This window comes from Bufo gargarizans, chromosome 1, assembly GCF_014858855.1.
Source record: "Bufo gargarizans isolate SCDJY-AF-19 chromosome 1, ASM1485885v1, whole genome shotgun sequence".
Taxonomy (NCBI): domain Eukaryota; kingdom Metazoa; phylum Chordata; class Amphibia; order Anura; family Bufonidae; genus Bufo; species Bufo gargarizans.
The window spans coordinates 476,223,715-476,295,803 of NC_058080.1; the positions used below are offsets into that span (position 1 = coordinate 476,223,715).

The following is a 72,089-nucleotide window of genomic DNA, read 5'->3' on the forward strand; positions in this document are numbered from 1 at the left end:
TAGGGTCACCAGACTCCCTGAGTCCAGGAGAGCCTCCGTCAGAGTGTCTCCCACTTCCACCTGGAACAAATGATCTGGAGACTCTGGGGTACCTGTTGCACACAGCCTCCTGGCATATAGCGACTGACGGTAGCCATAGTTAGTGTCCATGGGCTCAACCCGATGGGGACAGTCAACCCTTACATGGCTAGGCTCCTGACACTTCCAGCAGACTATCATAGCCAGGTCTGCCGTGGGTATATTCCGGGCGGGTTTTATCGGCTCAAATCTCGGGGCCTGGGCTGTGGAATTCTGGGGTTTGCCAACCCACCTCCCAACAGAACCCTCATTTAGATTCCTGGTAGCCTCATAGCGTTCCCCCAGGTCCACCATCTCAAGGGCATTGCCAGGAGGCACCTGACCGATCCAGTGCTGGAGAGGGTTTGGAAAAGCCCTCCAGAACATATCGGCCAACAGACGATCCAGCATAGTAATGGGACTCAGCACCTCAGGCTGTAGCCATTTTTGCAAGAGGTGAAGTAAGTTATAATACTGGGGTCTTGCAGGCTCAGCCGGGTTGAACCCTCACTGATGTACCCACTGGGCCCAGACCAACACATTAATCCCCAGTCTTGCCAGAATCTCACCCTTGACTTTCTGGTAGTCGGCCGCTTGATCGTCTGGCAAGTCGAAATACACCCGCTGGGAATGCCAGAAATGTAGCGACAACCTCAGCCCACTGGTCACGGAGTAGCTTTTCCCTGATAGCCACTTTCTTGTACATCGCCAGGTAGGTTACGATGTCATCTGTGGGGGTCATCTTAGGAATCACATAACGGACTGCCCGCTCGGGGTTGCTCCTGCTGTCTGCAAAGCCATCACATGTTGTAGCAGCAATTGGTTGGTCTTCTGCTGCTGCTTATTAGCCTCGCGTTGCTGCATGTTTGTCTCTCACTGCTGCAGATTAGCCTCCATGAGGGCCTTCACAACAGCCTCCATTTTGTCGTGGGGCACTGGTTGCAATACAGCTGGTTTAATGTATGACACCAAAAAATCGGTGTTCATGCCAACCTCACTGCTCATGCACGCATCCTCCACCAATTTTGGGGTTTCCCTCTAGTAGACAGGATTAGCGGACTCAGTATAGAGGCAACAACAAGTTCTTTGGATCAAACAGTTCAGTGTTTTATTCACACTTTAGGCAAGTGACAAATACAGATGGCCTTTTGGTTCACCCGGCGGTCATTTTGCAGCAAACTTTGCTCATTCGCTGTTCGCCGAACAGGCGAACATATGGTGATGTCCGCCGACACCATATTCTTTGCATTGTGCAGAACTTTGACCCATGACATATCCATCAGGTGGGACAGGAGAGCCAATTGAGACATTTCAGCACATGGACACACCCCTTACCCTATAAATAAATGTAAAATGGCCGCCATTTTACATTCAGTCTTTTGCCAGTGTAGGGAGGGGTTGCTGTGTGTAGCAGGAACAGACTGTTAGGGCTGTTTCACACGAGCGAGTCCATTGTGGGAATCACGCTCCGTGTGTGAGTGTGATCCTCTGCTCTGGACTTGCAGGAGCGCAAGGCATTATCATCATTTATAATGTTATGTGCCTCTGCATGGCCTTTTTTCCACAGAATCATAGTGACATAAAGCCATCAGTATGATTTTGTAGAAATAAGGTCAAGCAGAGGCACATAGCATTTTAAATCATGATAATGCCGTGCGCTCCTGCAAGTCCAGAGCGGAGGATCACACTCACACACACAGAGCGTGATTCCCGCAATGAACTCCCTCGTGTGAAACAGCGCTTACAGACACAAAAAGCTAGCTAATAGGGCCACCAAATTCCTTTTAAGGACAGGTATAGGTGTACTATCGATAGGTGTGACATTCTGAGAGGTGTAATATACCTATACATAGAATGTACTGTATATTATAGTGCATTTGTATTGTGCAGCAGTTGTGTGCGGTTCTGCTGCGATACTGCAGCTATACAGAGGGACAAACGCTATTGGAACAACTAATTGCAACTGGTGTGCTATACCAGTTGCCACCCAAAAAATCGGATTGAGTCAGGGGTGTGATATACCTATAATATAATTTCTATATAGTGCATTTGTATTGTGCAGCATTTGTGTGCGGTTCTGCTGAGATACCGCAGCTATACAGAGGGACAAACGCCATTGGAACAACTAATTGCAACTGGTGTGATATACCAGTTGCCCCCAAAAAAATCTGATTGAGGCAGGGGTGCGATATACCTATAATATAATTCCTATATATTGCATTTGTATTGTGCAGCATTTGTGTGCGTTTATGCTGAGGTACCGCAGCTATACAGAGGGACAAATGTCCATTGGAACAACTAATTGCAACTGGTGTGATATAACAGTTGCTCCCCAAAAAATCTGATTGAGGCAGGGGTGCGATATACCTAGAATATAATTTCTAAAATTGATATCCAATGACTGTCTAATTTACCTCCAGCCACATAATTACTTGTTCTTTTCTGTCTGGTGAATGCCTGCAGTAACATTTATATCTATTGACCGTCTAATATACCTCCAGCCACATAATCACTTGATCATTTATGTACGGTGAATGCATAATTTTTGGGGCCTGTAATCTAACTGGCCAACAGTAAAATTGATATCCATTGACCATCTAATATACCTCCAGTCACATAAACACATGATCATTTATGTACGTTGAATGCATCATTTTTGGGGCCTGTAATCTTACTGCACAACAGTAAAATTGTTATATGGTGACCGCTTAATATACCTCCAGCCAGGGCCGGCGCTTCCATTAAGGCAATGGGGGCAATTGCTCCGGGCCCCCAAGTCCTAAGGGGCCCCCGCCGGCCCGCAACTAAATATATTTTCGTGGGCCCCGTCCCCCGTGGCGGCAAGTGGAGGCAGTGGCGGCAGGACAGTCGCACAGGGAGATGAGCGCTTCCATTGTGGAAGCGCTCATCTCTATAGTCATCTGTATCGTCGTCTTCAGGACAGCGATACAGATGGCTGTGCTGTTGGGCAGGGGAGGGAGAGGTGTGTCCCTTCCCTGATCCTCTGATAGGCTGCCTATCAGAGGCCGGCGCAGGCAGCATGATGACATCATCGTGCCGTCTGAGCTGTACAGTGCGGGACAGAGGCCGGAAGATACAATACTGGCGGCTACTGATATGAGGGGGGCTCTGGCTACTGGCACATGATGGGGACGCCTCAGGCTACTGGCACATGATAGGGGGGACTCTGGCTACTGGCACATGATTTGGGGGGGCTCTGGCTACTAGCACATGATATGGGGGGTCTCTGGCTACTGGCACATGATATGGGGGGGCTCTGGCTACTGGCACATGATGGGGCTCTGGCTACTGGCACATGATGAGGGGCCTCTGGCTACTGGCACATGATCGGGGGGCCTCTGGCTACTGGCACACGATGGGGGGGCCTCTGGCTACTGGCACATGATAGGGGGGCTCTGGCTACTAGCAGTTTTTTTGTTTTCCACTAATACACGCCGTTAATTAAGGTCATTTTTGTGTAATATCTCAGGAACGGTACGTCCTAGAGAGCTAAGACCCTGTCTAAAACCTTCCCAGACACCTGATGTACCTGTGTACCAAATTTAGTGAAGATCACTTCAGTCGTTTGGTCGTGCATAAAGAACAGACAGACAGATGTCGGGACAGACAGACAGAAACTCATTTTTATAATATAAGAGATGAAGAACTTATGGTTCATGGCTGGTCTGTGAATTATGTCATCAGTTAAAATGACAAATCATTGATCAATCTCTGCCATGATCTGTGGTGCAGAATGCAGATTTGATATGAATGACTTTTCAACTACAGCACCCACCTATGACAAGAAAAAAATCCAACAGAGATCAACGTTTCAACATTCTTTGGACCACACGTATTACCCTCATTTGTGTGACAAAATGGCAATAAGGGTTGACAGGGACTAGTCTCAATCTGCCTTTTCAGTCATATAAAAGCTCAACTCTATGGACAGGTTTAGGCTAGCAATAAGTGAGAGATTTATGTCTGTGGATCACACTGACTTTGACAGAATCAATCTCATGTCAGTTGCAGAGGTGTGAGAAATAACAAATCATTCTATACTGCTGGGATAATGGAGAATTATGTGTAAATACTGGAAAAAGCAATACATTTGAAAACTAATCTTTTGTGTGTGCACTGAATCTGTTTGGAATATCGATTGGGTTGAAGAACCCTTCTAGTCGCTTTCCTGCACCCGGGGCAAGGATTCAGCATTGTGTAACGCTCCCTCCCCTTTTACCCGCACACTTGTCACTCAAATTAACATAAAGAGATAAGGTTAAGCAGCATTTTTTTTTTACGCTAAGCCACTCCTTTAACTCTGCCCAATGCATAATTATACTCACCCAGTCCCAACTAATAAAATCTATCATAGGGTACACGCCAGTACCAATACAACATGCAATAAATTAAAGAGCCAACTGGTCCTACTGCATCCAGAGTTTCACTGGTGTCAGCGTTATGTCCATAGATCCAGAACAAGGTCTCTGTGGTGATAGAGCAAAAAAAATAATTACATAAGGAAGGGATGGTGACTGCCCCTGTAAAATTCCCAGCAGGGGGCGCTGTGCTGACCCTGTAAGATTGAGCCATCCCAATGTATAACAGGGTAATCTAGGGCATTTCTCCTTAGTGCTACCACACAGTACTAATGCCCACCTTGTGCCTCCTTCACAGTAGGAAAGCCCACATTATGCCCCTCCCTGTGGTTTTGTCCACATTGTACCCCTCAGTAGTTATGTCTTTGTAACCTCTTCACTGTAGTTATGCCCACCTTTGTGCCCTTTCACAGTAGTTATGCCCACCTTGTGGCACCTTCACAGTAGTTATGCTCACCTTGTGGCTCCTTCACAGTAGTTATGCCCACCTTTGTGCCCCCTCACTGTAGTTATACCTACCTTTGTACCCCCTCACAGTAGTTATGCCCACCATTGTGCTCCCTCACAGTAGTTATGACTACCCTTTTGCCCTCTCTCAGTAGTTATGCCCACCTTTGTGCCCCCTCATAGTAGTTATGCCCACCTTTGTACCCCTTACAGTAGTTATGTCTACTTTTGTGTCCCTTGATAATAGTTATGTCCACTTTTGTGACCCGTGACAGTAGTTATGGCCTCCTTGTGGCCCCTCACTTTAATTATGTCATCCCTTTGCCCCCTTTTGGCCACTAGTGCCCTCTCCAGCTCTTAAAAAAAAACAAATACTTACCTCTTTCCTGATGATCGCACATCCAGCGTTCCCAGCAGCAGCAGACGCAGGCACACACACACATCACTCTGCTGGCTGTGCAAGAGGCTGATTCCCGGGCTTTCACAGCATATTCCACATAGCCAGCAGCGAGATCTGTGATCTGAGGGGGAGCGTCGGAGACCAGCGGAATTGTAAAGCAGGGAGCGGACAACTTCCTTGCCTCACCATGGAAATGAACCACCCCAGCTGCCCCCCCCCCCCCCCCCCACACTACATCCTTGTCAATGGAGACAATGTACCCTCTGATCAAATGGAAATTAGCAGATTAAGCAATTGTTTGTGATATTCGATGGAAGACTTTTGTATGTCAAAATGTGATCTATCAGGTTGGATGTTAGAGGGCTAACATCAACCCAGTACTGTGTATAAAACGTGATATGCTACAGGTGCTCTATGGAGTATGAACTAAAAAGCAGACCAAGGCATTCACTGAGTAAAATTGAATTAATTATCCAGTTTAAATAAATATAAGCCATGTGAGTACAGAATTCCCTGGCTGCCTAACCACTGCTAAGGGCCATGGTCTGCTTTAACCTTTGTTCAACTTTATATCTAGTTTTTCTTCAGGAGTCATCTTTAGGGAGACAATAAAGCTAGACATACCCATCAGTGGTACTCCACCTATCCTGGCTACCTATATTTATGCATGCCTGGTTTGGCTGAATGTGCATGTTTATTTCAAGGAGCCGAAGGCCATAGGCCACTGACAGACAACTTTAACTTCTAAATCAACTGGAATGATTAGATGGATATATGGCTAGTAGAGATGAACGTATTGAATACAACAAAGTGGAATTCGATCCGAATTTCAGGATAAATTGAGTTTGCCGCAAAAAAAAATCATACTTACCTCCTCTATTTGCTCGCGACAGGCCGGCTGCCGTCATTTTGATTAACCCCTTCAGGACCCTGCTATTTTTAGCATTGACATGTGTCAATTTATGTGGTGAAAACTTTAAAACGCTTTTACTTATCCAGGCTATTGTGAGATTATTTTCTCGTCACATATTCTACTTCATGACAGTGGTAAATTTGAGTCTAAATATTTCATTTTTATCTATAAAAAAAATAACAAATTTACAAAAATTGAAAAATTTCAATTTCTCTACTTTAAAAAAAGTAATATCTCCAAAAATAGTTATTACTTTACATTTCCCATATGTCTACTTAATGCTTGAATCATTTTGAAGATTCAATTTTATTTTTTTGGGACCTTAGAAGGCTTAGAAGTTTAGAAGCAAATCTTAGAATTTTTAAGAAAATTTCCAAAACCCTATTTTTTAAGGACCAGTTCAGTTATGAAGTCACTTTGTCGGGCTTACATATTAAACACCACCCATAAATCACCCCATTTTAGAAACTACACCCCGCAAGCTATTCAAAACTTATTTCACAAACTTTGTTAACCCTTTAGGTGTCCAACCAGAATTAAAGGTAAATAAGAATAAAATTTCAAAATTTCACTTTTTTTTAGCAGATTTAAAACACCCCATATGTGCTCAAAAACGGATGTATGGGTGCATAGCAGGCTTCAGAGTGAAAGAAGCATATTAAGACGACTCTGAGGTGGCCATACAGTGGAAACCCCCAAAAAGTGACCCCATTTTTTAGAAATTACACCCCTCAAGGAATCTTTCAAGGTGTGTAGTGAGCACTTTGCCCTCAAAAGTATTTCCTAGAATGAGGAAACACTTAGAAGTAAAAAAGAAAAATTGCATTTTTTTTCGCAAAAAAATTGCTTTCCACCCACATTTTTCACTTTGGGAGGGATACACCACACCGAGCATAAGAGGGAAGGGGGAAACAGGAAATCAGGCCTGAGAACTAGGGAGAGATGAAGGACACCTCCTAGTAAAACCCTAGCAAGGATCCTGACTGACTACCAGTATGAACAGACCCCAGAGGTAGGTGTGTTCATACACAGGAATGCCTAGAGTCCTTTAAAGCCCTATAGGACCCTGGTACTAAGGGCAGGGACGAGACTACCTGTTACTCCAAAAGGAAGGACGAACAGGAGTCTCCTTTAGGCCTAATGCAAACATTAGGGAAAAGCAACACACAGAACCCAAACAAAATAAAAGAATGGAAAGGAAAGACTTAACTTCAAAGGAGCTATGGAAGCACCAGGAACTCTGCCAAGATCCACACACCAGCAATCCACAACTGAAGCTATAAACCGCACAGCATAGTGGGAGAAGCAACTATAAATAAGGAAGGTTAAATGACCACATTAGCAACACCTGAGGCAAGGGGTGTGGCCATATCACAAACATCACAGATGCCTAATGATCCATAGGTAAAACCTAGATGTATGGGCACACAGCAGGAATATGGATTTTACTGACCTGAATTGGCAGACATGGATTTTAGGTGCCATGTCGCATTTAAATAATTCCTGAGGTCCCCAGAAACTAAAAACCCCAAGAAGTGACCCCATTTTGGTGACAGCACCTTCCGTATGAACATTTCAAGTGGTAGAAAGGGTACTTTTCAGCAAACAGGTGTCTCACAGAAGACAGAACCACTTGTTAAAGGATCTTAAAGCACACATTTGTGAAAATGAAAAATTACTAGCAGACCCCAATTTTTCACTTTCACAAGGGGTTAAAAGAGAAAATGCACCCAAGTATGTGTTCCCCATTTTCTCCCCATTCAGGAAACACCCCATATGTGTTTTTAGCCTGCTGTATGGGCGCACAGCAGGCAAACAGCAAAATATAGATTTTGGTGGCAGGCCTGAATTGGGAGACATGGATTTTAGGTGCCATGTCGCATTTAAAAAATTCCTGAGGTCCCCAGAAAGTGACACAATTTTGGAAAGAGCATCCCTGTATGGACATTTTAAGGGTTAAAAGGGCACTTTTGACCTATCAGGTATTTCTGATAGGTAGTGGTAGGGGAAAAAGTGGATCTGTAAGCTATGCGGACTAAATCAGAGATATAAGATGGTCAAACTACAGGGTACATCATGGATGAAATTAAATTAATACTTCATGGATGAGTGGTAGATTTTGAAACACTCCTGCATGCACAGGCCAGGTTTTTTTTAGGGCAGGTTTCACAGTGGTAAATGGTGTCTTTCCTTATCCCCCTTTTGGAACACACCCTGCATCTTTTTTGGGTCCTTCCCTTTCTTGCTTTCTGGGGGACTTGACCTGGAAAATGTTGCCCTGGTACAACATGGGCATCATGACTTCCTGAGGTACTGGGACCCTTCCCAGCCTGGCTTTAAAAAATTAGGGCCTTGACAACCACCTTTTGGAACTGAAGGAAAATTCCTGTGTGGCCTGCAGATTCAAATAGCACGTACGCATTGCACATTGCCATCTGTACTATGTGTACGGCCAGCTTTTTGTACCAGACTTTCATTTTTTGTGTGGCACTGTAGGGCTTCAGAAGTTGATCTGAAAGATCCACCCCTCCCATGTGCCTGTTGTAGTCCAGGATACAAACTGGTCTGGGGGAGTGGTTGTGGTACCTCTTACAGGAGCAGGGAAGCTGGCGTTAGTGTAAATGGCGGTCAGTACAAGGACATCCCTCTTGTCCTTGTACTTAACCACCAGCATGTTCTCATGGAGTAGAGTCCTACTTTCACCCATTCTCAGTGGTTGCCCTATCAGGGATTTAGGGAGGCCTCTCTAATTTTTATGCACTGAGCCGCAAGCCACAGTACCTCTGGCAGTTAGGGACATGAATAGGGGTATGCTGGTATAATAGTTATCCACATGGTGGTGGTAAACTTTATCCAGCAGTGGGTGCAGTAAGTCCCACATAATCTTCCCACTAACTCCTAGGATGGGGGGGGGGGTATTCTGGGGGTTCTATCCGGGAATCTTTCCCTACGTAAATGCGGAACTTGTGGGTGTACCCAGAGCTACTCTCACAAAGTTTGTATAACTTTATGCCATACCTTGCCCGTTTGCTAGGCAGGTACTGGCAGAATCTAATCCTCCCTTTGAAAAGTAATAGAGACTCATCTACACAGACATTTTTATCTGGGTTGTACACCTCAGCAAACCTGAAGTTAAAGTGGTCAATGACAGGCCTAACCTTGAACAGATGGTCAAATGTCGGGTCATTTTGGGTTGGGCACTGTGCATTGTCATTGTAGTGTAGGAATTTCTGAATTGACTCAAATCGTTTCCGGGTCATGGTCTAACTGTAAATTGGAGTCTGGTAGAAAATGTCTGAACTCCAATATTGCCTAACGTTTTTTTTTTTTTACAACGCCCATATGCAGCACAAGTCCCCAAAACGTCATCATCTCTGCTGCACTTACTGTGGTCCAACCTACGGATGTAGAGTATGGCGATGTAGGGTTCTAATGAATGAATGGTTGGGCATATAAATTGGTTTGGGCCACCATTAGATTGTGCGTGCGTGCAAAAACTGCACTATAAAAATTCACTACAGTGAACACTGACTAAACATTAACTTATATCTACAGGTATATATACATATAGAACTCTCTATATATATATTTATATAAAGCCCTAACCACAAATTCTTCTTTTTGAACCAAAAAAAGAAAAAAAAAAGGGGGGAAAAAGAAAAAGTATATAAAATAAAAGAATAATCCCCAGGTGCTGATCAGGCAGGTAAGCACTGAACAGCACTTGGCGGTCACAGCTCGCATGCAGAAAAAGTTGCGCAAAGATTGAAAATTGTAAAAAAAATAAATAAAATAGCGCACAGACCAAATGGTGTCTGTAAAAAAAAAAGGACGGGGGGAGGGGGTGGAAGAAGGGACAGGGACGGAGGGTGGATTAGGGATCTGGAACAGCTGCAAATGAAAAATAAATGAGTGCAGCAATTCCTGATGTTCTTCTTCTTTTCTTCTTTCTGCAGGAAAAGTTGAAATCACTTTGGTGGTGCACCACAAGTCCCAGCAAGCCAACAAGCAGCACAGAAAAGCACAGAACCTCTCTGCATGCAGTAACCAGCTAGAATGGCTGCATGCAGAGAGGTTCAGCCCTTCCTTGTGCGGCTATAGCGCTGCCATTGGCTGGAGCGTTGTTCCAGCCAATGGCAGCGCTGGCAGGGGAACAGGCGCCATATTGCTTGAAGATCTTGCTCAAATTGTCGAGCTGCCCAAGTGGACGTCACCACGCAGGCCGGCGTGATGACGTCCACTTGAGCAGATCGACAATTTGCGCAAGATCTTCAAGCAATATGGCGGCGGCCGGCCTGTCTCGAACAAATAGAGGTGGTAAGTAAAGTATGCTTAAATTTTTAAAATTTTAATTTTACACTGTATTATTACTCTCAGATGCTGCGATCATGTATGAACACGGCATCTGAGGGGTACAATGACGGGGGGGGTGCACTATCGCAGCTCCCTATCATTGCACCCGCTACTTACAAAAAAATGCGCTACATGATGAAGTAATTCTGAAAAGCCGAATCAAATTTTCCAAAACTTTGCTTATCTCTAATGGCTAGATAGATAGATGGATGGATGGATAGATAGATAGATAGATAGATAGATAGATACTGCTTGAGAAAGGTTCCAGTGTACGAACCGAAACTTTGCTATTGGTGAATAAAACAACACGTTTTACTGGAGGAAGTGCTGTGGATTTTCTGGGATTAGATAGATAGATAGATATGAGATAGATAGATAGCTAGATAGATAGATAGATAGATAGATATGAGATAGATAGATAGATAGATATGAGATAGATAGATAGATATTAGATAGAGATAGATAGATAGATAGATAAGATAAATAGATAGATAGATAGATAGATAGATAGATAGATAGATAGATAGATAGATGAGATAAATAGATAGATAGATCGATAGATAGATAGATAGATAGATATGAGATAGATAGATATGAGATAGATAGATATTAGATAGATAGATAGATAGATAGATATGAGATAGATAGATATGAGATAGATAAATAGATAGATAGATAGATAGATATGAGATAAATAGATAGATAGATAGATAGATAGATAGATAGATATGAGATAAATAGATAGATAGATAGATAGATAGATAGATAGATAGATATGAGATAAATAGATAGATAGATCGATAGATAGATAGATATGAGATAGATAGATATGAGATAGATAGATAGATAGATAGATAGATAGATAGATATTAGGTGGATAGATAGATAGATAGATAGATAGATATGAGATAAATAGATAGATAGACATGAGATAAATAGATAGATAGATAGATAGATAGATAGATAGATAGATAGATATGAGATAAATAGATAGATAGATCGATAGATAGATAGATATGAGATAGATAGATATGAGCTAGATATATAGATAGATAGATATTAGGTGGATAGATAGATAGATAGATAGATAGATAGATAGATAGATATGAGATAAATAGATAGATAGATAGATAGATAGATAGATATGAGATAAATAGATAGATAGATAGATAGATAGATAGATAGATAGATAGATAGATATGAGATAAATAGATAGATAGATCGATAGATAGATAGATATGAGATAGATAGATATGAGCTAGATAAATAGATAGATAGATAGATAGATAGATAGATAGATAGATAGATAGATCATGAGATGAAATGTCTATTATGAAATGAAAAGCCTATTATGAGTTTTCTAACATCTGATTTATTAGCTAAGGATTTTATTTGATGGCTCCTATGACAGGGATTTGTTAAAAGTATCTTTTTTTTTTACTTGCACCAATGTAAGAAATGAACAATAATTCATCTAAAATGCCTGCAGCCCTCTTATCATGAATAATTTAGTTGTCCATCGCTTACTGAATGAACCATATATCCCACTTTGCAATCATTTTACCATTATACCTGAAAATTATGTTAGGTTTTATCTTGTTTTCTTTTATAATATGTTATTTTTTTCCCATTTTCAATTTCCTTAATCTGATTGTCCTTCTGAGCTGTTAAATCCCTTTCTTCCAGCATTATAAACATATACTTTTAACTTTCAATTGAATGTTACTTTCTTACAAAAACCTTTGCCATTTCAATGGGTGTTTCATTTTTTTTCATCACATTCACACAGTACATTCATATAATAAAATATAATATAATAATTTGTAAAAGAATAATTATTTGTTCAAAGTTCTAATCATATTACAATTATTATAGTAAAATGTTAAATGTAGGTAATCAGTCAAATCAGCAATAAGTGAACACAAAACACGTCCGCTAACACCATGGTTAGCTCTATTACAGCCGATAAAGGGGCTTGGATACATGAAATCTATACAGTGATGTAGTGGAGGGGGAGAGGAGCAATGTTAGATAAAATGCTTCGATAGACAGAGCATACAGATTCTTCACAGAAGCCCCCGTTTATTTTGATGAAAGCGTTGCATACTCCTAGCGTTGGGAGGGGGGGGGGGAGTCACTGTTCAATATGAATCTAGAATATGGAAAAAAAAAAAAAAACATAGAATAAAAAGGTGTGTCCAAACTTTTGACTGTATGTATAAAGACCTGAATAAGGCCTCATTGACATTTCCATTCCGTGGGTCAGTGGAAAATTCACAGAGACATGCCCTCTGGTCTGTGATGTGGACTAGACATGCCCATTGAAATCTATGGGTTTGTGAAAAACCACTAAAATGACAAGGATGACATTTGTGTTCTGTCAGTGTTTCACAGACCATTGGTAGGAGATGCTCTGGAAATAAATTTTCAGGTGAGCGCTGTCCATGGAATACAGATGACACAGAGGGCAAAAAGAGGTATCCATGGACCAAACACGGATTCTTCACGGACATCTACACGGACGAAACACGGACTGATTCTACATGAACGTCAGATGCGAATGAGGCCTAAATTGGATTATTGATCTACACTGAACAAAAATATAAACACAACACTTTCGGTTTTGCTCCCATTTTGCATGAACTGAACTCAAAGATCTTAAACATTTTCTACATAGACAAAAGACCCATTACTCTCAAATATTGTTCAGAAATCTGTCTAAATCTGTGTTAGTGAGCACTTCTCCTTTGCCGAGATAATCCATCCCACATCACAGGTGTGGCATATCAAGGTGCTGATTAGACAGCATGAATATTGCACAGGTGTGCCTTAGACTGTCCACAATAAAAGTCCACTCTGAAATGTGCAGTTTGATCACACAGCACAATGCCACAGATGTCGCAACGTTTGAGGGAGCGGGCAATTGGCATGCTGACTGCAGGAATGTCTACCAGAGTTGTTGCCCATGCAATGAATGTTCATTTCTCTACCATAAGCCGTCTCCAAAAGCGTTTCAGAGAATTTGGCAGTACATCCAACCGGCCCCACAACCGCAGACCACGTGTAACCACACTAAACCAGGATCTCCACATGTTCACCTCCATGATCGTCTGAGACCAGCCACACGGACAGCTGCAACAACAATCGGTTTGCATAACCAAAGAATTTCTGCAAAAACTGTCAGAAACCGTCTCAGGGAAGCTCATCTGCATGCTCGTCGTCCTCATCGGAGTCTGGACCTGACTGCAGTTCGTCGTCATAACCGACTTAAGTGTGAAAATGCTCACATTCGATGGCGTCTTGCACATTGGAGAGGCGTTCTGTTCATGGATGAGTCCCGGTTTTCACTGTTCAGGGCAGATGGAAGACAGCGTGTGTGGCGTCGTGTGGGTGAGCAGTTTGCTGACGTCAACGTTGTGGATCGAGTGGCCCATGGTGGCGTTGGGGTTGTGGTATGGGCAGGCGTATGTTATGGACAACGAATACCGTGACGAGATCCTGAGGCCCATTGTTGTGCCATTCATCCACGACCATCACCTCATGTTGCAGCATGATAATGCACGGCCCCCATATTTCAGGGATCTGTACACAATTCCTGAAAGCTAAAAAAACATCCCAGTTCTTGCATGGCCAGCATACTCACCGGACATGTCACCCATTGAGCATGTTTGGGATGCTCTGGATCGGCCCATACGACAGGGTGTTCCAGTTCCTGCCAATATTCTGCAACTTTGCACAGCTATTAAAGAGGAGTGGACCAACATTCCACAGGCCACAATCAACAACCTGATCAACTCTATGCGACGGAGATGTGTCGCACTGCGTGAGGCAAATGGTGGCCACACCAGATACAGTAAGGCAAAACTGTGCACATTTCAGGTTGGTCTTTTATTGTGGGCAGTCTAAGGCACACCTGTGCAATATTCATGCTGTCTAATCAGCACCTTCATATGCCACACCTGTGAGGTGGGATGGATTATCTCGGATAATCATGGAGGTGAACATGTGGAGATCCTGGGCTAGTGTAGTTACATGTGGTCTGCGGTTGTGGGGCCGATTGGATGTACTGCCAAATTCTCTAAAACGCCTTTGGAGACAGGTTATGGTAGAGAAATGAACATTCATTGCATGGGCAACAACTCTGGTAGACATTTCTGCAGTCAGCATGCCAATTGCACACTCCCTCAAACGTTGCGACATCTGTGGCATTGTGCTGTGTGATCAAACTGCACATTTCAGAGTGTCCTTTAATTGTGGGCAGTCTAAGGCACACCTGTGCAATATTCACGCTTTCTAATCAGCACCTTGCTATGCCACACCTGTGAGGTGGGATGGATTATCTTGGCAAAGGAGAAGTGCTCACTAACACAGATTTAGACAGATTTCTGAACAATATTTAAAAGTAATGGGTCTTTTGTGTATGTAGAAAATGTTTCAGATATTTGAGTTCAGCTCATGCAAAATGGGAGCAAAACCGAAAGTTTTGTGTTTATATGTTTTTTTAGTGTATTTTGCCCAATAGAGGTTGGCAGTAAACCACTGGATCACCTGATATGGAAACTAAAATGTTGCTTATCTACTGAGTCACCAGGAGTGGTATATTATACCAATGGGTCATTAAAGAGGAGCTGTCACCTCTCCTGGCATGTCTGTTTTAGTGACTACTTGCATTCCAAATTAAATAATTCTGGAGCATCTATTCTCATGACTCTATGTTGTGCCATTCCTGTATTATTCCTCTTACAAGTGTATGAATGAATGGTGTTACTAGGTATGTCCCTACACAGCCTGACAGTGGCAGCATTGACTGGATAGTGCCAGTACCTATTTAAAAATGTCCCATCCTATAACAGTAGCAAACATTATGCCCCTGATGTGCCATGGTGTATAATATTTTACGTTTAATATATCATAATCTGGCAGCCAACAGTACAGAATCCGTACTAAATTTGTATCAAATAAAAATAATTCCAATCCCTGAATATCTAGAAATTGTCCAGTGGTCCTATATTGTAAAAGTTTACAATGCAAATAATCATATGGATTTATTGTCACTCGGGGTCTCCAATGACAGATATTGACTTACTAATGATTTCATCATTATTTAAGTAATTCATTAAAATTTTCTAGAAAAAATCTTATGGTTTACATTTTTTTCTCCACCTAATATATTATTTATCTGGTTGTATTAAAATATACAATCTTTGTAGCCATATTATACCATGTTTCTAAATGTAGAATCTCACCCATTTCTACTTCCCATGTTTCATGGAATTCAATGTCCTTCCCCCACAGTCATTCAGTGTGACATAACCCAGTGAAATCAAATATTTTCTCAAAAGTTCCTTCCAGAAAATCATCTAAAAAAGGTAAGATCCATATTGCAAGTACCATTTGTTTTTCAGGAATACTACACTACTGAATTCTCCAGTTAATCAACTGTAAGGGATTGCTCTATCTCAGGGGGTCGCAATCACAGACTTCTCCTCTGACAATTGGGGTCAAGTCCAAAAGGTGCTTTATTTTGGTACTTCATCACCATCACACACATAAACATCGAAAATAGACACCTGCCCCTCTGGGCTCTACCTAATACACATGTTGTTTCTACCTCACCTATAGAGTGTCCTTCACACACGGGATTAGATCCGGCTTCCTCAGCCATATACGGTCCAGCAGTTTCCGGGCAGTGACCACACCAGCACCCTTGGGGGGAGATGGTCCAGAAGTCCTCCCGACTCTGACCGTTCGACCCTCTTTCCATAGGCATCACTGGGCCCCTCAAACTTCAGGCTTTACAAAGCTTTGTGGCCCCTCAGCCCTCCTGGCTGAAACCACACAGAGTTATTTTTTTATCCATCTTTGATTACAGCAGCAGGCCTTACCTGCAAGCACTTCTGGCAAAAGACATGTAGTGGAAGGGTGTGGACTGGCAGATCCCACTACCAAACCTATCCTCCAGTCCACATGAAATCCAGTCCAGAACAACATCTAGACAAAACTGTCTTAGCAAACTACACTTTGCTGAAACCACTGCAGCTTTCTGGATTTCAGTTATCTCACCCAGCTGAGGTATCTGGGTGGGATATACACGCCTCCCAGCACTTATACTGTACACATCACCACACAACCTGTTCTTCTCATTTCAGTAACTTCCCATCAGACCAAAAAAATTCAAGCAAAATTTACTGTAATCCCTTGATTTGATGATGTATCTATTCTTAGAACTCTGTATTGGGCTATTCTGTTATTCCTAGAAAATTATAACGAGGAAATGACACATCACAAAGTTTTATAAAAATGTATTCAGAATTGATATTTAATGTATTTACTACTAAAATAGACATGTAATAGACATTTGTAGCTTTTGTCAAATTATTTTTGTTAGGCAAAGTAACCTATACTACACATTAGGCTGTCACAGTGCAGTTCACTTTTCCGCATGGGTTCCAGGCAGGCTTGTATTTCTCTGATTATGTTCTGATCTGTCTACTATGTTTGCCTTGTTCAGTGTATCCTTATTTGCATGGGTTCCTGGCTATGTGTCTTTGTCTGTGATCCTGTATCCTTGTCTTGTGTCTGAACAGTGTGCTATATTGTATGCCTGGATTGCTGGTGCCTAGCACGGCAAAGACCAGATTCCTGTATTGTGGTTAAAGGGTGAAAACCAGGGGAGCACCATAATAACATCCGTAGGGTTTGGCCCAAAGTCAAACCGGTTACTTGGCACAGCGGTAAACTCCTGCCACTGATCTGCCTGATCTATACAGCTTGCTCAGCTTTGAAACCTGCTGTCCTTCTTAGTTGCAGTTCCTTCCTGCCCTAGTTTATTCCAATTGCCTGTGTCTGGTACTTTTGTTTAATAAACATTCATTTTGGCCTTCTCTGGATCTTGTTGTCTGTTTGGCAGACATTTGTGATATGTTCTGGGATTTCCTGACCCCTGAATATAACATAGGCATTGTCAAAGGAAAGCTTATAAACCTCTGGCTGATGGCAACTTTCCTCCATGACATAAGCATTGACTGTTAATAGGTTAAACAGAGTAGATTATAGTTTTTTCAGATCCCCACCACTAGACAGGTAGTTTAGATTCATATGTCACCAAAACATGCCTTCCCTGTGCCTATGAAAGCTGGAGGATGTTTATCCAAATGTATTTACTAGAGATGAGCAAGGTTTTGGAAAATTCAATTCAGCAGCTTCGCCAATGTTCGACAAGAAATTTGATTCGTAACGAACTGATTTGTCACAAATCACTATAAATCAGGTATACCCACGCCAATCTGGCTGAAAGTAACAGTAGACTATAAAACTGACGCACAGTGATTCTACAGCTAACAGAACGGATTAACTATGACTCTTGATGCACTGCACAGTTATGTACACAGAAATAAATTGTAGCAGAGTCTGTAGTTCAGCAGTCTCCTATCCTCTCATTCCGCTCTCCCTGCACCCTCCCTGCACTCTTCCTCTCCAATATTGTCCTACACTGCACTGCACACTTATGTACATGGCAATTAATTAGACCTGCCTGTAAAAGTGAGGGCACAGTAACTCTATAGCTAACAGAATGAATTTGCTATGACTCTTGGTGCACTGCACAGTTATGTACACGGCGATAAATTGTAGCTGTTTAGTCTGTAGTTCCTACTCTCTCCCTCCACTCTCCCTCTCCAATGTTGTCCTACATTCTCTGTTAAGAGTCTGTTAAGAGTTTGCAGCAACACTGTCCCTAGTACATGAGCGTTTTTTTATGTCTCTATGTCTCTCCCTATGCTAAGTTCACAGGAAAAAGACGGCGACTGCACAGGATCAGGGTTTTATAGGGATCTGCCTAGCTGTGACATCACAAGGGGATGGCTACCTGCGGATTGGCTGGCTGCACAGCATTATGCGTGAACTTACGTTCCTGGGCTTGTATCCTCTACTCTTACTTTCACATTCTAGCATGTGCAGCCTTTATTTTAGAAAAACTGATTTGTTACCACAAAGCGCGAGGAAATTCGGGTTCGTTTGGAATCAAAGATTTCCTAAACTTTGCCCGAACTCCGCTTTGGATGCTTTGCTATAACATAATAATAACATATCTCTGTATGTGTACAGTACATGCATCCATATGTGATAAGGGGTTAAGATACTGCCATCATAAAGAACAAGATTCTAGTTAGACCTGTCATTATCTTAACAATAGCAGAGGGACTGCGCGGGTCTGTAGAGGCGGGCATCAAAATTCATACTCTTCAGAGTAGTGAGCATTCACATTTTCTTTGCAGCACGGTTTTGATCATGATAGATTCATTGACAGATTCAATACATTTTTATGTCACTCAGACTTAAGCCAAAGTCTGTTCGTTTGCATCAGTCTTCGTAAGTTCCCGCATGATCATTTTATCACTGGGTCTGTCATGATCCAATTTATTTTTATAAAGGTTAACTGGTGACAGACAACAGATCCATTTATCATCAACTTTTAGAGATACAAGGATCTCCCTCCTTCAGCTTTAGACGCAGCCTCTGTATATAGACAATAATCATCCAAGTAAAGAACTGTTTTGGCAAAGAGGATGTGTACTTTTTTTGCTTTTTATTTTTACATTTTATTTATTTAATTTACTTTTTATCTATTTTTTTAACATCTATTTTTTATATTAAATTTTTTTAAATATTTAACTGTATTATTATTTTGAATTTATTTATTTTATATGGTGGCCCAGGTTAGTAGAAAACTTATTATCTATGTGTTCCCTGCTGTTCCTATATACTGATCACTAAGGCCTCATGCACACGACCGTTCCATGTTTTGTGGTCTGCAAACCGCGAATCCGCAAAAAACGGATGGTGTGCATGTGCGTTCTGCAATTTGCGGAACGGCACGGACAGCCTTTAATATAACTGCCTATTCTTGTCCACAAAGCGCACACAAGAATAGGACAGGTTTTTTAGCGGGGCCATGGAACGGAGCAATGGATGCCGACAGCACACGGAGTTCTGTCCGCATCTATTTTGGCCCCATTAAAGTGAAAGGGCTGTTTCACACGAGCGGATGCCATGCGTGACATCCGCTCCGTGAATGACAGCCAAGACCCGATGCGGACAGCAGAGGCACGGAGCAGTAACATGACTGATAATGCTCCGTGCCTCTCTGTGATCTCTTTACTACGAAATCACAATGACAACTTTATCTCACTGTGATTTCGTAGTTAAGAGATCACAGAGAGGCACGGAGCATTATCAATCATGTTAATGCTCCGTGCCGCTGCAGTCTGCATCGGGTCTTTGGCTGTCATTCACGCAGTGGATGTCACGCACGGCATCTGCTCGTGTGAAACAGCCCAAAGGGTCCGCATCCGAGCAGCCAAAACTGCGGCTAGGATGCAAACCAAAACAACGGGCGTGTGCATGAGGCCTAATTCTAATGGTAAGGCTACTTTCACATCTGCGCTTTCCCTTTTCGCTATTAAGATCCGTCATAGGGTCTCAATAGTGGAGGAAAATGGGGACAAAACTGAACTGAAGGGAACAGAGTGCACCAGAATGCAATCCGTTACGTTTCATTGCGTTCCCATGATGCACACAAAACCGCTGCAAACAGCATTTTTGAGTGCGTCATGGGATGGGAAGCCAGATCCGTTTTCTTGGACACAAAAGAAAACGGATCCATCACTCACTGACTTATAATGTTTTAGAGACGAATCTGTAATGGCTATGTTAGAGATAATACCACCGGATCTATTAATAACGGATGCAGACACTTGTATTATCATGACAGAAGCGTTTTTGCTGTTCCAGCAAAAACGCTGATGTGAAAGTAGACTAAGACTACTTTCACACAAGCATTTTCTGCGGATCCGTGATGGATCTGCAAAAACACTTCCATTACAATAATACAACCGCATGCATCCGTTATGAACGGATCTGGTTGTATTATGTCTTCTATAGCCATGACTGATCCGTCATGAACATCATTGAAAGTCAATGGGGGGCGGATCCGTTTTCTATTGTGTCAAAGAAAACGGATCCACCCCCGTTGACTTACATTGTGTGTCAGGACGGATCCGTCTTGCTCCGCACCACATAGCGGACAGAAAAACGCTGCTTGCAACGTTATTCTGTCTGTGATGGGAGCACAACCAAACCGAACGGAATGCATTTTGGTGAAATACGTTTTGTTCAGTTCAGTTTTGTCCCCATTGACAATGAATGGGAACAAAACTGAAGCGTTTTCTTATGCTATATAGCGGAATAGAAAACGCTGGTGTGAAAGTAGCCTAATGAGTAGACATGAGTATTTTTCCAAAATGTTGGAGTGCTGAAAGTGAAAATGACATTGAAAATGCAAGATTGGTTCTTCTTTGGAAGTTACAAAGGTTAAAAGTAAAAAAAAAAAATTGTGAAGGAAGGAAAGAAAGAAAGAAAAACATGAAAGGCTTTCCAAATTGTGTCAAGTAGTTTGTTAGGAAATGTCAGTCGAAAATGTCTGCTTGTAGATGAACTTCTAACAGCATACAAGAAAATGGGCTGCAGAATGCCCCTGAAGCCGCGTGTCCTGTATTCCCATCCAGATAACTTGCCCATTAACCACTTCATGACTGCTTGGAGACTATAAGGCTGGGTTCACACTTGAGCGTTGCGCAAACGCGCGTTTTACGCGCGTTTTTGACGCGCATTTTTATGCGCGTTTTTGTAATAGTAAACGCGCGTTTGACGCGTTTGTGTGATTCACTACAGTGTCCTATGGCCACAAACGCCCCAAAAGTCGCTCATGTACTTTTTGGAGCGTCGGGCGTTTTACAGCGCGATCGTACGCGCTGTAAAACGCCCAAGTGTGAACCATTCCCATAGGGAATCATTGGTTTCTCCTTGTTGAGCGTTTTACAGCGCGTAGGAACGCGCTGTAAAACGCTCAGGTGTGAACCCAGCCTAAATGTCTTTGCTAATCGAGCAGCTGCTGGACCAGGGAGGTCGCTGTCAGTATCAGTAGGGCTCTGCATAGAGAAGGCAGGGACGGCTTTTCACTGTCCCTGCCTTCTTCATTGCTCTGTACCCGGGAGCCACAACCTTCGGCGCTCCAGCTGATGTGAAACTACAACTCCCAGCAAGCAAACATGCTCGGCTGTTCTTCTAACTCCCACAGAAGTGAATGAAGCATTCTGGGAGTTTGCTGGAGATTGCTGATCCCTGCTCTATACACTGACTGAGTGCTGTATAGATCAGAAGGCAGCCATGTCGCTTCCTGCTCCGGTCCAAGCGCTCGTGTGGCTGCCAGTGCTGTACAACCAATCTGGGGGCTGTCAGAAACAAAAATGTAATGCTAAATATCCTTCAAAGGTCTTGTATGACCTTATGGAGGGCATAAAGTGTAGAATAAAATTAATTAAAAACTACATTTAAAAAAACACCCTGCAATGCAGCTTCTAGCACCACTGCCAGCAACCATGACCCATACATCCTATCTAACATGGCCATTACGATTTAGTAATGCTATTAACAAAAAAATCTATAAAAAATTTGAAAAACTAATGTTACGCTTTTTTAAAAAGTATCTTTTAAAAAATTAAAATAAAAACAAAAAACATGGAAATAAAAATGTAAAAATAAATCCCCATGTGTCGCTGAAAAAAGGTATAAAAATGATTTACATAAGGTCTCATGCACACGGCTGTTCCGTTTTTTGCGGTCCTCAAACCGCATATCCGCAAAAAAAAAATCAAGCCGCCCCGTGTTCCTTCCGCATCTTTGTAGTGAATGGTTCCGTACCCGAGCCGCAAAAAATGCGGCTCGGATGCGGACCACAACAACAGTCGTGTGCATGAGGCCTAACCAAAAGGAAAAAAGCGTATGGCTTCCAAAGACACATGCATAAAAAAAAGAAAAAAAGAAAATGCATCTGGTGGTTAAATAGCCCAGTCAGGAAGTGGTTAATTGCGGAGCACTCTGTAAGCATTTTCATCTATCACAGTCATTGAGAAGAAAAAGGCAAATAGGGCCCTGCAATGTTGGCAGATTACTGCCGGGTGATCAGAAGAGACGCTCTGGAATAGAAATACAAAAAGACCTCAAATTTGAAGCCTGGGTGTGGATTTTCTTTCTAATAAGGCCTCATGCACACGGCCGTTGTTTTTGTCCGCATCCTAGCCGCCGTTTTGGCGGCTCGGATGCGGACCCATTCACTTCAATGGGGCCGCAAAAGATGTGGACAGCACTCCATGTGCTGTCCGCATCCGTGGCTCTGTTCCGTGGCTTTGCAGACAAGAATAGCCATTTATATTGAAGGCTGTCCGTGCCGTTCCGCAAATTGCGGAACGTGCAAGGACGCCATCAGTGTTATGCGGACCGCAAAACACACCACGGTCGTGTGCATGAGGCCTAAGGTCACATTCACGCGACCGTATGTGTTTTGCGGTCCACAAAACACATCTGCAAAAAATACAGATGACTTCCTTTTCGCACCTATATTGCATCTGTTTTTTTTTTGCAGATGCATTGTAACAATGCCTATCCTTATTTGCAAAACGGACAATAATAGGACATGTTCTATATTTTTAGCGAGGCTACGGAACGGACATACTGATGCGGACAGCACACAGTGTGCTGTCCGCATGTTTTGAGGACCCATTGAAATGAATGGGTCCTCATCCTATCCGCAAAAAAAAATGAACTGACAAGGAAACAAAATACGTTTGCGTGCATGTAGCCTAAATTAAAAATCTGAGTGGATGAGATTTATCAAGACTGGTGTTCCCATACTCAATTCTCAATCCCCTGGAAGCTGAGGGGGGGAGGGGTGCCTAATTTATTAAGTGCATCTCTGGCACTCTGTGCTCCAGAAACTCTAATCTACGCCAGCTAGTGGAGGCTGGTGTAGACGTAATTTCCGCCAGTTACTGGTGTAAGTTATAGGCCAAGGTAGGTTCCGCTGCTACCACTAAGCCACACCCCTTTTCTCTTCTCTTTAGAAAAGTGCAGAGAAGCTCAAAACGTTGCAAATTATGGTGCACACCACAATAGTGACTTGAATGTACTTTCCTTTTTCCCTCTGTACCTTTCAAACAAGAACCAATCTTGCATTTTCAGCATCAGTTCCGTGTTCAGCAACCATAAACTATACAAGAATCATGTCTCCATGACCAAACCTGCGCAAAACCTGTGCTGAACTGTGTAACAGCCATTACAGCAGTAATGTATGTACATACGCAGGCAGAGAAGATGCATATCATGTCTTCTCTACATGCCTTCCAGCCGTCTCTGCACAGGAAATCCCTGTGATGTCATCACTGACATCACAACGTCCCCTAGCAATCCCCTGTATCGGGAAGATTGCACAAAATAAGAGCACTGATTGCAGGGGTTTTGTGTGATTATTTCTGTACCCTGTCACAGTACAGAATCGGACTTCCAGTGAGACAGTCTCATCCTGCCAATGGCCAACATGCCTCCGTTCATTTTCATTTTGTGTGCCATGCAAGAGAGCAATGATGCTAAATGCCTCCATATGACGTTGGAGTCAAATAGACCTCCATTAAGGTCTTATGCACCTTTTATGTGTTCTCTTATTATCGCTCCATCCAAAACTAAACCATAATATGTCAATGTGAATGAGGCCTAAGACCACTTTCATATGGCGATATTCTGGTCAGTATTTTCCATCCATAGTTGTAATCTAAAACCAGGAGTGGATCTAAAACATGGAAGAGGTGCAATTATTTCTTTACTTTTTCTGAAGGTTCCCCTCCTGGTTTACAAATACGGATGAGAAATGCTGACCAAATACTGACCATTTAAAAGTGGCCTTAGTCTAGCTTCACACAGAAGTTTTTTCCAATTTTTCAAGGGCTCATGCACACAAACGTATTTTCTTTCCGTGTCAGTTCCATTTTGTTTGTGGACCTTATGCGGAACCATTAATTTCAATGGGTCCGCAAAAAAAAAGGAAGTTACTCTGCGTGCATTTCCGTATGGCCACATGTCCCTTCCGCAAAAAAATTGAACATGTCCTATTATATCCGCATTACGGACAAGGCTAGGACTGTTCAATTAGGTGCCAGCTGTTCCGTTCAGCAAAATACAGAATGCACATGGACGCCATCTGTATTTTTTGCGGATCCGTATTTTGCAGACCGCAAAATGCATAAGGTCATGTGCATGAGCCCTGAGACCAAGCTAAAAGTGAATCCTGCAGAAAGGGAAATTACGCTTGCGGACAATATAGTTCATATTTTATCTACTCTAAAATGCAAGAAAACTGCATTTCATTTGTAGATTATGTTAGACCCTGTGCGCACTCGGCAGATTAATATTGCACAACGCATGTGAAAAAAATGCGCAGATGTGAGGGCATGCTGCAAATTTTCTATACTGTCACATACTTGCCATGCGTTTAACCCATTGCTTTGCTTTGCAAAGTGTGGACATTTCAGCAGATTTCAGGCCATGTCTGCAGTGGAAAATGTTGTGTGTGCACATGGCCTTGGATACAAAAATTTGGAAGGATAGTTGCGATCATGGAAAGAAAAGGATCAAACTATTTTTGGTTGATCCAGGGTAGAACATGGATTTCCTGATCCATGTATGGTCCAATGAAGCTGATGACTTGAGGTCTCCAGACTTGACTACTTTGTCATGTATGAGAATGTCTTGTGGCCAGTAGGGTACTATGATTTAGATGCATTTTATTTACCATACACAATACAGAATAGAGCAGTTTAAGGGTGTACAAAAGATAAGGAGTGGTGAGGAGAAGGGTATGTTAATAGCGCTGAAAGGCCTTTCACTTTGGGGTGTGGCTACAGGTTGCATCTCAAGTACCAGACTGCATACAAAGGTGAAGTTCAGTCAACCTTGGTCAACTATCTGGTTCCTTCCTCTTTCTGCAAAGTTGATTATAAATTGACTAACCAAACTTGAGGGAAATGCAATTCATAAGGTAAGGATTTTCCAAATTGGACGATTTAAATTCTGTGATAGTATTGAGGATTTTAAACCCACTGGGAATAGAAGCCCAAATGTTACCTTTAATTGTCTAAACTGCAAATCTAGTCTCCACATTTATGACCTATATTGGCAGAGGGAAGCTCTACCAAGTTCCTCATTTAGTGGGTTCATGTGGAGTTTTCTGGAGAAGGTTTGGAGGCAGATTTGTCGTCAGGGTTTTCAGCCAAAGTCAGAAGTGGATCCAGCTGGAAGGAGAAGTCATTTATTTATATTTACCATTCCTTTAGAATCCGCTTCTGGTTTTAGCTTTAAAAACCTACAGGAAAATCTGCCTCAAAACCTCTTCCAAAAAGCGCTGTGTGAACCTCCACATTGTTTTATCGTTCAGATGTGCAATTGCCACAGGTATTACTATAACATGAGCTGGTTTAGGTTGGGTTCACAAGTGACTGAAAATCCAGCAGAAAAATCTGCTACGGTTTTTACGCATGAAAAACCGCATGCGTTACATACAGTTTTGTTGCAGAAAAGCCAGTAGATTTCCCTCTCTCCATTGGAAAGGTTGAAATCTGCCGTATAAATTGACATGCTGAAGACTTCAAATCCGCAATACCACAGCTTTTCTGCTGCACTTTTTTAGGCAGCATGTGGATGAGAATTCTGAAATTCCCCACCACATTGCTGTTAATGTACAACGCTGCAGATTTGGTGCATTAAAATCCGTAATGGCAAACCCCCCGGCCTTATAGATTGATGGAGCCTTTACACATATGTTTTTAATAGCATTTGTTGGTGCAATTTTGGGGTAAAAACTCCAGATGTTAGCTGAAAGTGTATGGGGAAATAGGGTCACATAAGCCACTTGTGTTATTGTTAATTAGGTGCTGGTTTTTTAGGCTTCTGGCATTTTGACTTCTCATTCTCTATAGGGAAAAATGCCTAAAAAAAGTTTTTTATTATATATATATATATATATATACTTTTTTTTTTTTTTTTTTTTGTAGCTAATAAAATCCAGTGCAAATTTATGTGTAGGGACCATAAGGGTTCATGCACATGAACATATTTTCTTTCCGTGTCCATTCCGTTTTGTTTGTGGACTGTATGCAGAACCATTCACTTCCGTTTTTGTGTGGGCCTATTGAAGTTACTCCATGTGCATTCAGTGTCTGTATGTCCGTTACACAAAAACATAGAACGTCCTATTATTTTCCGCATAACGGACAAAGATAGAACAGTTCTATTAGGGGCCAGCTGTTCCGTAAAATGCGGAATGCGCACGGATGTCATGCGTATTTTTTTGCGGATCTGTGTTTTGCGGACCGCATTTGCACTGCTCAATTGTCGGGCAGATCATCAAGAGCAAACATCCATATCTATTCATGTAAAAGTACCGCAGATTGAATGCTCCTTCATAGGGTAAAATAATCTGAGATGCAAACCCCTTAAATCATCATTTCTGGGCAGCGACTCGTGCTGTTTAAACAGCGGTCTGCTGCCCAGAAACAATGAGTCTGTATGAGGACTAGAGACAGCAGTAGCCATTACTCGTCCTCCTACAGTGGAGGTGATCACTGCATGTAAAGGCAAATCTTCACCTCCACTGATGAGCAGGGAGTTATCAGGAAGGAATGCTTCCTTCCTGGCAATTGTTTGCTCATCTGTGCCTTAAAGGGGTTGTCCAGGATTAGAAAAACAAGGCTACTTTCTTCCAAAAACAGCACCACACCTGTACACAGGTTGTGTGTGGCATTGGCATTGCAGCTCTAATGAAGACAAGCTGTTATACCAGACACAACCAATAGATGGGGTGGCGCTGTATTTGGAAGAGAGCAGCCATTTTTTCCAATCCTGGAAAACCCTTTAAGGCCTTATGCACATGACAGTCTGTATTTTGCGATCCACAAAAAATACGGATGATGTCTGTGTGCATTCCGTATTTTGCGGAACGGGACAGCTGGCCCCTAATAGAACAGTCCTTTCCTTGTACATAATGCAGACAATAATATTTTTGTACATAATGCAGACAATAATATTTTTTTTAGCGGAATGGAAATGAAATGCACACTGAGTAACTTTTTTTTTTGCAAACCCATTGAAATGAATGGTACCGTATACAGTCTGCAAAAAAAACGGAACAGACACTGAAAGAAAATACGTTTGTGTGCATGAGGCCTAAGGCTGAAAACATGCATGAGCTTTGTTTTTCTACATTTTTGCGGTATTTGCACACGTAGTTCTTGCTGTAAATATGTCAGATCCAGATGTTAGCTGAAAGTCTATGGGGAAAATAAAATGCTGGATAGAGAAGCTTTTTTTTTTTTTTTTTTTTTTTTTTTTTTTTTTTTTTTTTTTTTTTTTGCCCAGTATTGCTTTTTCTCTAAATTCAGGCATTTTTTTTATCCCCTGAAATGAGTGTGGTATACTGCCAGAGCAAATTCATGTACATAGGGGCCTTGGAGGGTTTAATAGAAGTAGGGAGAAAGCGGGAAGGGATAGTCCAACTCTAGTGTCACAGACCTTGCTCTAGTCCATGTATAAAAATTATATATATATATATATATATATATATATATATATATATATATATATTAAAACATCGAAATAAAATTGTCTTGGTGATCTTAGGCCGTTCTCACACGTCGGTGAATTACGGTGTGTGCGCTGTCTGTGTTCTCCATGGTCAGCACACGTACCTATTGATCTCAATGTGTTTATTCACACACCTGTGATTTTTCACCGACCCAGTCGGTGGAAAAAAACTGAGACATGCACTATTTTGATCCATGATGCGGTCAAAACACACCCATTGAAGTCTATGGTTTCTGTGAAAGCCACTAATACAACACGGATAGCATCTGTATTCTGTCAGCGGTTTTCATGGACCATTGGTAGGAGAAGCTCTGGAAACGAATTTTCAACTGTCAGTGGGATACGGATGACACACGGAGGGCAAAAAAAACTGACACTGATCCAGCTGAGGAACGGGCTACGAGATTTCACCATATCTGGTTGCATACGGGTGAAATACTAGCTTTCGGCCTGACAAAAAGTCAAACATGCAGGACTATAGGCTAGCATGAAGGCTGGATCCCCTATGGATCCTGTTATAGTCCATAGGGTCCGGTGGGGCCCAGACCTTTCTTGACCAGGCAATCCAAATTGTTCCTCGGCTGAAACAGCCTGCCGGATTTCAGAACACTATCAGAACATATCCTAAATGAGTTTACGTGACATTTTCTTCGCAAATGCTTTGGAAAACGTCATCAAAACATGCAGATTTTGTTGCAGTTTTGAGGGCAGTCACAAATATCTGAAATCTATGCTTGGTGGTTACTTAAATGTATGTTCCTTGCCACAAAAATACTCAATCTCATTATTGTTGCAGGTTTCTGGTCAGCATCATTGTGTCTGCAGAGTGCTTTATCACTTTCACCTACGGTAAGTAAAGTGTCCACTTTCACAACTTCTCAAACTTTCAATTATAACTTCTGTTTTTGTGAGCTCCATAATTCCAACCAGTCAGAACCTAACTTCTGCCAAACTAGAGGTGAGCCTTTCCTCACGTTTGTGATTTTCTTCTATGTATAGCGAGATGTACACTCGTGTAGGATGGTTAGCGTTGAGCGAATTGAAGTATCCAAAGTGGACTTTGATCTGAATTTCTTGAGAAAAATTTGATATTCTTCATTGGGCTCCTACAAAGCTTCTGTGTGCCTCTGATTCTATTTGGGGGCACACAGAGGATCTTTCTCACCAATTCATATGATGGCCCATTTGTCTAAATAAAATTTTCTGCTATGTGTCCAAAAAAGTCCATATCTGCAGCCTGCCCCTTTTTATATAACCCGTAGCTGCTTTTAGCATTCACATTGTACAAAGAAAAGCAGCATAGTGTGAATGTATGCTTGTTGGAGGGTAATTAATAAAAATGTATGTCTGTATAACAACAATGGCCTTCATGAAATGGCCCAATCTTTAAATTCTTCGGGCTTGTGATCCAGCCAGCAATGTACGTAGAAGACTCCTGGTTCCCTAGTACAGAGTAGTGCCGGTTCTGTTCAATAATGGGCTTGGTGCTGCTTGTAAGGAGATATCCTCTTCCTGTAGCAAAGCTTTTGGATGGCTTGCAGTCCTGTTAGTGCCTGGTAATGGCCATGCCTTGCATTGTATTAATTGCAGAACAAATGTATTATATAAAAAAATCTAACAAAAACTACAGCCTAATACTACATGTACAAAAAGTCAATAAATATTAATATTAGTAAATTAAATATTCATTTTTTTTTTTTTTTTTTTTTTTTTTCCAAAGGCAAATCATGTAAGGGTTTATTTTGCCATCAAGTGAATTTCCCACAGACAAATCTGAGCTCGTACATCACCCAGCCTGTGAGCAGCTCGACCTCAGAGAGTCCAAGCAGACCTGCCAACAAAGTCGCCTTCCAAGGCATCCTTAAAAGTAGGTGCACTGATTATTGGGGGGGGGGGGGGGATATTGGGTTTCTTGTATATAACTGAATTGTGGTTAATATGTGTAAGGTTATGCTTGCAATGTTTATTTTTAATAAAGGGCTTTCACACTGGGTAGGTGTTAAATATATGACCCCTGGAATCCCCAGCAATCACTAGAATGGGGGTCCCTGATTATCCTGTGTGAAAGAAGTGGTAGTGGTCATTGGTGACCAGTGCTCCATTCCCTTCTAAGGGGCTGCTGGAGACACTGTAGTGGCGGAATCATAGATGTGAACGTGGAGGTAGTCATGCCTGTGCACTGCATGTCCATTCACATAGAGGACTCTGGCACCCCCATTTTTGTGATCAGTGGGGATCCTAGCACTGAGAACTGATTTTATTGGTACTATGTAAACTATAGTACCCTATATATACAATGTTTATTACTGTATATAACATGTATTTGTTAAAGTGGTTGTCTCACTTCAGCAAATGGCATTAATCATGTAGAGAAAGTTAATACAAGGCTTTTACTAATGTATTGTGATTGTCCATATTGCTTCCTTTGCTGACTGACTGGATTCACTTTTCCATTACATTATACACTGCTCGTATCCAGGGGTTATGACCACCCTGCAGTCTAGCAGTGGTGGTCCTGCATGAACACAATAGGAACAAGCGCCGGCTTCTCTGGTGTCTGGGACTGTGGGGGTGAGCATAGGGACACATGCGCAGCAGCTCCTACCCTGCACACCTTGTATCTGCGCTTCAGTGGTGGCCGTAATTCCTGGAAACGAGCAGTGTATAATGTGATGGAAAAATGAATCCAGCCGGCAAAAGAAGCAATATGGATAATAGCAATACATTAGTAAGTATCTTGTAGTAACTTTCTCTACATGATAAATGCCACTTGCTGAAGTGAGACAACCCCTTTAAGTGTAATAATTTTTTTTTTTTTTTTTTTATGTATTGGAAAAAAAAAAAAAAATGTTTACTGGCAATTCTCTAAGTTTTGTGCTTGAGCAAACTTGACATGTTGCAATCAGCCAGATGTGAAAAAGGTGAGGATGTAACCATCCATCGTCATGGGTCTAGTAGGTCTGGTATGGGAAGAAGTGATGACCAGCATTTAGATAACATTAATATGTGAACTGCTTGATTTAGGTTGGGTCTTATTGCCGTTACAATATTTATGGGAAGAGTAAATCTAATGTGGCGGCTGCCGTCCTGGCTGAGGAGTAGGATTGTAGTCAGCCATAAATCAGGGCTGTAGGTTTGGCTTATGTTCCTGAAATATAAATAACTTTGAAATATTAATAAAGCTCTGCTGTAAATAAGGAGCAAAGTACCTTTCAGAAAACCAAAAACTGAGAGATAATTTTAGAGAAGTTATTATCACTTGATTCCTAAACTTTTTTTTTTTTTTTTTCCAATTTCTTCCAAACAGGTCACAAGTTAAACAAGAAATGTTGTTATAATGGAGGAACTTGTTTCCTTGGAACGTTTTGCATTTGTCCTAAGGAGTACACAGGACGTCGCTGTGAATATGAAAAGAGGCCTCAGTAAGTGCTTCTAATGGGCAAATGGGGTGTATGGTAAAATTGAGGTCTACAGTTGTCATTACAAGGATAATTTTTAGGAAATCCAGCAGTTCATACTACAGTCAGTTTGTAGTGCTGCTTTCTTAAAGGAAAATCCCTCTCTAAAAAATGTTTGAAAACCACCAGTTTTTATATTAGTAGTGAAGGATTGTTTGCATCATAGGAACCATATCTATAGGATGCGGGCTCTGGTCCCACTGATTCCAGGTGGGCAGTGAATGGAGAGGTGGCCATACTTGCTTGATTGTTTCCTTAACTACCACAGAAATGTGCATGTGCCACCTCCATGCATGTAACAGCTGTTGGCCATCTCGCCAACAGATAAGGCTTTATTCACACAGGACAGTGTTTTTGGTCAGTGATTTCCATCAGTGATTGGGAGCCAAAACCAGGACTGGAGCCTCCACAGACATAAGCTATAAGGGAAAGATCTGATCCTGTTCTGTGTATAGAGCCGCACCTGGTTTTGGCTCAAAATCACTGATGGAAATCGCTGACCAAATACTGTGTGAATAAGGCCTAAGTGTGGGCACAACTCTGGGATCTGCACCTATCACCCATTTATGGTATGGGATAGTTTGTAAATATCGATCATGAGAATAGTCCCAATAAGATGCCAAGATCACCAGGTCATTCAAGACAATAACACAAGATGGACGTCATTAACGGTTGTATTATATACATAATAAACCTGCCCTTGCACTGATAATGGCCTGCTCCTAAAGGGAAAGATATTTCCCCCAAAAAAGCTAATATTTAAGTCGCATGTCTTTATTGTTTTAGAAATTGTGCTGGTGGCATCGCCAATGGAGAGTGGGTAGTCCGAGGTTGTGCCTTATGCAGATGTTTCTCAGGAGAACTTTACTGTTTGCCTCCAGCAGAAGGATGTGGTAAGTATTTTACTAACAATGTAGATAAGTTCCTTATCAGTCTATTGTGTGTGTGTGTGTGTGTGTGTGTATAAAGTAATATAGTATGTTTTAAAATAGCGGTGGTCTTCCTGTGAGCCCTAGAAATACTTGCCACTTTTGATTATAATTCCACCGGACAGGGTTATGTCCCTCCTGTGATTTCCTCATTGGTCACATGGCCTATTTGCAGCTCAGTCCCATTCAGGTGAATGGGCCTGGGCTTCAATGGCAAGCACAGCCGCTACACAATGTACGGTGCTGTAATTGGTAAGCTGCGAGGAGGCCTTGGCTCCCATAGGACTTGGTGTGGCCTCTTCACATTGTTGATCGGTGATGGTGCTGGGACTTGGACTTTAACAGATCCAATATTGATGACCTATACTTATTGATAACCCCTTTAAGTATATGAAAATGCTTCTATTAGTCCCTACAAGAAACATGCGCCATTTCAAATGTCAGCCTGTATGTGAGCACCCCAATGGTAACCAATATGGGAGCATTTTTTTATTTATTTTTTCCCCATGGGGAAATATCATGTCTTCGTAAATTTCCAATAATTTCAGTACTATAAAATGATTCTCCAAGTTGATCTGCAAATGTCATGGTGATGGAGATGAGAAAGGAGTGCCATGTTTTTCAATCCTCATACAACCTCTAGGATTATGGGCCACTGAATTGAGTCTTGGTACTACAGTGCATGAGAAGTATTGGCTTTCCTGTAGGCTCTTCACTGCGTATTTGCATGTGTTTAGGCGACGTCCTGCAAGAACACAAAGGATAGGTTTTAGTAACTAAAGTGCATGGACCACTATTCGTACAGGCGGGCGTTACCCTGTTGTGGGTACTTGCATTCCTTTCTCATCTTCTGAGCCACTTGCAGAATGTAAAGCCAGGCTGATTGTTTGCAGCCTGTACGCATAGATTGTATTTGCAATTCAATGTAGTCTCATTTTTTTTCTTTTTTTTTTTCTTCTTCTTAGAACACGTCACCATGAGATCCGTGGGGTCGAAGCTACATTACTGCTGTGTGACTGTATTCGGACTGACGCTAATGATTATTTTTGCACTGTGTGCGCTATTTTAAAGCATGCTTGATAGATACGTTTTTTGTATCCTGCACTTTTAAAGATTTTTCCTTTTTGCAAATTGAGTTTTGGTTGCATAGAATTTACATAAAACGCTAATGAACACTTTGAAAATAGAAATACAATTCGTTCCCTTGACTGCTGGAAAACGGATTGATTTTTCTATGTATACGGGTGAACTCCACCAACGGCCAGCAGACGTTTTCTCTTTGGTACCTGGAAACTGCCTCTGGGATGAGTATTATCTTGATATATTGCATTCCCAAAGTGTCATTGTGAAACGTTTAACTGTAAAACAAGGTCAGACCCAACTTGTGAACACCGCTAGTGATGTTTCACTAATGTAATGTCAGAAATAGCGGAGCTGAATGAGTGTTAACTCCTTAAGGGCTGCATAGTTTCAGCTTTGTGATGTATCTGGTTTAGGCTAGTTTCACACTAGCGTTGGACATCTCTGGCCATCTGTTCTGCCACCTGAGACCCACCCGCCCCATTCACTATAATGGGGATCGGCAGAGATCTGGCTGCAACCCGGCATACATGCCGATTCTCAGCAGCGGGATCTCTGCTAGTCCCTTTCATAGTGAATGGGGCCTGGCGGCGATGTGGTAGCTTCCGGCAATGCCGATATGCAGAGGGATCTAAAAGCGCTAGTATGAAACTAGCCTCACCCATAGCACTATGTAAAACAAAAAATAACACACATTGATAGCATGATAAACTTACCAAATGACTCATTCAGCCCTGCTACATCTAAACAGTAGTTTCCACCATAGGTTTTTAATATTTGTCTATGCAACATTGTTCATTAGTGAATAGGATTGCTTTCTATATTTAAAACTTCTATTAATTGTAAATGTGTTTGTCTGTCATGTAAAATGGGAATTCTCTAAAAAACAAAACGGGTAGATTGTAAATGGGGACTTCACGAAGCAATAACTTCGGCTCATCAGAGCCAATACATTCTACTACTGTACAGAGCTCCTGCTCCGTACAGTATTAGAACAAAGTTTTATGCGAATTGACTTCGGATGTTTCACCCGAAGTCGATTCGCTCATCATTAATTGTAAACTTGTTCAACAGATGACGTTGGCATATGATGGGAAAGAATATTTTTATATTTTATGTATAGAGTAGATTAGTAGCAACTGTTTTACTTGTCTGACAATCACCACTTTGAATTGTGATGAGACAAATCAATAAGCACTTACTAGAATGACCGAATTACCTACTAGGCCTGAAGCCTATGGCGCTGATCAGCGGCGGGGCAGGGAACTATGCCCTCCTGTGCCTCGCCGCAGTATGTGGGGCGAGCACCCCTATGTTAATCCGCCACTGAGCGGCACTGCAGACAGACAAGTGTTTTTGGGCGCAGGTTCTGAGGATTAGGGTGGCCATCTCCTAGGCCAGACAACCCCTTTTAAACACTCAGTTTAACAAAAGATTCACACATCCGGCTGAATGCTAACGATATTGCTGATTTAATAAGACGATTGGAGAGAAGTACTCTCTCTAGACATGTACTGAAATGTTTCTACAATGCATGATTGTACCCATATTTCTCTTGTTGAATGCAGTCATGGTATAATACAGTGTGGTATTCTTTCTATTTTTTTGGAGTGAAAGGGATAACTCTTAGATTGGTGGGTGTCCTACCACTGGGACCTCTACTGATCATGAGAATGAGAACCCTGTACCTTTTGGAGGCCTCCAAAAGTAACGGAGCCGCAGGTCCGGCGTGTATGATTGATGGGGATCTGGCTGCTGCCACCCCACTGATCGTGAGAATGGAGGTCTCCAAGTCCCCTGTGTGAACAGGCTTGTGCAGTATGCATATGTGATCTGTAGTCTGTTCATTATGGGACTGCTGAGTACAGAACTCTATCTCTGGCAGTACCATTGAAGCGAATGGGAGCAGTGGTCACACATGCTCACTAGTGCTCCATTCACACAAGAGCACCTCTACAGCAGTCAGACCTGCAGCAAATATACCTTCATCTATCCTGTGGATAGGTGATAAATGTTATTCGTGGGCCATATTTACCCATTATTATCACAGCTCAGTTTTTATTTCTTATAGTGATCCTAAAAAATGGTTGTGCTGTGATGGGAAACAAGATAAGATTTCATAAACCTGCCCCATCATTAATCCTTTCATATTCAATGTTTTTTTTTTTTTTTTTTTTTTTTTCATATTTGACTGTTCCGGCATAGTATGTAATAAAAGAGGATGTGTGCTATCATTACATTGCTGTTTTGTGTTCATTTATGTCCTACACATTTAATTAACTAAAAATAGTCACAGAAATGTAGGCAAGTTGGATTTTTTTTTTTAATTAGTCGGACCACACATGGAGTATTGTGTGCAGTAGAGAACAAGGCAGACCTATAGAGGGTTCAGAGGAGGGCAACTAAAGTAATAACTGGAATGGGGGGGGGGGCTACATTACCCTGAAAGATTATCAAAATTAGGGTTATTCACTTTAGAAAAAAGACGACTGAGGGGAGATCTAATTACTATGTATAAATATATCAGGGGTCAGTACAGAGATCTCTCCCATCAGCTATTTATCCCCAGGACTGACTGTGACGAGGGGACATCCTCTGCGTCTGGAGGAAAGAAGGTTTGTACACAAACATAGAGGATCTTTTACTGTAAGGTGGGTTCATACCAGTTTTTTGCTTTTAATAAAAAAAAACTGTCGCAGTAAGATATTGCATGCTGCCTTGCCACGTACTCTGCTAAGCCACAGACTGCTTTAGGCTTGCGTCCTACCAGGGGTCCAAAGGCGAGTCCTACAATGCACTGGGTTTCAGGAGATCTAGGGCATGCAGAAGACATTAAGGTCTCTTTCACATGGGCGTCATGTTTTGGGGCCGGATAAAATGCGGGTGCATCGCGGAAAAATTTTTTTTTATTTTTTTTTAATTAAAAAAATTGAACTCACCTTAATCCAGCTTCTCTTCTGTCTTCATCTGTGAGGAAAAGAACCTGTGGTGACATCACTGCACTCATCACATGGTCCATCACATGACCCAGCAAAACTCGCCGGTGTGAAAGGGGCCTAAGGCAGGCATCCTCAAACTGCGACCCTCCAGCTGTTGTAAAACTACAACTCCCACAATACCCTGCTGTTCGGGCTGGAGGGCCGCAGTTTGAGGATGACTGCATTAAGATATGTATTCACATCACTGCATTGCATCACTTGAGCCAGGCTGTTTATAGGCTGTTTATACCATGCAGGAGGAAGTAGACTGCTCATCATATGAATGGGATTAGGGAAGTTACTTTTTTTTATTGGTGCAAAGGGAGAACATATGGCTTTTATATCAACATTATGTCTTCCACGTTTTTGGATTTGAATTGCATAAAACATTGTGGAAAACAAAATCTCACAAAAAAATAAATTATACTATACAATAAATCCAAATATTTAAAATGGAACAGGCCTGCAAGAAAAAAATAATATAAAAGGGTGACCCTTAGGCTGGGTTCACACCTGAGCGTTTTACAGCGCGTTCCCTACGCGCTGTAAAACGCTCAACAGGCAAAAACCAATGCTTGCCTATGTGCATGGTTCTCACCTGAGCGTTTTACAGCACGTACAAACGCGCTGTAAAACGCCCTATGCCCCAAGAAGTACAAGAGCTTCTTTGGGGCGCATTGTCGCGTGTTCCCGCATAAAGACCTAGCGGGAACGCGCGACAAGGGGCGATCGCTTGTTTCCTCGCACGTATGTAAACGCCCGATAAGCACGCTTGTAAACAGCGCTTATCGGGTACGCTTATGTGTGAACCTGGCCTTAAAGAGAACATGTAATCATGACAATGCAGTGCCACTGGCAGACAGTATGTTATAGAGCAGAGGGAGCTGAGCAGATCAATATTTCAACCCTTTAACCTCTTACAGATGAAACCTATTTTGGTCTTAAGGACCATTTTTTTTCAAATCTGGTACATCACTTTATATGGTAATAACTTTGGAAGAGTTTTACTTGGGCTTAAAGATTTAATTTTAATTGTGACACATTTTACTTTGTCACTGGTAAATTCCAGTCAATGTATTTTGTTTTTATTTATAAAGAAGATCTGCAATACAATATTTAAAGATAATTTAACAGTGTAATTTTCTAAATTTGCATTTCTCTGCTGTTAAGGCACCCATAGCTTGCAAAGTAGATAATAATAACCACATGTCCATTTTTAGTTGACATCATTGTTTTAGCACAAAAGAAAATCCCCATTTTTAGTCATAATAAGTTTTTATTGGATTTTCTTCATTAGTGAGAGAAAAACAGTTTTGCATACTTGTGTATATGTACAGAAGTACAGTTGGGACAAATAGCTGTCAATAACTTGAACTAATTAACATACTTGATCAGTGACATTATAACTGATTTTTATTGTATGTACAATTAACTGCAATACATGTAAAAGAAAATCCCCATTTTTTACAAGGGTTAACAGGACAAAAAGCACCCAAATGTTTTTTTACGCAATTTCTCCCAGCAATACCCCATGTGTGCTTTTTGGACACACAGCAGGGCTCAGAAGGTAAGGAGCACTATTTGGCTTTTGAAGCCTACATTTTACTCTAATGCTGTGGGCCCCGTGTCGAACTTGCAACACCCCTGAGGTATCAATACAGTGGAAACCCCAAGAAATAATAAAAAAAAATATTAAACTACACCCCTGAAGGAATTCGAGTGTTTAGTAGAATTTATTAACATTGGATGATTAACATTAACATAAACTGCCTGAGGACACAGCAGGGAAGCAGCAGCATTTGGATTTTGTAACATGGATTTTCCTGAAATGGTTTTTAAGAGCCATCATTTTTATTTTTTGTTGCATGGCTGTATGAAGGCTTAATATCTGCGAGATGAGCTGTAGTTTTTATTGGTACCACTAGCTGAATGACCCGGCTTCGCTCGGGTATATTTAATCTATTTTATTTAACGACTCACACAAACATTAAAATATATCTATATAACAGTGACCTCTACAGCACCCCGCCCCTTAACTGTGACTTCCACAGCCGCCTTCCCCTAGGGCTGCCAGAGGTCCAGTTTTAGGCCGGACAGTCCGGCTTTCAGACTCTGTCCTCCGTCTGGTGCAGGGCCTGGATGGAGACAAGGATGTCCTTTTGAACAGCTCACTCTCAGACAGCAGCACTGTGCTGTCTGAGTGTGAGCTGCAGGAAGAAAGTCACCATCCCTTCCACCCATGCAGCTGACAGAAGTTGATTTTTGACTTCATTTTTTCAATCCCCATCGGCTGAGGAGTGGGAGGGGGCATGACCTAACCAGATGGGGACGTGGCTTAGCGGGATCAGGGAGCGGTGGTTTAAGTTTGTTTTTTGAGGGTAGACATACTGTGGCAGGGGGCATGTCTGGGCTCCTTCCTGCAAGAATGACGCCCCTCTGGGATCTAGAAGTTGATTTTTAACTTCATTTTTTTCAATATCTGTTGGCTGTAGAGTGGGAGGGGGCGTGGCCTAACAAGAATCGGGGGCCTAGAGAGCTGATACCTGGTCTAAAACCTTCACGGACACCTGATGTACCTGCGTGCCAAATTTCATGATTGTAAATGCGATGGTGTGGATTCCTTTAACGGACATACATAAGTACATACATACACGCACACATACACTCAGCTTTATATATTAGATTTTGGGGTACATATGACTTTTTGGTCACTTTTTATTTTATTTTGTGGGGGGTAAAGTGAGCAAAACTTGCAATTCTGGCAGTTTTATATTTTTAATTTTTATGGGGTTCATGTGGTATATATGAAATATTTATACTGTGGGTTAATATGGATATGAAAATACCAAATTTATATAGGTTTTCATGTTTTACAACTTTTGTCATAAAATCACTTTTTATAAATAATTTTCTTTGTGCATCGGAATGACTAAAACTCATGACTAGGGATGAGCGAATGGACTTCAGATGAAATTCGAAGTCGATTTGCATAAAAGTTTGTTCTAATACTGTACGGAACAGGAGCTCCATACAGTATTAGAATGTATTGGCTACGATGAGCCGAAGTTATTGCTTCGTGAAGTCTCGCGAGACTTTGCGTAATAACTTCATAAATTAATTTGTACTGTAAAAAAACATTTTCCGAACTCTGGTTCGGTTTCAAGGTACCAGTTGGAACTGAACCTGAGTTCGGGAAATGTTTTTTTACAGTACAAATTAATTTATGAAGTTATTGGGCAAAGTCTTGCGAGACTTCGCAAAGCAATAACTTCGGCTCATCGGAGCCAATACATTCTAATACTGTACGGAGCTCCTGCTCCATACAGTATTAGAACAATGTTTTATGCAAACCGACTTTGGATGTTTCATCCGAAGTCGAATCGCTCATCCCTACTCATGACATTTTCTGTCAAGACAGCTGTGTGAGGGTGTGTTTCTTGCAAGACGGGCCTTAGTTGATACTATTTTAGGGTACATATGACTTTTTTTGATTTTCTTTTTATACCATTTTGTTTTTTACCTTTATTGAGAAATAGCCATAAAATCCAGATATGCCAAACACATAGTGCACAGAAAAAAATGCACCTCCTATGATGTGTTTTGGATGTATATAAAACCCTTAGTTTTAGCACTACTGGGAGCAGTACAGAGGGGACAGCATTTTCAATAAAGGGGCACTGTTGGGGACATTAAAATAATACCAAGGTACAACCTAGGGAAAATATAAATATTGGGGGCATTAAATACTAGTGGCATTACTGGGGGCCTTATAAATACTGTGGGCATTACACATATGAGGGAGGGGCAATACTGTGGGCAGTACAAGGGGGCATTATAACTGTATTATAACTACTGGTATATTGTAGGGCATTATTATTAGGCACAATATAGAGGGCATTGCTACTAATGGGGTCACCCTTGGAAAGCATTATCACTATTGGGGGCACTACTACTATTGAGGGCACTCTGGGATACAATTATTGTTATTGGTGGGACTTTTAGGAACACTTTGGGGGTCTATCTGTATGTATGACACTGTCACTAAGTAAGCATAGTATTTGGGGGCATTGGGGAGTACAGCTGGTAAAGTATTCGGGTGGCGGCAGCAGGATAACAATGTTGGGTGTCCAGGACGGGAAGGATGATGTAAAAGTGAGGAATCTAACATGTCTGTGCGGTAAACTCTGAAAAGACGAGTTCCAGATGGAATACTTCGACATGGTGGTCTGGTCTGAAAGGAGAAGATGAGGAAAGAGAACATCTACATCGGAGAAGACAACTGGATATAAGAGGTATACCGTGCTGTATTACTCTGTATGTATTTTAGAGCTGTATGTAATGTCCAATTTTAATATGACTTTAGCAGTAGGGCTGGGGGTATGGGTTGAGAATTTGGCACTGGGGTGGGGCACTATTTCAGTTTTCAACTCAGGCAGTAGAAGACGACCCAGGCCGCAACTTTCAACTGTATCTGCATCCTAAGGATGCAGATACGGTTGTGGACAGAAAGGGGACTGCTGCCAGGAATAGTGATTCCTTGCTGGCTGTCCTGATTAGGACTCCCAGATATAACTTTGCTTAGGGTCCCAGAAATACCACACCTGCCCCTGCATATAGTAGTAGTCCACTCTTGTGCTCCATACAACTGGATCCATGTTGGTGCTTGATCAGGGCCCCATGCTAAACAGCTCTTTGCTAACTCTCGGCCATCTTGTATTTGCCAGAATTGCCATATGTGGATTCATTTTAGGGCCTTTGCAATATTTTTACATGAATATATGCATTCCAAATCAACTACCTGAAGGCTACTGGAAAACTGATGATCACTGATATGGTTTTCAAGATTCTGATGAAGTAAAAATGTAGAATATATACAGTAGAAGCCTAAAGCAGGTCAGTTTGCATAAAGCTTTAAAAGTGTGCTGATGAAAATATGCCTTGAAGGTGGAGAAGTGAGCATGTTAATAGGTTTGGTTGACAAGAGAAAGGATCTGCAGCTGAAGAGCTAGTGAAAGGGATGTTTTAATAATTCCTGTTGAAATTTTTTTTTTCTATTTCATTCCCATTCTTACATGCACGTTCCTCTAGTAAAACAATCGTTATATTCTCGTGTAGATGTTTTTCTCTACATCTTTTCTATTTGTACTCCCACACAAATTGTGAGTCGTCTACTGTTAGCACAAAGTTCCACTACAAAATAACAGCTTCTTGAGAATTTGTTTTTCGGATTTCTTTTGAAAAAACAATAGAAAGAATGAATATTTCTCTTTTCAGAGCTAACACTTGACACATATCGCCTAATGGAGCTGTTATGTTGTACTTAAATGTTTTCAAGTAATAACCTAGATTAATAGCAAAGTGTTAAAGGGAACCTGTCAACTGAATTTTGGGTATAGAGCTGAGGAAATGGGTTGCTAGATGGCCGCTAGCACATCCGCAATACCCAGTCCCCATAGCTCTGTGTGCTTTTATTGTGTATAAAAACCGATTTGATACAAATGCAAATTACCTGAGATGAGTCAGAGCTTGAAAATATGACTCTTCTCTGGTCACACAAGGAAGATATGACTCTTTTATGTTAATTTGCATATGTATCAAATAGTTTTTTTGTTTTTTTTTACACCATAAAAGCACACAGAGCTTTGGGGACTGGATATTGCGGTTGTGCTAGTGGCCATCTAGCAACCCATGTCCTCAGCTCTATACCCCAAATCCCGGTGACAGGTTCCCTTTAAGCCTGAGGGAAATAAAAAAGCTAACTTCTGAGTATTATAAGGATAGTCAAGTAAGAATCTTTCAGAAATGGAGGAAGGACAGGGGCGGGCTGGGCCGGGGGGCAGGCAGGCAAATGCCCCCCAGGCCGCCCTAAAAAAACGGCCGCTGGGCCGCCCATCTTTATAAAAAATTATTTATATATTTTTTTTCTTCAGGGCCGCACCGCCGATCACCACAGGCGGCGCGGCCCTGGATATAATTGCGGCAGCGGCGGCGGGCTGGTGCTGTGCGCTGTGGGGCAGGGGAGGGACTCAAGGAGAGGCGTGTCCCTCCCCTGTTCTTCTGATAGGCCGCAGGCACTAATGCCTGCAGCCTATCAGAGGCCGGCTCAGGCAGCGCAATGACGTCAATATCATCGCGCCGCCTGAGTCGGCCGGCACATAGCAGGGACACAGGCCAGAAGAGGCCTGCATCGCTGCTGATGGAGGTAAGTATTAGTGTTTTAGTTTTTTTTTGTTTTCTTTGCAGGGGGAGCTGGTACTATGTGGGGGGGGGGGGGAAGCTGGCACTATGTGGAGGGGGGGGAAGCTGGCACTATGTGGGGGGGGGGAGCTGGCACTATGTGGGGGGGGGAGCTGGCACTATGTGGGGGGGGGGAGCTGGCACTATGTGGGGGGGGGGAGCTGGCACTATGTGGGGGGGGGGAGCTGGCACTATGTGGGGGGGCTGCTGTGGGGGGGGAGCTGGCACTATGTGGGGGGGGGAGCTGGCACTATGTGGGGGGGGAGCTGGCACTATGTGGGGGGGGGGAGCTGGCACTATGTGGGGGGGGGAGCTGGCACTATGTGGGGGGGATCTGGCACTATTGGAGTGATCTGGCACTATTGGAGTGATCTGGCACTATTGGAGTGATCTGGCACTATTAGGGGGGCTGGCACTATGGGGGGGGCTGGCACTATGGGGGGGATCTGGCACTATTGGGGGCTTGCACTATAGGGGGGCTGGCAGTATGGGGGGAGAGCTGGCAGTATGGGGGGAGAGCTGGCACTATGGGGGGATCTGGCGCTATTGGGGGGGATCTGGTGCTATTGGGGGGGGGGGATCTGGCACTATGGAGGAAGCCGGCACTATGGAGGGAGCTGACACTATGGGGGGGAACTGGCACTATGAGGGGAGCTGGCACTATGGGGGCATTTCTTACTGGCACATTATGGGGGGGCACCATGGGGGAGAGGAGCACTATGGGGGTATCTTAGGGCTCTAAAGTGGCTTATTTTATTATTGGCACATTCTGGGGTGCACTATAGGGGAGAGCAGCACTATGGGGCATCTGGTGTTACTATAGGGGCATTATTTGGGGGCACTATGGGGAAGTGGGGGCTCTAAAGGGGCCTTTTGTATTGGAACATTATGGGGGGCACTATGGCATTTGGTGGCACTAAGGGGCCATTTTTTTACTGGCACATTATGGGAGGCACTATAGGGGAGAGCGGCACTATGGGGCATTATTTGGGGGCACTATGTGGGAGTGGAGCACTATTGGGGCATATGGTGGCCCTAAGAAGGGGCATTTTTTTACTGGCACATTGTGGGGGAGAGGAGCACTATAGGGGCATCTGCTGGGGCACTAAGAAGGGGCATTTTTTTTACTGGCATATTATGGGGAAGGGGGAGAAGAGCACTATGAGGGCATTTACTGGGGCACTATATAGGGGTATTTTATACTGGCATACATTATGGAGACATTAGCTCAACTGCGGGCACTAAGCGGGGGGTATTTCATGTACTGTCATATTATAGGGAGAATTAGTACTACTAGGGGGTATTATGGGGAGCTTTACTACTACTGGGGAGCTATGAGGAACATGATTACTAGGGCACTAAAGGGGCATTATTACTACTAAGTGTGCTCTGGCAGAGAATTATTTCTATTGGTGGGATTTTGGGGAGCACTGTTACTTTGGGGGGCACCCTGGCATAGTATCAGCTTAGCACAATTATTTTTGGGGGACATTATCTTTATACTATTAGTGTCTGGGCACAGTTATTTTTTAGAGGACTGTGTGCCAATCATTGTTTAAGGGGGCACTATCTGTGTGGTAGTAGTATTTCCAGGGGGACTGTTTCTGCAGCATAGTATTGGGGGCACAGCGGGCGCAGTATTGGGGGCACTATCTGTGTGGTAGTAGTATTTCCAGGGGGACTGTTTCTGCAGTATAGTCTTGGGGGTGGCAGGAATGGGTGTTCAGAAGATGTGAAGATGATGGAAATGTGGGAAACTAATGTCTGTTTGTCAGTCTCTGCAGAGACGGCAGATGGCAGAAAAATCATCATGGCGGTCTGGTCTGAATGGAGAAGATAAAGAAAGAGAACGTCTACAACAAAGGTGACATCACTGGATGTGAGAGGTATGTGGCGCTATGTAGGAGAGGAGATGCTCCGGCTCCTTCCCCTGCCATTTGCAGGAGGATTCAGAGCTGGGTGAGGATGACGAAATGGGGGCAGCAGGCCACGGGCGGGTGGCAGATGGTGGGGGGAACCACAAGTCTTGAACAGGATCTGGGGAGGGAGGAGAGCGGAGGAGCTTCCTGGCTGTAGCCTACTGCTGTCTATTGTATAATGTGAAGCAGGCAGTGCAGCCAGGACAGACCTCCCCTCTCCGTATAATTTGTAGAGACAGGCCGCAACTATAGAATGTCAGCTGTACAGTGTTTGTTGGGAGTGGCCTATTATATGTAGGAGGGGCTTTAATAATGGGCGGGGCTAAAAATGGGCCACTTGACTGGATTTGCCCCCCAGGACTAAGGCTGCCAGCCCTCCCCTGAGGAAGGACTACAGGAACAGAACAAGCTTTTTATGAAAACAAGTTCTTCCCTTCCTTCAGTTTTTTTTTTAGGTTTTTAATAAATTGAAAAGGTATTGGGGACAATACCTTACCTCTGTCTAGCCTCTACATCTGGTTTTAGCTCCCAATCACTGATTGAAATTACTGATCAAACAATGACTGCGTGAAAAAAATCCTACTCCATTTAAAGATGGTGGTTTCAAATTCCGTATATACAAAGTTCAGCAGACTTGTAAAACAGTCTCACAAAGAGGGTACAATACTTGTATGTTACAATCTTTAAGGGCGTTGACCAAGTAAAAAAAAAAAAAAAAAAGCTAAATTGCATGGAAGGGTTTAAAATAATAAAAGTTATACTTGCCAGTTCAAACCCACTTCGTTCTGCCACCACTGCTGTGCCCCTCCCAGCTTTGTTAACATGTCTGGAATCATAATGTTCTAAATGTTTATCACTTGAGACTGCTGCAGCCAATTGCTGGCCTCAGGGGTCTTGTGCTGTATACTGTATGTCATCACTGCAGCCACGAAGATAATGTTATGGCTCTAGTGGTGGGGAGCATAGGAGAGGCGGTGCTGCAGTTAAGGTGGTTTGAACAAGTGACTATAACTTATTTTATTATGTTAGCTCCTTCGCTACCATTTAGCAATTTTTATTTTAACTCGCAACCCATTTAAATCCTGTGACACATTGGTGAGGTTATGTTGTTGCATACAGTCTTCTCAAATCATACATTTCTATTAGAAAAATAGCTCTAAAGGGCCAATTTTGAGTCTTTTGAGCCTTAGCAACGCTCCTCTGTCTTCTGTTTACATAACACAGTCAGTGTTAGCAAGTCTCCACAGTTATGTAAACAGAAGACAGACGAGCGTTGCTAAGGCTCAAAATGGGCCACTTTAGAGCTATTTTTCTGGAAATGTACGATTTCAGTAATTAAAGTATATTACAAAAATGGTCAGTATCACTGCCCCCTATACACTACACAAATAAAATAAAGAATGACAGTTACCTTACTGAAGTTCACAAATGCAGTGCATTCAGAGTGGCAGTGGTGAGCCCCCTCAGTCTCCCTCTCCCCCTGGCCTTACAGACAACCTAACTTCTCTCACGGGCGACTGTCGCACTGCTTGATCATATGCCCATGTTGGCAGGAAGGATCAGGGTCAGACTGGCCCATCAGAGTTCCAGAGGTTACTCCTGTGGCCCCAGGTTTTGACACAGTAATGGTTCTTTTATAAAAAATAAATAAAAATATGGTCTTGCAGAGGATAATTGGAGTTGATCTTGGAACAAATAACATCTGGATATCCTATTAACTAGTATTGATGGTGTCCTAATGAAATAAAAAAAATATACTCTTAACCCTTAGAGGACCATGCGATTTTCCATTTTTGCGTTTTCGTTTTTCACTCCCTGCCTTCCTATAGTCCTAATGTTTTTATTTTTCCATTCACATAGCCTTATAAGGCCTTTTTATTGCGGGACAATGTCGTAGGAAAGGAAATAAAAATCCAAATGTGTTGGAATTGGGAAAAAATTCTGACAGTTTTTTTTCTTTTTTTTTTTTTACACTGTTCACTATGCGGTAAAATTTACCTGTTACCGTCATTCTCCAGGTTAGAACGGTTACAATGATACCACACTTATATAATTTTTCTTGCATTTTAATACAGAATTATTTTTTAAATCTCTCGAGAAAAAAATAATAATTATCACCATATTCTGACCCCTATGACTTTTATGTAGTTATGTGTACTAATAGGGCTAATTTTTTGTGGGGCAATCTGTACTTTTCAGTAATACCAATTTGAAGTGTGTGTGACTTTTTGGTCACTTTTAATAAAAATTATTGGGGAGTTGAAGTGACAAAAAATGGGCAATTGGCTGTTTTGATTTTTTTCCCATTGGGCATTTTCGCATGCAGTGATGCCCATGCTTTATTTTTTTTATTGGTTAAGTATTTTTATTTTAAGGAAAGGGGGGTGATTTGAACTTATATATTTGTAAAAACTTTCTTTTACTTTTTTTAAGTCACCCTGGGTGACAATCAATGGCAATCATTAGATTGCCCATGGTGTTCATTGATGGCTATATAGCCATTATTGAACACTTAATTTTCAATATAACAATACAGTGCTGCCACCTAGTGGCCTTTATTGATTTATTCCTCTAATAGACTCTGAAGCCTGCTTGAGGCTTCAGTCTATTAGTGTACTCTGGCAGGTTCCCCAACTTCAGCCGGAAAACGCTGTTACAGGAGCGGAAACGAGCAGCTTCCGCTTCTGGACTGCTCAAGTGTCATGGTCACATTTGACCACGGGATCTGAAGGGGAAAATGTATGCAATCAGCCTCATGGCTGATCACATACATGTGCGGCAGGTCTCTGCTATTTTAAACAGCAGAAGCCTGGCGGCTATGGCGCCCGCTGCACGTGCAAGCAGGCGCCATGTTTAGAGACTGGACTTCCACCATACATGTATGGCGGTATGTCCTGAAGGGGTTAAACATAAATATGCATATGTCCTGCATACAGGAGGGTGGGCCCCAGAATCATTTCCTCTGATGGACCCAAAGAATTGGAGTCCAACAATAGGAAGGATAGCCCTTTAATCACCCCAGCCATTAGGTCCACATGAAGAGTCCATGGAAGCAATAAGAAGTGGTCATATCCTCAGTTCCCTGTTTGTTACGAAGCATCAGGTCTCATGCACACGGTTGTTGTGCGGCTGTTCCATACAATTTGCGGTCCCCAATGCACAGGCAACATCCGCGCAGCGGCCGGGACGGATCGAGACCCATTCAACTTGAACGGGTCCGTGATCCGTCCACACAGTAAAAAATAGAACATGTTCAAGTGAATGGGACCGCATCCGGTATGCGGGGAGCACACGGCCGGTGCCCGCATTTAGCGGACCTGCTGCTTACGGCCACGGCCGCACAACGGCATGAGGCCTTAACCTCAACATATTCCAATCACCATACACACAGAGGACAGTATTTTATCAAAAATGAATTGATCAATTGATCTAGTCTCCTAGTAGAGCTAAAAGGATAAAAAAAAAAAAAAAAATGTTCAATTTAAAGTAAATGAATTGTTCATCAAAATGTTTTGTTATGTAAAATAAACTGAAAAGAAGTACACCTAATTGGTATTACAATATGCCAAGCTGCTGAAAAAGAGTCATGGGTCGTACATTCACATGATATGCACCGATCTATTTCTGCTATGTTAATATTTAAATATGAACACAAAGTCATTTGTATATGTCTTGATCAAAGTGCATAGGGACGCTCTCCATCTCACAGTGGCCTTGGTTCCTACACTAATTTGGCAAAGCACCACATGGCAACCATCTCCACCACAACACAGCACCCTGCAGGCAGCAACAATTGATATGGTTGCAACTGTAATGACCTGTACTATAAAACTAATTATTAGCTATTCATCCTGCACAGTGAAAACCGTAAAAAAAAAAAAAGTATGCTAGAATTGCAGTTTTTTTGTTCACCTCACCTCCCACAAAAATTTTATATAAATTCTAAAAAAGTCACATGTATCCCAAAAATAGTACCACTAAAAATAAAAATAGTTCTTACAAATAAAAAAAGGCCTAGCAATATATAAATAACATTTTTATTATTCTGCAACAGTAGCAAAACATAAAAAGTATACATTTGGTAGAGACATAATCGTACTGACCCACAGAATTTAGGTAAAGGTACTTTCACACTTGCGTTTTTCTTTTCCCGCATAGAGTTCCGTCACAGGGGCTCTATACCGGAAAAGAACCGATCAGGCATATCCCCATGCATTCTGAATGGAGAGTAATCCGTTCAGTTTGCATCAGGATGTCTTCAGTTCAGTCGTTTTGACTGATCAGGCAAAAGAGAAAACCGCAGCATGCTACGGTTTTATCTCCGGCGAAAAAAACTGAAGACATGCCTGAATGCCGGATCCGGCATTTTTTCCCATAGGAATGTATTAGTGCCGGATCCGGCATTCAGAATACCGGAATGCCAGATCCGTCCTTCCGGTCTGCGCATGCGCAGACTGAAAAAAAGGTGAAAAAAAAAATGATAGGTGGGGACGTGAATCCCAGAAAGAAAGTGAGGCTCAGATTTCTGTAGTGAGACTCAAATTTCTATTCTAAATTGCAGTTTTTTTTTTGTTGTTTTTTTATAAAAGTTATTAAATATGTTCCATGTGTCCCAAAATGGTTCTATTAAAAAACACAACTTGTCCCACAAAAAAACAAATCCTCATTGCTACATTGACAAGGAAAACAGCTATAGCTTTCTAAATGTGGAGATGAAAGAATAAAAAAAAAATGCTGTTAAAAAGCTATAATTTCCTAATAGCAGCTTTCCTTTTTGATGATATGTATAAATCACCTTCAAAGCATTCACAAAACTGAGGCACAGAATCATATGACCTGGAATCTTGAAATTTATCCAGGTCAGATAATGATCTAGGACATTTAGCAGATCCATGTTGACCTTGAAGTGACTCGTCCATACAATTTTTAAGTAGTTGCTTCAGACACCAGGCTGATGAATAAAATATTGAATTATTCTTCTGTTTGTAGCAGCCTGTTCTTTGATACTGGCTTATCACCAGTAAGTGCAGACTGTTTAGCCTTTTATTGAGCTGAGCGGAAAGAATAGACAAGAGTTACTCCTTGACCCGTTATAGGAACAAAATCAATGAGATATGACAAAACACTATAGTGAAAGAATAGAAGGGATACATACATAACGTTCAAGGACCTTTGAGCCAATGGTGATCATTGTTTGTATATGACCTTAAAGGGAATACATCACCTATATTTTTTGCCTCTTAAAGTCAGATACAGATAAATAGTTCCTTTTTTAGGGGGCATTCACACAACTGTATGTATTTTGTATTTTTTGTGGACCCATTGAGGTCAATGCAAAAGAAAAAACGGATGCATCATGGAATTCACACAGACATCATTTGCGGATCACCATTTTGTGATTTTGCAGATCCGTGCTTTGTGTTATTTTCTGATTGTAGATTTTTTTTAATTCTTTTTCTATCTGTATATGATTACAGAGGTAGCCATCTTGACTGAGCACAGAGATATGTTTTATTGCAGCCACATAGAAGATAGACAAAGTCGACTGGAGGCGACTCATTGACTTCTATGGGACATTTTTGTAGACCTGCTCGGTGAACTGTCCAGAGGTCAGTGTACAGGGAGGGAGAGTAGATAAGCTATGACTATTACCTACTGTGAATGTGGATCCTGTGTTATCTATACAGAGGTTTTATCTTTACAGAACAGAAATTGTCAACCTATTATTAGACTAAGGCCTCATGACCATATTTTCCATCTGTTTGCTATCTGCATTTTTTTTTTTTTTTTGCAGATAGTTTTTTTTTTTTGCAGATAGCACACATATCCAATCATTTTAAGAGTCCTAAAAAAATGGACAGCACATGGATATTTATGTACAGTCTACATCTATATGGCTATTCTGCAAATTATACAACATGTCCTATTCTTGTACTTATTGCAGAAGAGATTAGATTTAAGCTAGTCAATCTGTTTTCCCTTAGTACAAATAGCAGTAGAATAGTGAGGCTATGTGCAGCTGTATAGCTTCAGGATCCAAGAGTATTTAATAAAGGAACTTCATTTATTCACTCCTCCCCCTTCTATATAAGCAAACCACCAAGACGTAGCCATTGAGGTAGTTATAAAGTACAGAAAAAATGAATGAGAAACCTGTACTGCTGTTGGGACTAAGGGAAAGCTGATTAACAAGTTTAAATCTAATCTTACCTGGCATCCCGCAGCAGCACAATAGTGTCAAATTAGAAAGTAGTACACCCATTGGGAGGGCACTCCTGCCTGGCAGAATTTAGAACTGATCGCCCGAATTCCATTTCTTCCAAATATCTAGAAGCCAACCTATAATGGCAAAATAGGTTAGTAGAGAGCTCTCATTAGCTGCTTGGCATATGTGATGCAAAGGAACTGAGCTCCTTTCTGCCCAAGATGATACTATGAATATGGTTGAATGAGCTTTAGTAAACTCTGGAGGAATAAGTCCTGCTAGTTGGTAAGCTTTCTTAAAGGGCATCTGTCCGCAAATTTTTACCTATGAAACTGGCTGACCTGTTGCATGTATGGGTCCCATGTTCATATGTGCCCAAAAATGATGTTTTAATAGATGTAAAGGAGCCTCTAGAAGCAACAGGGCAATGTTGTTACACCTAGAGGCTCTGTTCTCTTTGCAACTTCTCAACCTCTCCACTTTAATTGACTTTAGGTGAAGTCGGGGCCAGGTGTGATAAAGTAATCACTGCGTGGCCCTATCAATCAAAGTAGAGAGGAGGCAGCAGTTGCAGAGAGAAAAGAGCCTCTAGGTGTAATGGCAACGCATTCGTTGCTCCTAAAAGCTCATTTGCATATATTAAAACATAATTTTTCTGAGCAATACACGCACATATGAACATGGAACCAACACAGATCCATTCAGCTGCCAGGCAAACATGCAAAATCTCAGCCAGTTTCATAGGTACAAATCTGTTGACAGATACCATTTAATGCATTCACATATCCATCTGGAGATTTGGAAGACTTCTTCCCTTTATTTCTTCCCTGAAATACAATGAAGAGATTATCTTCCTTTCAACATTCTTATGGTCTCTCTATGGAGATCTTTAAACACCTGGCCACGTCTAGCATATGTAACTTCTTCACCTCCTCGGAGGCTGGCTGACTTTAATAAAAAAAACTAGAAGGGAGATTAACTGATTCGTGTTACTAAAGGAAGGAATCTTAGGTTTAAAGAATGGTAGAAATCAAATTAATACCTTGTCTTGAGTGAAAGAGATATAAGGTTCAACAACAACTAGGGCCTGCAATTCTCCCACTTTTTTGGCTGATGTGATTGCCAACAAGAACATTGTATTGCAGGATAAGAATCTAAAGTCTACCTATTCCATGGGGTCAAAGAGAGGAAGACAGAGTTGCTTCAGCACAACTGAGAGATCCAATGCTGAGAGTGGTCTGAGGACCTTAGGTCTTAATTTAGATATGTCTTTTCACCACTTGATCTCTTAAGAGAGGAACAGTTACCATTTTTACCTTAATGGAGTTTAGAGTCTGATCTCTGTCAAACCCATCCTGAAAGAAGCCTAATATATTAACCCCTGACAAATTTTCCTGGTCAACTTCTTTTGTTCGGCACCAAGCCAAAAAAGTTTGCTTTACTCTTGAGTAGGCCTTCTTGGTTGACTCACTACTACTATATAACACCTTGTCTGAAAACCCTCTGACCTTTAGTAGGGCCTTGTCAATTTCCAGGCTGTCAGTTTGAGTGTCTTCAAGTTGTGGCAGAGCTCATGTCCGGAGACACCAGGTTCTGCATGGGGGAAACCACCAGTATGTCCCCTGACTCATTATCATGAATTGGGAAAACAAGGACCTCTTGGGCCAAAACAGTATGATCGCTATTACCAAGGCCTGGTCCTGATTCTTTTTCATCAATACCGTTGGTATCATGGAAGATGGAAGAAAGATGTATGCCAGTCTGAAATGGATGGATTGTCATCCGAATATAGGGAGCAGAGCTTCTTCAGGGTGGTATTCCTTCAAGTTGCCATGAGATCCATTTTGAGTACACACATTTATGTATTATCACATTGAAGATATTCCCATTAAATTATCACTCCCCTGGAGCAGTCTGGTTGCGACTCATATGGTCAGCGACAACATTGAGGAAGCCTCTTTATGTTGATGTGTTACTGTGCGTTCTGTGCATTCCATGATCTGATATTCTGGTTTCTCATCGTTTCTTCTTGTTTGTTTATATATATTACTGAAGTCATGTTGTCGGATTTGACTCTCACTGCTTTTCCTTGGAAAGGATGAGTGAAGTGAGAGAGCCAACAAGATGGTTCTTAGTTCTTTTAGATTGGAGGATATACTGTAGTTTTCTCTAGAGGAGACCAAGTCTCTGATACTGTCAGATCTAAAGGATGGGTTCCCCAGCATGACAGGGACTCATCTTACAAGAATCTACTCCTGTTTGGAGTCTCTCAATTCACATAAGAACTCATGAAACAACTCCTGAACGAAATCCATCTTTAATGGTTGTAGATTCTTCAGTAGTGTCATCTAAGATGACACTGTTGGCACCCAGTGTACTGATAAGCATCACGTTCTGTGTGCATATGGGAGACATTTCTAGAAGGTCAACCATTACTGCAGCACTCAACAAATCTGGGCTTTTTGGCAGAGTAGCCAGAAAGAAGCCTCTTCTCAGTAAAAGACACATGAAACCTGCTCAGAGTTTGTATAGAAGCGCATAAAGGATTCTCAGACTGTGAGAAACAATACTTTTTGGGCTGATGAAACCAATATTGAACTTTTTGGCGTCAATTTAAAATTTGTTGGAAACCAGGCACTGTTCATCACCTGCCCAGTACCATCTTTCATTGGCCAATCAAGGGGGTAGTAAGCAGGGAGATCTAGGCAAGAAGAAGTTCTATACCAGGGGTGGCCAACCTTACAGAAACAAAGAGCCAGAAAAAAACACGTATGACTACCAGGAGCCACAAGCTATACATCACGCGGTTGTGATTTTTTTTTCTGTTATGGCGTTCACGGCATAGGAAATATTTTTTTTATATTTTAATAGTTCACACATTTTCAGGCATGGCGATATGTAATATGTTTATTTTTTATTGTTTGTAAATTTTATATGTAAAATTGGGAAAGGGAGCGAATAAAAGTTTTAGTATTTTGGTGTTTTTTTTAACTTTTATTTTTATTTACTATTAGCCCCCTTATGGGCTAGAACCCTGGATCCTAATTTCCCTAATAGAGCTCTATTAGGGTGAATAGGACTTCACACACTCCCTGCTGCCTTGTGCATGGTACACACGGTAGCAGGGAGCTTACCATGGCAGCCAGGTTTTCAGTAGCATCCTGGCTGCCATGGTAACAGATCGGAGCCCCAGGATTACACTGCTGGCGCTCCAATCGGAACTGCCACCAATGAAGAGGGGGGGGACCCTGTGGCCACTGCCACCAATGATATTAATACCTGGAGGGGGAACTTCGCCACCAACGGTTAGAATTTATAATACTGGGGGGGCGCACTGTGCCACCAATGTATGGAATTAACACATTAATTCAAGTATAGGAGGCAGAAGGTGCCGGCGGCGGTATCACATACCCGCCTCAATAACAGGGCATGCGATCCGCCGAACCGCAGCAATAAGCCCCTCAGGTGCTGCGGTTAATTTCCACTGATTGGCGGATGGCATGCCATGTTACTGAGGCCGGGTATATGATAGTGCTGCCAGCACCCGCTGCCTCCTATACTTGAATTAATGTGTTAATTACATTCATTGGTGGTGCAGTGGCCACAGCCGCTCCCCTTCTCCTCACTGCTATCTCCCCATTGGTGGCAGCGGCAGCCACGTCACAGTGGAGAGGGAGGGAGGGACTCCCTTCTTCTCTAATATGCTAGTGAAGAAAACATGGTACGCGCTGAGAGCGGCACGTGCCATGTTCTCTATTAGGCTGCGCATCTGCTTCCCATCTCCACCACCAGAGCTGCACTTGAAGCTTCAAAGAGCCGCATGTGGCTCGAGAGCCGTGGGTTGGCCACCACAGCTCTATACTTTGTATAGCTTCTGACCTGAAAGGAGTGTGTCTCCAGAGTCAGTGAGTTATGCAAGAGGGTGTGAACCCACTGTGCCATTGACCGGCTGAATTCTGGAGGGGCATTGCTAAGTAACTACCTGGTGTTCACTAGAGCCTCTGATGGTGAGAATAGGCTTGGGCCATTAGGGTAGTCACCAGGTACTACTCCAGAGCAGTCCCTGGAACAGTGGCAGCTGACTAGGAGGTCAGAGATACCGATGCAAAGCACAAAGGGGAAATACATAGTCATGAAGTCCAGAGTCAGGGCAGGCAGAGATCAAGCAATGTCCGTTAAAATGAGAACCAGGGTCCAGTACACAGTAAAGCAGAAACTTAAAAATCCCTTCACACAAGGAATTAGACTGGCTAGTGACCAAGATTGCTCAGGTGTCCTCCTGGGGCAGGAATCACCTTAAAATACATCCTGCAACCCTGCCATAGGCTGGGGAGATAGAGGGTGGGTACGTGCTGCCTCACAAAAGGAGGAGAGCCATGCCTGGCATAAAATGCCGGTCTTAATAAATGACCCTCCCATAGCTCAAAGACATTTCATCACAAGGACTGCATTGTTAGATCTGTGTGAGCAGACACATTACTGCTTCAGCCAATATGTTTTACAGACATTTTAGTTCAAAACTTTCATTGTTGAAACAATGATATTAAATGCATAGTTCCATGATATTTCACAGCAAACACTACATAGTTATATCCATGTTGTTTGATGCATTACTGCATCAGATTGTGTGTTTCATAGACACTTTACTAGAAAAATTTCATTGTTGAACCAATTATGTTAAAAGGAATAGTTCAAAGACATTTCACCACGAACACTGCATTACACCTAAAGTAAATTGTCAATACCAGCATGCAGTGTGTTTGTGGAAGGGAGAAACATTTATTTTTGTCTTTAAATTACAGAAAACACACTTGCAATTTGGTTAGTACCATTTAATAGTCTGTGTACCGAACTTTTCTTTTATAGGCCTCATAATAAAATTTCTATAAAACAAAAGAGTGCAAAACTAAAGACCCAAGCCTCATCATCCGAGAGTCAGAATGTGACTGGTAAAGGAAATGAGTGTGGATAAATTTGCTTTACTGACTGCTACAGTTTACATTGCTTGAAAACTGGAATGAAACTCCCTTTAGCAAGTTGTACTAAGACTAGGAATAGCAGTCACATTTGTGGTTCGACCTATATTTCTAGTGATTTCTAGGAACGAGGACAACATATGAGTCATTAATGGCTTGCAAGTCACAAAGGTTAAGCAGAAGAAAGCAAATTGCCTTGTTAAAGACTGTCTGCTTTTTTACAGTAATATAGCATTATGAGAAATAATGTAGATGTTACAAGATATTGAGTTTTCTTGCTTTATTACATTATGCTGAACAATTGTTTATACCCTCATTTTTATAGTTAAGGAAGAAGCTTCAACAAATGTTTTGTACTGATCTTCCATTTAAGAGTCGTTTGCGGGTCATTGTCTTGCATTTTTCTAATTGATGAACAGCGCAGTAGAGAGCATCATTTGCAGTATCCATATTCCATAATATTCATGAGGCCACAATAAGTAATAGAAATTAATATGTATGTTCTTGTTCTGTACTCCAGCTGGATAAAGGGTAATCATGTAAAACCTGAAACGTTGCAACTGATGTAAACTTTGAATACTGATGGATTATCAATAAAAAATAATTTTTATTTATAATTGCAGTGAAGTAATGAGTGCAATCCCCATGCTGTGATAGTTTTTGAATCATATTGTGTACTGGGACCCCACAGCAAAAGGGTGTCACAAGGAACACGCACCTACTTACAGTGGATGGGAATTTGATGCTGCTGTTGCCATTGTGGGAATGGATCCCCTAGAAGTGAATGGGAGTTAAGAAAACAGCAAAGCACAGCGAGTTGGGAATTAGGGTAACATGGTAGTTTGCTGTGATGATTCAGTAGCTCCATTTCACGTCTATCGAAGTTACCACAACAGCTTAGAACAGTCTTCTCAGCATGTTTCCATAGTCAAGTGAGCATACAATGGTTATTTGATTCTCAGCCATGAATAGCCATGTCGTGTCTTCTAACATGTGCAGTACCCCAGAGCAGGGGGGCGCTTGCAAATTATTTTGTTCATTTATGCTGTCTCATTTTATGCTTTGTATCTCCAGTATGGTAATGTATGGGAGTGACAGAGTTAACCAAGTCTGGAATGGCCCCTAGGGAAGCGGAGGTGTGGACTATTAGCTCCACCCCTAGTTCAGTCTAGAGGAGTTAAGAGCTTGCAGAGGAAGGGAGAGGTTCTTTGCCTCACTCCTCAGTACTAGGCCTCAAGCTACAGAGAGTAACTAATTCTGCATAACCTATCAAAAAAGAACCATCTTTACATAAAAAAAACTCCTGGAGAGAGAAAGAGAGAAAAAGGAAGTTCTAGAATCTTTAACGGCCAAGAAACCCAGTCAGTAAGGTACACTGCTATCAAAAGCTATAGACATTACTGATGTGAGAGAAATACTGCTAAGACAGCATCTACACTTAGGCTAGCTTCACACTGGCGTTTCTGGGTCCGCTTGTGAGATCCGTTTCAGGGCTCTCATAAGCGGCCCAAAACGGATCAGTTCAGCCCCAATGCATTCTGAAAGGAAAAGGATCCACTCAGAATGCATCAATTTGGCTGCGTTCGGTCTCTGTTGCGTTTTTTTAGGCGGTCACTAAAACGCAGCTTGCAGCGTTTTTGTGACCGCCTGACTATGCGGAGCCAAACGGATCCGTCCTTACTTACATTGTAAGTCAATGGGGATGGATCCGTTTTCACTGACACAATATGGTGCAAGTGAAAACGGATCCATCCCCCAATGACTTTTAATGTAAGTCAAGACAGGTCCGTTTCTACTTTTTTTAAAATAAATAATGCAAATTGATCCGTTATGAACGGATACAAGCGTTTGCATTATCAGTGTGGATCCGTCTGTACAGATACAAGACGTATCTGCACCAAACGCGAGTGTGAAAGTAGCCTTAGACACCACCTGGTTGGTCATTTCCCTAAATCTGTATGCCGCAGTGGCATATTATAGCTATCTTATCAAAAGTATTATTGTCAGCCTCAGATTCTCAGAGGAAGAGTGAAGAAGTACATTGAATCTAAACCTGGCCTAAACCCATACAAAACCCCTATACATTTTTGGAACCGTGTTCTGAGACTGTTGGAAGTACTACTACCCTCATTTTGCACAACATTAAAGATAGACATTTATTCTGTTAAGAGTCCATTCACATGACCGTGAGTGTTTTGTGGTCGGCAAATTGTGTATTTTGCATTTTGCTGAATGCACATGGTCAGCTCTCTAATAGAAATGCCTATTCTTGTCCACAATTGTGAACAAGAATAGGACATGCTCTATATTTTTTCTGGAGCCGCAAAAAAGATAGAGCGTCAGAAGTGTTATTTCATAGCAGATACAAGTGTATTGAAATTGAAATGTTAGGGGAACTGACAGGGCCACATGACATATCTCTTTAAATGGAATTTGCTAATAGGACTAAACTCTTGTAATTAAACCTCCAAACAGCCCCCTAAGGTGTCAAAGAGGGGTATTGTTAGAAAGCATTTCCATGTTCTTTCAGTAACAACTAGTCGATAGCTTTAAAAAGGATCTTGTGATGCAGTGGGTGTCACATTTTCATTTTTGTTTGGTGGTTGTTTAGTAGATTAGTAGATGCAATTACATTTAATAGTATAACGCTAAAGAGGTACACATACTGTGTATATGATGACACCAAAATATGTTTACTAAATTCTAGTTTTCAACTAGTAAAAGGTCACCAGCTCCCATGTCTTTATGATAGCATAAATGTCTTCTGGAGGTAATAGAAGATGAACAGGTCGAGTCACTTATGTGATGACTACAGAAATGTGGCGTGAGGACAATGACAAAAATGATCTTATAAAGATACACAATGAAGCGTATTTAGCATACATAAGAATAACATAAAGAACTATCTGCATGGGAATAGAAACTCTGACCAAGGATCTAATGAGACCCTTGCAACCCTAAAACATAAGTTAACGCCTTCCCATCCTGCTCCATAATAGTATGCCATGAGAATTCTGCAAATCCCCCAAGTATTATGACAAAGTACCTGTGCCCAAGCTATCACTTGTGGGATTTATACAGTCAACACTCTCACTCTGCAAAAAAGTCCTTTTTATTTCTTACAAAAGTCTATTTTCTAAAATATTTTTCCCCAATTTCCAGTGCAAGATATGGTATATTAAGTGGTCCCATTACAAAATACAACTTGCAAAAAACGAGTCATCATACGTTTACAGCAAAAGAAAAGCTAAACAGCAAAGACAAAAATGTACCTGCTCCCGAAGGGGGTTAATTAGTATCATCTCATCCAATGACACAATAAAAATAAACACATTGTTCATCCGGCACAAAGAACGATGTTTAAAAAAAAAGCCAATTTTGCCTGCCAAAAAAAGTGATTTGAGGCAGAGGCTTGACTTGAAGCTCTTGGGTAGAGTTGAGCGAACACCTGGATGTTCGGGTTCGAGAAGTTCGGCCGAACTTCCCGAAAATGTTCGGGTTCGGGATCCGAACCCGATCCGAACTCCGTCCCGAACCCGAACCCCATTGAAGTCAATGGGGACCCGAACTTTTCGGCACTAAAAAGGCTGTAAAACAGCCCAGGAAAGGGCTAGAGGGCTGCAAAAGGCAGCAACATGTAGGTAAATCCCCTGCAAACAAATGTGGATAGGGAAATGAATTAAAATAAAAATTAAATAAATAAAAATTAACCAAAATCAATTGGAGAGAGGTCCCATAGCAGAGAATCTGGCTTCCCGTCACCCACCACTGGAACAGTCCATTCTAAGATATTTAGGCCCCGGAACCCAGGCAGAGGAGAGAGGTCCCGTAACAGACAATCTGGCTTCATGTCAGCAGAGAATTAGTCTGCATGTCATAGCAGAGAATCAGGCTTCACGTCACCCACCACTGCAACAGTCCATTGTCATAAATTTAGGCCCAGCACCCAGGCAGAGGAGAGAGGTCCCGTAACAGAGAATCTGGCTTCATGTCAGCAGAGAATTAGTCTGCATGTCATAGCAGAGAATGAGGCTTCACGTCAGCCACCACTGCAACAGTCCATTGGCATATATTTAGGCCCAGCACCCAGGCAGAGGAGAGAGGTCCCGTAACAGACAATCTGGCTTCATGTCAGCAGAGAATCAGTCTGCATGTCATAGCAGAGAATCAGGCTTCACGTCACCCACCACTGTAAGAGTCCATTTTCATAAATTTAGGCCCAGCACTCAGGCAGAGGAGAGAGGTCCCGTAACAGAGGATCTGGCTTCATGTCAGCAGAGAATTAGTCTGCATGTCATAGCAGAGAATGAGGCTTCACGTCAGCCACCACTGCAACAGTCCATTGGCATATATTTAGGCCCAGCACACAGGCAGAGGAGAGAGGTCCCGTAACAGACAATCTGGCTTCATGTCAGCAGAGAATCAGTCTGCATGTCATAGCAGAGAATCAGGCTTCACGTCACCCACCACTGCAACAGTCCATTGTCATAAATTTAGGCCCAGCACCCAGGCAGAGGAGAGAGGTCCCGTAACAGACAATCTGGCTTCATGTCAGCAGAGAATTAGTCTGCATGTCATAGCAGAGAATGAGGCTTCACGTGACCCACCACTGTAAGAGTCCATTTTCATAAGTTTAGGCCCAGCACCCAGGCAGAGGAGAGAGGTCCCGTAACAGAGGATCTGGCTTCATGTCAGCAGAGAATCAGTCTTCATGTCATAGCAGAGAATCAGGCTTCACGTCAGCAACCACTGTAAGAGTCCATTTTCATAAGTTTAGGCCCAGCACCCAGGCAGAGGAGAGAGGTCCCGTAACAGACAATCTGGCTTCATGTCAGCAGAGAATTAGTCTGCATGTCATAGCAGAGAATGAGGCTTCACGTCACCCACCACTGCAACAGTCCATTGGCATATATTTAGGCCCAGCACCCAGGCAGAGGAGAGAGGTCCCGTAACAGACAATCTGGCTTCATGTCAGCAGAGAATCAGTCTGCATGTCATAGCAGAGAATGAGGCTTCACGTCAGCCACCACTGCAACAGTCCATTGGCATATATTTAGGCCCAGCACACAGGCAGAGGAGAGAGGTCCCGTAACAGACAATATGGCTTCATGTCAGCAGAGAATTAGTCTGCATGTCATAGCAGAGAATGAGGCTTCACGTCACCCACCACTGCAACAGTCCATTGGCATATATTTAGGCCCAGCACCCAGGCAGAGGAGAGAGGTCCCGTAACAGACAATCTGGCTTCATGTCAGCAGAGAATCAGTCTGCATGTCATAGCAGAGAATGAGGCTTCACGTCAGCCACCACTGCAACAGTCCATTGGCAGATATTTAGGCCCAGCACACAGGCAGAGGAGAGAGGTCCCGTAACAGACAATCTGGCTTCATGTCAGCAGAGAATCAGTCTGCATGTCATAGCAGAGAATGCAGGCTTCACGTCAGCCACCACTGCAACAGTCCATTGGCATATATTTAGGCCCAGCACACAGGCAGAGGAGAGAGGTCCCGTAACAGACAATCTGGCTTCATGTCAGTAGAGAATTAGTCTGCATGTCATAGCAGAGAATGAGGCTTCACGTCACCCACCACTGTAAGAGTCCATTTTCATAAGTTTAGGCCCAGCACCCAGGCAGAGGAGAGAGGTCCCGTAACAGAGGATCTGACTTCATGTCAGCAGAGAATTAGTCTGCATGTCATAGCAGAGAATGAGGCTTCACGTCAGCCACCACTGCAACAGTCCATTGGCATATATTTAGGCCCAGCACCCAGGCAGAGGAGAGAGGTCCCGTAACAGACAATCTGGCTTCATGTCAGCAGAGAATCAGTCTTCATATCATAGCAGAGAATCAGGCTTCACGTCACCCACCACTGTAAGAGTCCATTTTCATAAATTTAGGCCCAGCACCCAGGCAGAGGAGAGAGGTCCCGTAACAGAGGATCTGGCTTCATGTCAGCAGAGAATCATTCTGCATGTCATAGCAGAGAATCAGGCTTCACGTCACCCAACATTGGAACAGTCCATTGGCATATATTTAGGCCCCGGCACCCAGACAGAGGAGAGGTTCATTCAACTTTGGGTAGCCTCGCAATATAATGGTAAAATGAAAATAAAAATAGGATTGAATGAGGAAGTGCCCTGGAGTCCAATAATATATGGTTAAGGGGAGGTAGTTAATGTCTAATCTGGACAAGGGACGGACAGATCCTGTGGGATCCATGCCTGGTTCATTTTTATGAACGTCAGCTTGTCCACATTGGCTGTAGACAGGCGGCTGCGTTTGTCTGTAATGACGCCCCCTGCCGTGCTGAATACACGTTCAGACAAAACGCTGGCCGCCGGGCAGGCCAGCACCTCCAAGGCATAAAAGGCTAGCTCTGGCCACGTGGACAATTTAGAGACCCAGAAGTTGAATGGGGCCGAACCATCAGTCAGTACGTGGAGGGGTGTGCACATGTACTGTTCCACCATGTTAGTGAAATGTTGCCTCCTGCTAACACGTTGCGTATCAGGTGGTGGTGCAGTTAGCTGTGGCGTGTTGACAAAAGTTTTCCACATCTCTGCCATGCTAACCCTGCCCTCAAAGGAGCTGGCATTGACACAGCTGCCTTGGCGACCTCTTGCTCCTCCTCTGCCTTGGCCTTGGGCTTCCACTTGTTCCCCTGTGACATTTGGGAATGCTCTCAGTAGCGCGTCTACCAACGTGCGCTTGTACTCACGCATCTTCCTATCATGCTCCAGTGCAGGAAGTAAGGTGGGCACATTGTCTTTGTAGCGTGGATCCAGCAGGGTGGCAACCCAGTAGTCCGCACAGGTTAAAATGTGGGCAACTCTGCTGTCGTTGCGCAGGCACTGCAGCATGTAGTCGCTCATGTGTGCCAGGCTGCCCAGGGGTAAGGACAAGCTGTCCTCTGTGGGAGGCGTATCGTCATCGTCCTGCCTTTCCCCCCAGCCACGCACCAGTGATGGACCCGAGCTGCGTTGGGTGCCACCCCGCTGTGACCATGCTTCATCCTCATCCTCCTCCACCTCCTCCTCATCCTCGTCCTCCTCGTCCTCCAGTAGTGGGCCCTGGCTGGCCACATTTGTACCTGGCCTCTGCTGTTGCCAAAAACCTCCCTCTGAGTCACTTCGAAGAGACTGGCCTGAAAGTGCTAAAAATGACCCCTCTTCCTCCTCCTCCTCCTCCTCCTCCTGGGCCACCTCCTCTTCCATCATCGCCCTAAGTGTTTTCTCAAGGAGACATAGAAGTGGTATTGTAACGCTGATAACGGCGTCATCGCCACTGGCCATGTTGGTGGAGTACTCGAAACAGCGCAACAGGGCACACAGGTCTCGCATGGAGGCCCAGTCATTGGTGGTGAAGTGGTGCTGTTCTGTAGTGCGACTGACCCGTGCGTGCTGCAGCTGAAACTCCACTATGGCCTGCTGCTGCTCGCACAGTCTGTCCAGCATGTGCAAGGTGGAGTTCCACCTGGTGGGCACGTCGCATATGAGGCGGTGAGCGGGAAGGCCGAAGTTACGCTGTAGCGCAGACAGGCGAGCAGCAGCAGGATGTGAACGCCGGAAGCGCGAACAGACGGCCCGCACTTTATGCAGCAGCTCTGACATGTCGGGGTAGTTGTGAATGAACTTCTGCACCACCAAATTCAGCACATGCGCCAAGCAAGGGATGTGCGTCAAATTGGCTAGTCCCAGAGCTGCAACGAGATTTCGCCCATTATCACACACCACCAGGCCGGGCTTGAGGCTCACCGGCAGCAACCACTCGTCGGTCTGTTGTTCTATACCCCGCCACAACTCCTGTGCGGTGTGGGGCCTGTCCCCCAAACATATGAGTTTCAGAATGGCCTGCTGACGTTTACCCCGGGCTGTGCTGAAGTTGGTGGTGAAGGTGTGTGGCTGACTGGATGAGCAGGTGGAAGAAGAGGAGGAGGAAGCCGAGAAGGAGGAGGTGGCAACAGGAGGCAAAGAATGTTGCCCTGCGATCCTTGGTGGCGGAAGGACGTGCGCCAAACAGCTCTCCGCCTGGGGCCCAGCTGCCACTACATTTACCCAGTGTGCAGTTAGGGAGATATAGCGTCCCTGGCCGTGCTTACTGGTCCACGTATCTGTGGTTAGGTGGACCTTGCTACAGATGGCGTTGCGCAGTGCACACTTGATTTTATCGGATACTTGGTTGTGCAGGGAAGGCACGGCTCTCTTGGAGAAGTAGTGGCGGCTGGGAACAACATACTGTGGGACAGCAAGCGACATGAGCTGTTTGAAGCTGTCTGTGTCCACCAGCCTAAATGACAGCATTTCATAGGCCAGTAGTTTAGAAATGCTGGCATTCAGGGCCAGGGATCGAGGGTGGCTAGGTGGGAATTTACGCTTTCTCTCAAATGTTTGTGAGATGGAGAGCTGAACGCTGCCGTGTGACATGGTTGAGACGCTTGGTGACGGAGGTGGTGGTGGTGGTGTTGGTGGTACATCCCCTGTTTGCTGGGCGGCAGGTGCCAACGTTCCTCCAGAGGCGGAGGAAGAGGCCGAGGCGGCAGCAGCAGAAGAGGCCGAGGCGGCAGCAGCAGAAAAGGTAGCAGGGGGAGCCTGAGTGACTTCCTTGGTTTTAAGGTGTTTACTCCACTGCAGTTCATGCTTTGCATGCAGGTGCCTGGTCATGCAGGTTGTGCTCAGGTTCAGAACGTTAATGCCTCGCTTCAGGCTCTGATGGCACAGCGTGCAAACCACTCGGGTCTTGTCGTCAGCACATTGTTTGAAGAAGTGCCATGCCAGGGAACTCCTTGAAGCTGCCTTTGGGGTGCTCGGTCCCAGATGGCGGCGGTCAGTAGCAGGCGGAGTCTCTTGGCGGCGGGTGTTCTGCTTTTGCCCACTGCTCCCTCTTTTGCTACGCTGTTGGCTCGGTCTCACCACTGCCTCTTCCTCCGAACTGTGAAAGTCAGTGGCACGACCTTCATTCCATGTGGGGTCTAGGACCTCATCGTCCCCTGCATCGTCTTCCACCCAGTCTTGATCCCTGACCTCCTGTTCAGTCTGCACACTGCAGAAAGACGCAGCAGTTGGCACCTGTGTTTCGTCATCATCAGAGACATGCTGAGGTGGTATTCCCATGTCCTCATCATCAGGAAACATAAGTGGTTGTGCGTCAGTGCATTCTATGTCTTTCACCGCTGGGGAAGGGCTAGGTGGATGCCCTTGGGAAACCCTGCCAGCGGAGTCTTCAAACAGCATAAGAGACTGCTGCATAACTTGAGGCTGAGACAGTTTCCCTGGTATGCATGGGGGTGATGTGACAGACTGATGGGGTTGGTTTTCAGGCGCCATCTGTGCGCTTTCTGCAGAAGACTGGGTGGGAGATAATGTGAACGTGCTGTATCCACTGTCGGCCACCCAATTGACTAATGCCTGTACCTGCTCAGGCCTTACCATCCTTAGAACGGCATTGGGCCCCACCATATATCGCTGTAAATTCTGGCGGCTACTGGGACCTGAGGTAGTTGGTACACTAGGACGTGTGGATGTGGCAGAACGGCCACGTCCTCTCCCAGCACCAGAGGGTCCACTAACATCACCACGACCATGTCCACGTCCGCGTCCCTTACTAGATGTTTTCCTCATTGTTATGGTTCACCACAACAACAAAAATATTATTTGGCCCAATGTATTGTATTCAAATTCAGCGGGATATAAATTTGAGGCCTAGTATTTAGGCGCTGGGTGACCGGTATGGATTTACTAACAGAATTGGACTTGGAAATGCACAGTAGCGTGTGTGTGAAGTTATTCTGAATGACCCTATGTGCACCTTGAATATTATATACCCTTTTAGGGATAGATTTCAAATAGCTCTGATATAGCAGGAACCACTAAATTATGAAATTGCTAAATTGGGAATTGTATTTCAACCCAGAACAAAAAATGTGCTTTGACGGACACTAAATAACTTTCCCAGCCACAACAGGACAGCGGTAACGAGAGATTTAGCGGGATATAAATTTGAGGCCTAGTATTTAGGCGCTGGGTGACCGGTATGGATTTACTAACAGAATTAGACTTGGAAATGCACAGTAGCGTGTGTGTGAAGTTATTCTGAATGACCCTATGTGCACCTTAAATATTATATACCCTTTTAGGGATAGATTTCAAATAGCTCTGATATAGCAGAAACCACTAAATTATGAAATTGCTAAATTGGGAATTGTATTTCAACCCAGAACAAAAAATGTGCTTTGACAGACACTAAATAACTTTCCCAGCCACAACAGGACAGCGGTAACGAGAGATTTAGCGGGATATAAATTTGAGGCCTAGTATTTAGGCGCTGGGTGACCGGTATGGATTTACTAACAGAATTGGACTTGGAAATGCACAGTAGCGTGTGTGTGAAGTTATTCTGAATGACCCTATGTGCACCTTGAATATTATATACCCTTTTAGGGATAGATTTCAAATAGCTCTGATATAGCAGAAACCACTAAATTATGAAATTGCTAAATTGGGAATTGTATTTCAACCCAGAACAAAAAATGTGCTTTGACGGACACTAAATAACTTTCCCAGCCACAACAGGACAGCGGTAACGAGAGATTTAGCGGGATATAAATTTGAGGCCTAGTATTTAGGCGCTGGGTGACCGGTATGGATTTAGTGACAGAATTAGACTTGGAAATGCACAGTAGCGTGTGTGTGACGTTATTCTGAATGACCCTATGTGCACCTTGAATATTATATACCCTTTTAGGGATAGATTTCAAATAGCTCTGATATAGCAGAAACCACTAAATTATGAAATTGCTAAATTGGGAATTGTATTTCAACCCTGAACAAAAAATATGCTTTGACGGACACTAAATAACTTGCCCAGCCACAACAGTACAGCGGTAACGACAGATTTAGCGGGATATAAATTTGAGGCCTACTATTTAGGCGCTGGGTGACCGGTATGGATTTAGTGACAGAATTAGACTGGGATATGGCCAAAAAATAACCACACTATTGCTGGTTAAATGCACTTGGTGACGGGCGCAGCTTGCCCCTGATGTAGTATATGGCCAAAAAATGAACAGACTATTGCTGGTTAAATGCACTTAGTGTCACAGCTTGACCAACCACACTACTGAGGGTTAAATGCACTTGGTGACGGGCGCAGCTTGCCCCTGATGTAGTATATGGCCAAAAAATGAACAGACTATTGCTGGTTAAATGCACTTAGTGTCAAAGCTTGACCAACCACACTACTGAGGGTTAAATGCACTTGGTGACAGGCGCAGCTTGCCCCTGATGTAGTATATGGCCAAAAAATGAACAGACTATTGCTGGTTAAATGCACTTGGTGACAGGCGCAGCTTGCCCCTGATTTAGTATATGGCCAAAAAATGAACAGACTATTGCTGGTTAAATGCACTTGGTGTGATAGCTTGACCAACCACACTACTGAGGGTTAAATGCACTTGGTGACGGGCGCAGCTTGCCCCTGATGTAGTATATGGCCAAAAAATGAACAGACTATTGCTGGTTAAATGCACTTGGTGTCACAGCTTGACCAACCACACTACTGAGGGTTAAATGCACTTGGTGACGGGCGCAGCTTGCCCCTGATGTAGTATATGGCCAAAAAATGAACAGACTATTGCTGGTTAAATGCACTTGGTGACGGGCGCAGCTTGCCCCTGATTTAGTATATGGCCAAAAAATGAACAGACTATTGCTGGTTAAATGCACTTGGTGTGATAGCTTGACCAACCACACTACTGAGGGTTAAATGCACTTGGTGACGGGCGCAGCTTGCCCCTGATGTAGTATATGGCCAAAAAATAAACAGACTATTGCTGGTTAAATGCACTTGGTGTGACAGCTTCACCCTGATGTAGGCTTTAGCCAAAAAACAACCACACCATTGAGGGTTAAATGCACTTGGTCGCAGCTTGTGCTGGCGCACCACAAGACACAAAATGGCCGCCGATCACCCCAGAAAAATGTGACTGACAAACGGTCTGGGCAGCCTAAAAACAGTGAGCAATTGAGTATCAGCAGCTCAATGATCCACAGCTGCAGATCGATCAATAATCAAGTACTTTGGAGGAGTTAATCTGCCTAATCTCGCCCTACTGTCGCAGCCGCAACCTCTCCCTACGCTAATCAGAGCAGAGTGACGGGCGGCGCTATGTGACTCCAGCTTAAATAGAGGCTGGGTCACATGGTGCTCTGGCCAATCACAGCCATGCCAATAGTAGGCATGGCTGTGATGGCCTCTTGGGGCAAGTAGTATGACGCTTGTTGATTGGCTGCTTTGCAGCCTTTCAAAAAGCGCCAAGAAAGCGTCACAAAAGCGCCAAGAAAGCGACGAACACCGAACCCGAACCCGGACTTTTACGAAAATATCCGGGTTCGGGTCCGTGTCACGGACACCCCAAAATTCGGTACGAACCCGAACTATACAGTTCGAGTTCGCTCATCCCTACTCTTGGGCCATTGTGAAACGGGCCATTGACTCCAGTTATTAGGTGTTGTTTATAATGCTGGTTTCCTCTGTTGTGACAAAGGGGCCCACCTCAAGCACCAGGGCCCCGGTGTGTCGCTATCTCTACACTTCCAATGTTTTTGGAGCATATTTGGAAGCAGTAATGCTGTGTAACCAATGACGTTCAAATTTATTGTCATTTTCTTCCTACAAAATGTTAACGTTATTTTCCCAGACAAATAATGTTTTCTGTCTATTTCTGAACAATAATGTCGCCGGCTGTATTGTTTCTTTTCGAAATCACAGACATACACAGAAAAGTTTAAAATGAAATTTTGATTTCTCTGCCAACTTTGACATAGAAGGTGAGCGCGAAATTCCCATAATAGGCTGCATTCGGGAAACAACTTAGAAAAGCATTTTCACCTGGCCAGCTTCATCAGCTGTTTCAGCATTTCACTATGTCCTGCCACAGAAAATGCTGTAGAAAATGAAATGATATTTCAATCAGTTTACTTCTGAGAATCACCAGTAGAATTGTAAGTAGCAACAGTGGCAAAATATTAAAGTACGGTTTACTCTGTGTGACAAATTCACTAGTGTAATGGGGCCGAGACCTTGTCATAAAATCACAAAAATTTTGAGTATTTCTGATGCAAAATATTAACTCTATATTTTAAAACTATTAATAATTTCATCTGATGCTTTTGCTCTCCCAGCAAATAAGTCACTTCTGGAGGCATCTGGTAGCGGTTTTTCTCATCTCCCCATTGAATACACGTACACTGGGCTGACGGGTGAAGGCTAATGAATGTACATGGATGGCTTAAGGATCTTTTTTGACAGTCTGATGAAGAGCCATAATGTGTGTAAAATAGTGTTGGGCGAGCATGTTCGGCCGAACACCATTTTGACTTGAGCATCGCGATGCTCGGCACATCGTGGTGTTTGGTCGAACACCGCGTGTGCTCGAGTGCGATGCTCGAGTCTCCTCCCCACACGTTTGTTAGCTGCTATGCAGTCAATAAACGTGCAGCGAACTACTGGCACTTACTGTAATGCCGTAGCCATGTTGGTTACTGGCATTACAGTGATTGGCTGGCCGGAATAATAGCACCCGATGACACGTAGTTTGGCTCAGTCTTAGTCAGGGAGAGCTGCAGCAGAAGGGACATATAGTGTAGGGACAGGAATAGTTTTTATTTTTTAGCAGGGTTTACTGTTGAAAGGTGTTAGAGACCCAAAAGTTCTTTTAAGGACAATTGTTTTATCTGGCTGCAATATATATTAATAGTGCAACCTGCGCTAAATTGCATGCAATTGTTTGGCCGCTGCTGACAGTGACACAACCTCTGCTACATCTGTTGTTACATTTGCAAATCCTAAATATCTCTGACATTCAGCGCAATTGTTTGGCCGCTGCTGACAGTGACACAACCTCTGCCACATCTGTTGTTACATTTGCAAATCCTAAATATCTCTGACATTCAGCGCAATTGTTTGGCCGCTGCTGACAGTGACATTACCTGAAACACACTCATCCACGAGACCCAGCTTCATGTCCCAGTTTGCAGGGCGGCGCAGGACACCACTCTCAAAGTCACACCAGTGCGACCAGGTGGTCGGTTGGATTGCAGCAGATAATTCTTCCAGTCGCCTAAGCACCACCCTGTCTTCCACAAAGTCCAGTCCAACTGAAACGTTATGGGAGCTGAATGATAGTTAGCACAATCTTCTATACCCCATACTTTTTATTTTATCAGTAGAACAGCCCATTTACACAAGGAAATGGGATTTCAACCAGCAAGCATTTTTACACTGGCATAAAAGATCTGATAAACGAGAATTTGCTTGTTTGTTGGTTGATCAGTGAGATGTAGCTGTACCAATAATGGGCCAAATGAGCGTATCTGCAAATGTTCATTCTCATTCCCATGTAAAAGGCTCCGTAGGTTTACGCTACCTACATTTTATACAGGATTGTTAAATCTGCTCCATAGTATTCAATACTGATTGCAATTTATGGCTTGTTGTATTAGATATTTTGTTATCTGAGTCTGCATGACCTACGAGTGTTTGTCGAGAGTTGTTGTCCATCAACACATTTTTCAATTTAGTTCTGCATGACATTGTGAGTTACATCTGTTGTATTCATATGGAATTTGCCAAAAATACAGTGTTCTTGTATATTAAATCACAAGAGTAGATCTCACAAGTGTCACTCTTTTGGAGAGACAGTCCCTACTTTTGACCCATGTCCTTCTTCGCTCCTTAAATGTCCCTCTTTTTTAATCTGATTTGCATTATAATATTTGCAATATTGATCCTAAAAGTGTTGGTCTGGTTCCTATCTGTATTTTATTTAATTATTTGATGCAATTTGGATTGTAGAAATTTCTATATTCAGATAATATTTTTTTTTGCACTATTGTGTAAATAAAACTATTGAAGCGATTAAATATGCAGGAAAATGGATCTTTCACTTAATGAACCCATTGTGGTCCTCTTTGTCCAAAAAGATGGGAGGTATTGAAGAGCCATACAGTAGTACAGAATAACCTTGACGTCTATTACAGCTCTATACAACTGTAACACACGAGTAGTGTTGAGCGACCCGAACTTTACGCTTTTTGGTACCCGGACCCAAACCCGAACTTTGCCGGAAAAGTTTGGGTTCGAGTTCGGTATTCGGGCATTTAATGAAACTTGTTGAAAGGATGCAGCGCAGTCAATCAACAAGCTTTTAAGCTGTGTGCCCTTAGAAGCCATCACAGCCATGCCTACTAATGTCACAGCTGTGATTGGCCGGTGCATCATGTGACCCAGCCTCTATATAAGCTGGATCACGTGTAGCACCGCCCATCAGCTCTCAGTAGTGAAGGCACAGAAAGCAGGCAGCTGAAGGGAGGGACAGTGTTAGTGCGATTTATTGTCGGTGCAATACACCATCTTTGCACCCCTAACACAGAAAGATAATACAAAATTTGGCTGTTAATTCTGTGGGTGACCTACAGCGATTTTTTGTGTAGGTGCAATGCAACATTGTACTTTGTACCCCTGACACACAAGTATAATAGTTAATCTGTCTGTTAGTTAGGTGCATGTCATATACCCATTTATTGTGTGAAGTACACCTGCACTGTATACGTGACAGGGAAATTGATATACTTAACCAGTCTGTTAGTTAGGTGCATGTCATATACCCATTTATTGTGTGAAGTACACCAGCACTGCATACGTGACAGAGCAATTGATATACTTAACCGGTCTGTTAGTTAGGTGCATGTCATATACCCATTTATTGTGTGAAGTACACCTGCACTGAATATGTGACAGAGAAATTGATATACTTAACCAGTCTGTTAGTTAGGTGCACGTCATATACCCATTTATTGCGTGAAGTACACCTGTACTGCATACGTAACAGGGAAAATATTATAGTTAATCTGTCTGTTAATTAGGTGCACGTCATATACCCATTTATTGTGTGAAGTACACCTGCACTGCATATGTGACAGGGAAATTGATATAGTTAATCCGTCTGTTAGTTAGGTGCACGTCATATACCCATTTATTGCGTGAAGTACAGCTGCACTGTATACGTGACATGGAAAATATTGTAGTTAATCTGTCTGTTAATTAGGTGCACGTCATATACCCATTTATTGTGTGAAGTACACCTGCACTGCATATGTGACAGGGAAATTGATATAGTTAATCCGTCTGTTAGTTAGGTGCACGTCATATACCCATTTATTGCGTGAAGTACACC

At 42.8% G+C, this 72,089-nt stretch overlaps 1 protein-coding gene across 1 annotated transcript; it reads left to right on the forward strand.

Annotated features, from left to right (window-relative positions):
• The first annotated feature begins 25,100 nt into the window (after positions 1–25,100).
• Positions 25,101–35,688, forward strand: LOC122927933 (teratocarcinoma-derived growth factor-like). The gene is made up of 6 exons (XM_044280280.1): positions 25,101–25,195; positions 28,872–28,924; positions 29,796–29,942; positions 31,383–31,497; positions 32,320–32,426; positions 33,428–35,688. Exons 1-6 carry the CDS (start codon positions 25,101–25,103, stop codon positions 33,529–33,531), a joined length of 621 nt encoding a protein of 206 aa, XP_044136215.1. The 3' UTR covers positions 33,532–35,688.
• Positions 35,689–72,089: the final 36,401 nt, after the last annotated feature.

Coding starts and splice junctions, on each gene's coding strand:
- LOC122927933 (XM_044280280.1), top strand. CDS start 25,101: ATGGATTTCCTGATCCATGTATGGTCCAATGAAGCTGATGACTTGAGG. Junction 28,925..29,795: donor CTTTATCACTTTCACCTACG/GTAAGTAAAGTG, acceptor TTTTTTCCAAAG/GCAAATCATGTAAGGGTTTA. Junction 29,943..31,382: donor CTTCCAAGGCATCCTTAAAA/GTAGGTGCACTG, acceptor TCTTCCAAACAG/GTCACAAGTTAAACAAGAAA.